The sequence below is a fragment of the Phocoena phocoena genome, chromosome 6 (assembly GCF_963924675.1).
Source record: "Phocoena phocoena chromosome 6, mPhoPho1.1, whole genome shotgun sequence".
Lineage (NCBI taxonomy): Eukaryota > Metazoa > Chordata > Mammalia > Artiodactyla > Phocoenidae > Phocoena > Phocoena phocoena.
This window is the reverse complement of record NC_089224.1, coordinates 53,342,672-53,414,760: the sequence shown is the minus strand read 5'-3', so window position 1 is coordinate 53,414,760 and position 72,089 is coordinate 53,342,672. Positions and strand designations below refer to the sequence as shown.

Sequence of the window (72,089 nt, the reverse complement as noted above, 5' to 3'; positions counted from 1 at the left end):
GCTCAGATCTAAGTTCAAAGTTCTAAACTAGCAGTTGTAGTATCTTTATAGATTCCAAGGGCATGGCTATGAATTTTTTACTTTTAGATGTATTTTTTTTTTATTGTTTGTAAAAGTCGGATCCCATAAATCTGCTAGTTTCAAAAATCTGCAGCTTTTTGAATAGTGGCCCTTGTATTTCAATTTAAACCAAATGGGACCAAACTTATTACTTCTATTCTGAAAGCTCATTTTTCATCAAGATTGTATTAGAAAATAAATCATTTAAAGCCATCCTTTGGATGGTTCCTTGCATGAATGTCCTAAGAACATGTAGTAAGAGGCTCTCTGCAAAGCAAGGCTGATTTGTTAATCCAAAGTGGTCTGAAGCTGCCACCTTCTGGCACTTCGGCGATATTTCTCTAAACTCAGTATTCTGCTGACGGAACGTGACACAATTAGAACAACATGCACAGCATCTCCATCAATATCACAGAGAAGTCTGTTAAGCACAACAAAGGCAAAATGCCAAGATCATGTGTTCATTAGTATGTGTGTGTGCGTAACAATATTAAAATGCTATTAGTAGAAGCAAGTTGCAGTGGTAGAGTTCTAGGAACCAGTGAAGTTGCTACTAAAATCAGACAAGCTCTAGTACTTGAGACTGGGGTGTTCATAGCTGCCTTAGAGAAGTGGAAGTATATGTAGGATGGAGGTTCTGATTATATTTTTTTCAGTGTTCTTCTCTCTTGACCAGAGTAAATCACAGCTTGGTACTTTATCAGTATCCTGTTTTAAGGCGATTCAACTTAATTCCTTCCTGAAGAATCACATTTTTAAATTTGGGAACTACTTAGAAATACAATCCAAAATATTATCTCTACTTACTAAATATTCAAAAATAAAAATTCACATTGCTAAAAGAATTTAAGTGTAATTATTTTTTTATAGGTAAAAATGAAGTCTGTTTGATTATATTGATAATTCATGACAAATGATAGATTTTTCCCTTTGGAACAAACTATTGGGATCAATCACAAGCAAAGCTTAGAGCCTGAGTAAATAGGTCAGCTGTGAAAACCGACTGGGCTCCAAGAATGACCATTTCCTTGTTTTCCTGAGGCCATTTTTTCATAATAGCCAAAAGAATAAATTAACAGTATTACTATTTTTTCCATTTTCCTGTCTTTCATATAATGCTCTTCTTCAAGTGAAGGGCATCAGGGTTAGAGATTTAGAATGAGTTAAAAGAGCTCCAAGAAAAGAAACTGGCAACGTCTGTGATGCTGAGTAATTAAAGAGACCTACGGAGCCTGCTGGAATTAGAGCACATAAGCGAAGATTAATGATGCCTGAAAATGTAGGGTCCCACGGTCTCCAAACAACGTGCAAGATGTCTCACCTCAGCTCTCTCCACATGGAACAGCTGCCCATTTTCAAGGCAAGCAAAATTGTATGTGTTTCTACTTTCATTCTGAAACAGGTTGGTAAAATCTAGGACAAAAGATTTAGCTTCAAAAAATAAGATTTGGGGTTTCTGCACCACAGTAGTTGGCCTTGTCTTCTGCCTTAGATCGCACAGTGCCTGTGAGTGGGTGTGTGTTTTGAGGCTGTTTCCTAGTTCCCTTCCTAATCTGGGCCATCAAGGGCCAAGATCTTAGACACAGCCCCATTGATGAGGGTGCAGAAGTGAAAACAGGAAATATGGTCTAGCTTCATTTCTCTTCTCCCATTGCTTAGCCCTAGAGGTAGAGCCCTTCTGGTGGTCAGGGCGCTTTGAAGGTCTGCAGTATCTTTGATGAAAGAAACTGTGACTGCAGTAAAAAATGGTTTTCTTAAATTAATTCTAGATTCCTGATTGTTGGTAGTACCACCTAGTTATCCCTAAAAGACATGGAAAAATTGGTTTGGTCTTAATTTTAGCTAGTTATAGGGACACACAACAACCCCAACCAACTGCATTGTGATAAGGACTTCAAATATTTAATGTATCTTTACTTGTTATCAGAAATTGGGACCTCTTATAAGGGCTTTTAAATTCTTTTTAGCCCCTCTGTGTGTGTATACGTGTATATGTGTGTGTGTGTGTATATACATACTTTTTTAAAATTAGGATTCTTGTACGTTCAATTTTAACCTAGGATTTTTGGATTATCTGTCCCCTTCCCATAAACATTTATTAATCTCAAACCACTCAAATGTTGGATTACATACAGATTTTCAGTGCTAGACCAACATGGACCAATACAAGCACATATTGAAAACACCATAAATTCCAATTAATAGCACACACCACTATATGAGCCACACACATAGTACAAGCAGCAAGGCACACAAAGACTGCCTGCTTCCTCAGATCATTTTGTATCATTTAAGCGTGCGCTCAGGTCTCCTTTCAAAGAGACTTCACACTCCTACCCCCTGCCATTTTCTGTAGGCTCTTGAATACTCCTTGGTCACATGTGTTCTCTCTCTCTGTTTTTATCTAAAAAAACATAAATCCAGCAAACAAGATTGCACATCTCACGAAACTTTTAACTCTCACATATAGTCAGTTTAGTGTGTATTATGTACAGTGGACATTTAATGATACTCATTGTAAACAGTAGTGATTATTATTTTCTGTAAGTTTACATAGTGGCAAGAATATTCCTTTGGAAGTAGAACTAACTTTGTTAGCTAGCAAGGAAGGATATGCTCTTGAAAGTATATGTGCTCCAAATGGGAAAGCCCTTGAATAATTCTTGGTAAGGAATGTTGAGACTATTGACAGAGATTCTGCTACCTCTCCATCTCCTACAATTATAACGATATAACCATATTTCCTCTACTTTCAGAAAAGGTTCTTTTCATTATTTGAGTTTGTGCAAATATCTAAAAAAGGCTGACTATTCTGTGTGGTATTCCCAACCAGCCCCTTTAGGGATATATTTGTTCCATTAAGATAGACAACAAAAATTGTGTGTGTGTGTGTGTGTGTGTGTGTGTGTGTGTGTTTATAATTCTATTGAGTTCTGAATATTTTAATGCATTTGAATGATCACATTATAAATTTACTTAAGATAGATCATCAAAATTAAGGTTTTAGTTCTTACATTCTTTATTTCATCTTCTAAATAACATTTAGCATGCTATAATTTTCTCAGCTAATCTGTTAAACACTCTCCTTCAATTTCCCATTTAAGAGCAGAGTACATTTTATATTTAAATAAATAGAAACATTTTAAATACATCTTCATTGACTTTTGGTTACCTGAAAGATGGCAGTAAGATAAAGAATCTCTTTTCTGTTTTAGGGCTTGCCAATATTTTTCGATCAGGCACCTCATTAGAAAGAAAAAGTTTCTTAGCAAGCACTACTAACCCATGTAAATGTATTTACTCACACATGATACTTAGCGATCTGTTAATATATTCCTTATAAATCACATACATAAATGGGCAATTTATAACAGTTGATAATAAGATTAAATGAATAATATGTAATTATTTTATTTGTTAAATGTATCAAATATTTCAAAAAGATTGAAGTTTTTTCTTAAATCAAAGATATTTAACTCTTTGTAATATAATAATTAAAATATCTGAGTCTAAGAAGAATTTATTTTGATACCTGGTTTGAAAACTTGCATAGCTGGAAAAAGTTATGCAAACCCAAACAGAAAAAAGTCATCATTGGCTGTTCTTTCTTAATTAAGATATTCAATTTTCAATTTCAGCCACAAACTGTTCGAAGAAATTTGCTTGATATAGCTAGTAAATAGATATCTTTTCTGATACCAATCAGGTATTCTGACAAACTACTTATCATACCTTTATTTTATGTTTTTTGAACTGGGTGAAATCAATTACGCTTTATGACCACAGGACAAACCGACCAATGAAAAGAAACAATGTTAATCCGTATAATAAATATTAGTGATGCCGAATTACTTTCATTTCATCTAAAATATGTAAATTTGAAGATTAATATTTCCTTAAATACCCCAATACAACATTTTGCCGGCTGATGAGGAAATCAGACCCTCATAAGCAACAAATCTTCATGACCTGTGTTCACAAAGTTTAAAAACTCAGCTAACAAAGAAATCATTAATGTATGATATTCCTTGGGACAAACTGTGTGTCTTTAGAGATCTTCACTGATTTACTCCACAGGACAAACACTGCAATCCCTTTAGAGAGCCTAAATTTTACCACAAATACTGTGTGACATCTTTTAAATACGTGTTGTCTGTTTCCTTTCAAAAGGCCTTTGTGGACTTTGCCTCTATGGAAGTCTAGACTATACCTTTTTCTCCTTAATCTAGTGCCATAACCTCACATGCCGTCTCATCCACTGCTAATCACAGGCACATCTTAGAGGGTGCCTTAGATACAATTGGAAAGACAGCCTGAACTTGTGATCTGTTAAGAAACTGAGGTGTAGAGTTCCCAACCCCAACTGATGGACATTCCCTTCATCCTGTGGCACACTTCTTATAAACAGGCCAGTCTTGCATTTCAACGCTGAGCCTGTGCCTGTGATATTTTCTCCACGGCAACAATACTGGAGGAGGCGTAACTGGGAAGGGGGTTTCCTCACTTACTTTGGGATCCACTTGTTTAAAAATAGTTTAAAAAAATTTTAATAATACGCCCATTTGTTTTTAAAGAATTATTAAAATACCACTTTATTCTCTATAGCTAGGTAACAGGAAAGCTCTTTTAAATGAATAAAATAAAATTTAAAATGCCAATTAGTGTTTCTGAAATCCTATCCTTGTTTAGTAATTTTGCTGTGTTCCTTTTTCTGTCACAAATGGTGAAAATGTCACATCTGATTGAAAAACCCATCAGAGCAAATATCAGATTCACCAATACAATAACAAGATGATCAAGATATATAATTCAGCTGACAGCCATGCTTGGTTATTTGATGCTTGTCAACTCCCAGAAAACTTATCTTTATTTGGAAGTACCTACTAAAAGATTCTTCAATGACTTGCTATCACAACACAAGCATTACTGTGCATTTAATGTGATTTCCTGCTGTCTCTGGGAAAAAATGAAAAGGAGTTCAAATCAAGATGTGAAACGATGTGAAAGGCATATCAAAAGCCAACGGCCAAGCTTTAAAAACAGTTTTTATTGTCCAATAACACTACTAAAATGACAAGAAATTTTTAAGCACACTCTATAAAACAGACATATAATAGACTTCTACAGAGTAATCACATATTTCAAATAAGGGGAAATGGAATTTCCTAGATTTTTTTTTTTTTTAATTTTGGGAGAAAAAAATGTAACCTTGGTTGAATGGGTTTCAAATGCACAGCAGATTTGTTCTCCATCACCCAGAATGTGAATCAAAACTGCATGATAAATCACTGCTTATTCAATCTATTTCATGCAAGCATAAACAAGAACGCAATAGACGGCAAAGAAACTATTGCCAGGCTGTATTTCCAGGCCTCATATATGAAATTTCATAAGAAATAGGAATTGAAGAAATGACACAGTTGTCCAGATAATATAGTTTCAAACCTTGTTAAAATTCATAAGACTTAATAAATGATGGGCTTTTTTCTCAGAAGAGCACTACCAGAAGAGACATAGTCTGATCAAGTGTTATTTGCTGATGCCACTGGGTACCCTTCTTGTTGAAGAATTGCTAGGCTGGGGCCAGACATAATCTGAAATAGCCTCAGATGATTTGCCAGGGCCTCACTGGCCCAAGTCTCAAGAGCACCCGAGATGGAGTACTACTCTACATCCAGGCCCTCAATGATAGATTTTGGAAAGACACGTAAAGTTCAAGATAATTACAAGTGATGAAGAGTAGATTCGTAAGACATCTTTGTTTGTTTGTTATTGTTTTGATTATATATGTGTCTTATAATGATTTAATAAATTAATATTTTGAAAATACCGAAAAATCTCAAAGAAAGCTTGTGTTTTTATATGTATCCAGCCATATAGTAAATTTTAGTTTATTGCCCATTGTGGGACCAGGATTGTGCTAGATCCAGTGAGTAACACCTACTTCTTGAGCCAGGGAGTTTTTATTCTAGAATGAGAAACTGACAAGAAGGTAGGCAATTAAGTACCATACTATATGTAATAAAAGACAACTAGAGAAATTTTTAAAAAATTATTCAGTTCAATTTAGGTTGGGAATGAGACTAGTCAGGATAGATTTTTTAGTCTAATTGATTCTCATAAGTCTTAACTGAAAGGAGCAGAGGAGAGGATGAGAAGAGAGGTTTCTGGATGATGTAAATTGTTCAGAATCCACCAAGCATAGAGCAATGAAGGGGTGGGGATGCTGAAAGTATTTCAGTATGGCTGGAGCGTAGATACTGAGAGGGAACTTGGCAAAAGATAAAACTGAAGAGGTAAACACAGGTCTTGAACTGATGTTGTCAACTTTGAAATTTATCTTGAGAGCAGAGATGAGCCATCTCAACAATGCTCAATGATGGGCATTATTACGCGTATTGTATAAAGAGGAATTTGAAATTCAAATATCAAGTGGGATTTTTCAAGGTAGTTTAGTGTATCAGTCTGAGTTCTGGCAGGAAACAGATGGCACCCTCGAGCAAGACAGCTGAGGGAATTTAAATAAAGGGCTTATGTATTTATAAAGGTCAATATGTAGGGAAATCAGCAAGGTACAGGTTTAAGTAGGAAGTGCTTACTATCTCTAGGCTTAAGGAGCCTCAGAGAAAAAAATTACCAGAATCCAGAGAGAAAAGATGTGTGGAAGGGGTCATCTGACATTCGGTAAAAAGAAGTCCCTTATCCTCTGTGAGCAGCAGTTTCAAAAGGAGCAGGTGAAATGAACACCTTTACCTCACACTGCATTGGTTGAACCTAACAGGAAGCCGAAGGATAAGGGACAGGCTTAGGACATAAAGCATGGTAGAGAAAAACAGCAAGGGGATATAAAGAGGCAAACAAGACAAGCAGGAAATCAATAACAGAGCTTAAACATAAGCCTGGTCCCGTCTCCAATTCCAAAATCATTAGACACAGTGTACAAAAAAATCATTGAATTATTAAGAACAAAGGTACCTTGATAGGCCACTATTCCTTTTTTATTTCTATATAATTAAGAAAGTCTACTAAGATATTCAAAGAGTGGAATTATTTTCTTAAAAATAGTTGAAACTCCTCGATAATTAAGAACTGTGCTATAGAATTTGAGCAGTAGGATATGTCTTTATGCTCCTACAAAGAATGCAGTGGTCTCGGCGCTGTAAGTAATAATAGAAAAGAATGAATTTATATTCATTTTAAACGGAAAACACTGTTAAAATAACTTGAATTTCATGATAGAATTTCTAGGATAATTAGAATTTATGTTATTTCAAATTCATTTACTTCACTGTTAACTAATGTACCACTGTAAAGTGCCTTAAGGAATGAAGAAAGTTTGTTTTATTATTTATTTTTTGTTTAAAATACTAAAGTATGCTTTTCTACTTTCAGTAAATTAGTTAAGTTTAATTTCATCATATTGATCTTTAGATAAATTTAACCAAAGTTTTAATTGCATACTTCATTTTCAAAAGATAATGCCTAGCCCAAAACAGTGTACTATGATAATTTTTTTTAAACTATGGACATTAATAAATTATTTTAATAATAAAAAGGAGGATCATCCTTCTTGAAGCATGCTATATAATAGCTTCTAGGAGGACTAACAAGATTAACGTATAGAACAGAGCACAAAAGCACTTTACTGGGAGACCAAAAGTAATTATTTCATTTCCCCCAAGGCATAAACTAGCTTATTAACATGTTCAGTTCACCCAACTTCCCTAGGCCTTAGTGTTTTACCTTTGGAAATTGAGGGAGTTCAATTAAATGACCACTGAGATTCACTCCAGCTCTGAAATCCTATGATTCATGGATAATTAAAACAGCCATATCTGCAATTAAATATGTTATACCAGTAATACAGAAGCAAAGAGCCCTGGGTTCTGATACCTCCACTTAGATGCTGGTAACAAAACTTAAAATTCTAAGTCTCAGTCTGTTTGCACGCAAAACGGGGATAACACTATTAACTTCCTTATAGAATTGCTGGGAGAATTAAATGAGGAAAAATTACAGGTGAAGTGTGTCTAAAAGATAGCTAATATTTCTATATAAGAGAACTAACAGATATCACTGCCACTGTGAATTTGAAAGAGTGCACCAAATATTCCGTACCCGACTTCTCAAGTTCCTTGTTGATAACAGTATTTTATCTCACTGAATGTTCCTCCTAGTGCCTCAGGGAGAAATTCCACGTGTTTTACGGTTTCCCTATGTTTGAGCAGAGCGATCACATTCAATAGAGCAAGAATAAAAAGTATAAACATGGAAGTGCTACTGAGAATAAAATGGCAGACTAACAGGAGCTACTGGCTTTCTCCCGATTCCTCCACCCCCAGCTTCACCCCAATGATGTTCCAATGATATCTTCAAAATGTGATGAAAGTTTAAATACTGGAAAAGCTAGAGAAAACGTTTAAGAATCTTCCAGGGAAGATTCTCCCATTCTTGGAGATGCCCAAGAAGAAGGGCAGATAATACTGGGAGCTTTCCCTGGGGAAAAATTTTTTGGTCGGACATTTTTCCCTTATGCACAATTTCCCTGGGGAGATCATCACCCGCCTCTTGCTACAGAAAAAGCTGAAAAGCACCTGCTACTGCTCTGGTGGCAGATGGGAGAGTAACCTCATATGACACTAATTCCTGCCAAGTGGTGAGACAATAAGAGGTACAAGTATTTCTCATGGCCCTCAAGGGTTTCCTCAACCACCTCAACTCCAACACACAAAACTAGATCTCTGTAAACTCTTAAAAAATGGGCATCATCTGAGGACCTTTCCATCCGAAAAGGAAGCACAAGGAAAATGACAACTCACACTATACCTCCAGAGACATACTACTCAAATATTACAAAAGAAAATAATCATCCTGAAAAACATGTAAACAATAAAGTCAAATTTGAGTTCCACATAGAACAAGATTTAAAATAATACTGAATACTCTCAATGAGTAAGAGAAAATAGTAGGATGACTTATAAACAAGCACATGAAAGAAGAAAATCGGAAATACAGGGCATAGAAATATATTAATTTTTAATAAAGCATGGAAAAGAAGTGTTGAACACCATAATGAATATAATAGGAGAATGTCCAAGATGAGATACATTACCCAGAAATTATCAGAAAGGGATGAAGAGGTTACAATGTCAAGTTAAGATATAGGTGGGCAGAATATAAGGTGTCAGAATCTGTATAGAGACAGTCACGAAGAGGAAAGTAAAATAATGAAAAGGATGAAATATCTGAAAAGATATTAACTCAGAAATTTCCAGAATTAAGCAAAATAAAAAGTAACACATGAGAAGAGGAAAGAAGCCCAACACTAGTAAATTGTCAATTAAGATATATAAGAAGAATAAAACCTAAACAAAAATAGTAAGATTTTAAGAATTTTAAAGAGGAACCGCTAAATACTATCAGAGAGAAAAAGCTGGTAATAGGATCAAATTTGCAACAGATTTCTCAACAGCAATATGGATTATATGAAGAAAATGATGCTATATATACAAGGCACTGAAAGAAATTAAGAACAAATTCAGAATTTTATGTCTAGCTAAAGTATCACTTTAATACCAGAATAAAATACATTTGCAATCATCTAAGGCCCCAGGCTGTTCCCACACAAAGAACAACTTTGAAAGTGATCTTAAAATATATTATCAATAAGATGAATTAATCCAAGAGGTAATGCCAGAAACAAAGATAAGTAAATAAATAACTTGAAAAACAATGCAACTCATTCTACATCTGGATCATAGTGGGCTTGTGATAGCTCACCTCAGCCTTTTAGAACATATTCATGTCAATACTTTACCCAGTGCACTGTTACTGCTTTGCAGATAGTCTGGCTTTCCATGTGATGGGAGCCAATTCAAAGCAAGGGTACTTGGAATATTTTAGTTATATAAAAATTAATAAAGAGTGTTTATTTCATGGGTGATACTCAACAAATGGCAGACTAACAGGAGCTACTGGCTTTCTCCCGATTCCTCCACCCCCAGCTTCACCCCAATGATGTTCCAATGATATCTTCAAAATGTGATGAAAGTTTAAATATTGGAAAAGCTAGCAAAAACGTTTAAGAATCTTCCAGGGAAGATTCTCCCATTCTTAGAGATGCCCAAGAAGAAGGGCAGATAATACTGGGAGCTTTCCCTGGGGAAAAATTTTTTGGTTGGACATTTTTCCCTTATGCACAATTTCCCTGGGGAGATCATCACCCGCCTCTTGCTACAGAAAAAGCTGAAAAGCACCTGCTACTGCTCTGGTGGCAGATGGGAGAGTAACCTCATATGACACTAATTCCTGCTCCCATTTTAAAAATGATATGTTTAACACTTGTAAATTTCACCTGATAAATTTTGCTCCAAATAAAAAAAAAAAACTAATGAAGTATCCTATTTCCAGCTCAATGATAGATACACAGTAACCATAAAAAAAATCAGGTTCTTTTTCTTCTGCTGTACTTATCAGTGATCTGAGCTTAAGCAAAACAGAGGACCATATCAGAGAGCTACTGAGTCAGATGATCATTTGTACTTTGTAGGACATTTGTACATTGTATTAATTTTCATCATAAACAAAAGTCAAGTGCCTCTTCTGGCTTTGAGCTGGACTAGAGGCTTTGCTCCAATACCTCTCAAGGCTTTTTCCCTTTTTCCTGACTCACCAAAATTTTTTGAAACATAAAAATTTTCCGTCCATTTATCTTCAACTTTCAGGGCACATACACAAGAATTTACTCTTAATATGAAAATAATGCTTCTTGGATAAGTTACAGACCCTTTTCCATAGAGACAAAAGAATACACATCTGAAAAAACAGCCCTACTAATGTTGTCATGACAAAAAAGTAGCAATCATAGACAACTATCTGAATAATTTAGAACCTAAAATTAATTTTGTTTCAATTATCATGACTATATATACATCTAGTTTCTGGTTATGTTACCTAAAATTAATTTTGTTTCAATTATCGTGATTACATACATCTAGTTTCTGGTTATGTTAGTCAAAAATTTTTCCCCCCAAAAAAAAAAAATTTTCCCCCAATTAAAGAAAAAATTCTATTTGGTTGTGAAGGGTTAGGAGACTTAATATGGGTCTTATTCCTAGCAATTTTTCAGAATATGTTTCACATTTTAGAGTATGCATTTTACTTAATTTAATTTTAAAAAGATTTAGATTTTAAAATCAAAATTGTTAGCTATTTCTCAATAACCATTCACACTCTGAAAAGTGAGAAAGAAGAGTTATTGAAAAAACTGCTAACTCATTTATTCAAATCAATTGATTTTTCCTTGCCACTCCCATTGAATTTAAACCTTACAGCCTAGAAAGGACGGTAGTAAGTGTGAACTACTATTAGAGACAGAGCATAAGTTACTGCCCACCTTCCATAATCAATGTAACATTTTAAATTTAGAGCTGAGAAAACATTTTTCCTCAGTTATTTATGATATTGGTTTTAAATGATTACTAGTTTTCTTTTAAAAATTATCCATGTTACCACGAGCTGCTAAAGAGAGCTTTTTGGTTTTGAAGCATGTGGATAATCCAAACCAAGGGTAGTCCGTAGATGATCTAGAAGACCTATTCTTAGGACTTTAAATCCCATGTGTTCTTACTAAAAATAAATAAATAAAACTTTTAATTTAGAAATAAGTTCAAATTTACAGGGAAATTCTAAGAATAGCATAAATAACATCTATTTATCCTTTACCCGAGTCACTACGGTTAAAATTTGGCCATATTTTCTTTATAATTTGCTCTCTTTCTATCATATCAAGGAGAAAAGTCAACAAGCATCTGGACCTTCACAAGAGTATTATTTTCTATCAATTCTCATCATAAATGATATGAGTCAAATGCATCTTTCCGCTTTGGGCTGGACTAGATCTCTGTTCCAACACTGCTATGCTGATTGTTTTCACTGAACCTAACAACCTCCTTTATGGCAGTTTTTCTGCAATGGAGGATCAGGCTTAGGATCAGGTGTCTGTTTGGTTCCCTTTAACTGGAATAGTTCCTCAATCTTTCTTTGTCTTATATGACATTGAAATTTCTTGCTGAATAGTCTCTACCCTGATCTCCTTTTTAAACAGAATGTTCCTCATTTTGTCTGTCTGATGTTTCCCCATGATTAGATTCAGGTTATACATTCCCAGCTGGAATACAACGTAAGTGATGCTGTGTCCTTCGGTATGACATTCAGAGGTACCTTAAGTCAATCTGTCCCTATTTCTGAAATTAATTTTGACTACCTGCTGTCCTATTCTCCTACCATATAGCTTCGCCCTTCCGACTTTTAAGTGATCTGTGAAAGAGATTCTCTAAGCTCAAACACATATCCTGCTCTTCATCAAAATATCCATTTTAGAGTAAGCTTTATTGATGATATTTGCCTGAGCTAATTTTTACTGTGATAGTTACAATAAAGGGGATTTTCCACCTCCAGCACTTCTTCCACATTCAACAGTCAGCCCTTGGCATTCTACTGTAAACAAGATCACTCAGTCACCCTTCTCCCACATTTATTTTTAGTCTATTGATTAATGATACAGATTCTAATTTTTCTGGCGGTTTATAATTCATTAATCTTCTTTGTTATTTGATGCTCAAATTGTCCTTGATTTAGCAGGAGGGAGCCCCTTTAAGCTGACCCCTTTGTCTTTGTGACAGACATCACCATTGTTTTTAGTACTTCCTTACTTCCTATCATAACAAGATGTTGACTTATCTTCCTTGCCCCAGCTCTGTATTCAACATTCAGAGCCTTGAAAGGAACTTATGAATTCATTTTGGTTTGGGTTTGGTTTGATTTTTTTCTTCATTTGGGGTTTTAATATCTGATTCTCCTAGATGTTTTCTAAAAGCTTTCCAAATGTCATACAATAAGGAAACTAGGACATGGGAATATTCTCTAATAAGCATTTTCCCTCAAGAAAGTATTTGGTGACCGCTTCATAAACACACCATATTGAACGGAGATTAGGGGCAATATTTCTCTCACTCTCTGGACTATAATTACCTTCAGGTAGAGATTAATTCCTGTTTATCTTTTTATTGTGAACCTCTTCATAGATTCTAGCATATAAGTATTCAGATAATTATAGACAATAATTGAAATGAGGCAGAATAGTATTCAACTTCTCTAGCCCACCCCAAATTGATGATATGGGTCATTTATTCTAACAAAAATCAATCTGGCTTTTTCTTCCAGGGAAGATACAGTAGGTCACAGTCAACTATTGCTCCCATGACAATCAATGAAGAAAGCAGAATAAATTACAAAAAATCACGTTTTTAAAAAGAATAGCTGACTTAAAATTCTAGAGAGGAGAGAGTCCTTCTAAACCAAACTGTTAACCCTACCCATTTTTCTCTAGAGGCATTTGCCAATTCTAGGCATAGGCTGTGTTATCAGGATTGGTTTAGGCAGAAGGATTCTAAAGGGAAACAGGAGAAACAACTAAGCTTCAGCAGTTTAAAAGGTCCCATGTAAGAAACTGGGCAATAGGTGGGCCATAAATGCATGGTCAGCTTTACCCTCTAGAAACTTGCTGAAATCTGGGACTTCCTGTGTGACAGGGAAGCCAGAGTGAACTCCCGTGAGGTCTCATGGTACTTATTCTGAACACAGATCTGCTGGGAGAGAGGTCCTGCCTCAAGCACACTTCTAGTCTCTCAAGTTATCAGATAGATCTTTAAACTATGCGGGGAGAAGGTTGTGATGATAATGCTATGTGTCAACTTGCCTGGGCCAAGGGACGCTCAGTAGGTTAAACATCATTTCTGGGTTCATCACTGAAGGTGTTCCAGAAGAGATTAACATTTGAATTGGTGAACTGACTAAAGAAGGTGGCCCTCCTCTCAGTGGGTAGACATCATCCAAACCTTTAAGGGTCTGAATAGAACACAAGCTGGGAGGAATGCTGTATTCTGCCTCTGTCTGACCGCTTGAGGTGGGGCTTGGTCTTCTCTCCTTTTCATTCCCAATTCTCAGACCTTCAGACTAGGACTGGAATCTTCACCATCAGTTCTCTGGCTATGAGGCTTTTGAACTACACCAAAGGTTTTTCTGGGTCTCTACCTTGCAGAGGGGCAGATACTGGGATTTCTCAGCCTCCATAATCACATGAGCCAATATCTTATAATAAATATTTTTGTAGATATATATACATAGACATATATTTGTATCTGGATAGGTAGATATCTGTGTCTATATCTTATTAGTGCTACTTCTCTGGAGAACTTGATTAATACACAGATCTAAAGAGCTGGGCTGACAAAATCTAAAGGGCAGAAGTGGACCACCTCTAATATCTTAGGGTTAAGGAGACAGAGAACCTCCAGGTAATCAGCCAGATGGCGGATGAAACAGAGATGCACTGAATCTCACTAAAGCATCAATAGAATTCTGCAACAGATCAACCCCCTATTGGATTTAGATGATCAGTTCTCCATCTTATATGCCTATAAACGGAAAGAGAAATTTCTCTGGTGATATCTAACAGCACCTATAACCTCCAGTCTTCTTTAATATACAATATCTAGAATAAAATTTTTAAAGTTACTAGAGATGAGAAAACATAAAGAAAAATCAAGACATAAGACAAGAGAAGTAGATGCAAGGATGACCTGGATATTAGAGTTAGAAGACAAGGACTATATACTGACTAAAACCAAAACGCTTTAAAAAAGAGAGGATAAAATGAACAAAATGACTGAAGATGGAGAATTTCAACAAGTAGAATTTAGTTTTTAATGGACATTCTGGAGTTGAAAACTACAATATCTGAAATTAAGAATTCATTAGATGAGTTTAAAATCAGAGTGGAACAATGAGAAAAATGACTAAATAATTGGAAAAGAGAAAACAGAAAACATCCATAATGAAACACGGGGATTAAGAAACAAAAAAGGAACAGAAATTTTAAAAAAAAACATGGAACATATGTGGGACGGTCAAAATATCTAGAATGAATTTGAAAGGAGATAACAAGGTGAGTAAGGAAAAGGGAAAAAGCAATATTTGAAGAAATAATGGCTGAAGAACTTCTGAGACCAAAGAAAGACAGCTCAGAGTCAAGAACTTAGCAAATCTTCAGGAGAACAAAACTGCACATATGCACATTGTAATGAAACTGTCAAGACCCACAGACGTAAAGAAAGCCTTAATAGCAGCATCAGAAAAGAAATGGGACAGGAGACAAAACAGTGCCTTCAAAAGTCAAACAATACCCTTACAACTGACTTTTCCATAGAAACTGCAGAAGCCAAAGCATTAAAAAATTATATATGGGAAGTGCTGGAAGAAAACAACTGACAGTCTAGAATTTTATATTACATGCAATGAAATACTATTCAAAACTGAAGGTTATAATAGGCACAGAAATTAAATATAAGACAATAAGAGCAAAATATGTGAGACAGGAAAAAAGAAATTAAATTGTAAATTTTCTTGCATAGTTTGAAAAGTGGTTAAAAAAAGAAAGTCGGAAAAAATATAGAAGATTTGAATATTATCTGCCAACTTTACTTAATTGACATTTTATGGACATTCCACTGAAGAGGTACAGAATATAAATTGTTTTCAAGTACATATGGGAAGTTACTAAAATCAAACATATTCTGGGTCATAATTCAGGTCTAAACGAATTTTATAGGACTGAAATCATACAGAGTATGTCTTATGACCACAGGGACAGTAGAAAATGTTTGGATTTAGATGAACTGAAGGAAATGAAAAACACAACTTTAAAAAACAACAAAGTAGTAGAAGATCTGAACAATACTATATCTCAATCCATAACTGATGATCTTCCCACAAGAAAAATCCAAGCCCCAGATTGCTTCACCAGTGAATTTAAACAAATATGTAATTAACATATGTTAATTAATTAATATATCTCAGACACTCCTCCAAACAACAGAAGAAAAAGGGACACTGCAGCCCATTTTATGAGGCCACTGTAATACTGACACAAACACGTGACAAGGATATTAAAATAAAACAACAGGCAAACAGCTCTCATGAACATAGATGCAAAAAAATTCCTAAAGAAAAACAGTAGAAGAAATCCAGTGATTTATAATAAGTATAATATATAATGAGTTTATCCTACCAATGCAAAGTTTGTTTAGCATTAGAAAATAAATCAATGTAATTCACCCCTTTAATAGGATAAAAGTGAAAAACCTTATGATAATCTTAAGAGATTCAGAAAGATTCAATGTCCCTTTATGATTTTAAAGAAGTATCAGCAAATTAGCAATAGAAGAGAATTCCCTTAACCTGGTTAGGGACACTTACTAAAAAATCTACAAGTAACATTATAATTACTAGTGAAATGTTGAATGTTTCCTCCTGCATTTAAAAACAGGAAAAATTATGGAAACATATGTATATGTATAACTGATTCACTTTGTTATAAAGCAGAAACTAACACACCATTGTAAAGCAATTATACTCCAATAAAGATGTTAAAAAAAAAAAAAGAACAGGAAAAAGATGCCTAGTATTACAACTTCTAATCAAAATTGTGTCGGTGGACCTTATCAGTGCAGTAAAGCTAAAAAAAAAAATAAAAGGTAGGAGCTTGAAAGGGAGAACTCAACGTCACTAATTATTAGAGAAATGCAAGTCAAAACTACAATGAGATATCACCTCACACTGGTCAGAATGGCCATCATCACAAAATCTACAAACAATAAATGCTGGAGGGGGTGTGGAGAAAAGGGAACCCTCTTGCACTGCTAGTGGGAATGTAAATTGATACAGCCACTATGGAGAAGAGTATAGAGGTTCCTTAAAAGATTAAAAGTAGAACTACCATGTGACCCAGCAATCCTACTACTGGGCATATACTCAGAGAAAACCATAACTGAAAAAGAAACATGTACCCCAATGTTCATTGCAGCACTAGTTACAATAGCCAGAACATGGAAACAACCTAAATGTCCATCAACAGAGGAATGGGTAAAGAAGATGTGGTACATATATACAATGGAATATTATTTAGCCATAAAAAGGAGTGAAAATGGGTCATTTGTAGAGATGTGGATGGACCTAGAAGGTCCATGTGGATGGACCTTCATACAGTGTGAAGTTAAGTCAGAAAGAGAAAAACAAATATTGTATATTAATGCATATATGTGGAATCTGAAACAACTGGTACAGATGATCTCATTTACAAAGCAGAAATAAGGGTACAGACGTAGAGAACAAATGTATGGACACCAAGGGGGAAGGGGAGGTGGGATGAATTGGGAGACTGGGATTGACATATATACACTACTGATACTATGTATAAAATAGATAATTAATGAGAACCTACTGCATAGCACAGGGAACTCTACTCCATGTTCTGTGGTGACCTAAATGGGAAGGAAATTAAAAAAAGAGGGGATATATGTATACTTATGGCTGATTCACTTTGCTATGCAGTAGAAACTAACACAACGTTGTAAAGCAACTATACTCCAATAAAAAATTTTTTAAAAAGGCAGAACTAAAATTGACTTAATACATAAATGACTTGATTGTTTGCAAAGAAACTTTGAAAAGAACTTACAAAAAAACCACTATTAGCATTAATATGGGAATTTAGTTAAGTGGCTAAATTCAAGGTCAAAATACATAAAAAATAAATTGCATTTCTATATACTAGAGACATAAAAATGAAAAAGAAATTTTAAAATGTCATTTCAAATCCCATCATTATGATTCACTTTGTTTTAAAGCAGAAACTAACACACCATTGTAAAGCAATTATACTCCAATAAAGATGTTAAAAAAAACAACAAAAATCCCATCATTAAACATAAAATATCTATGAATAAAAGTAATGAAAGCTGTATAAGGCCATTAAACTAATAATCACAAATACAGCTAAGAAAAATTAAAGACATAAATAAATGGGAGGTGTAGAGCAAATGATAAATCCCATACATTGCAGGTATGAGTCTAAATTTGTATAATCTCCTAGGAAGACATTTTGGCAATAACACTAACACTGTATGTGCACATAATCCATGACCAAGCAATTGCACTTTGAAACATATACCCAAGAGAAATGCATACTTCTGTGCATCAGATATACTCTACAAGATGTTCATTTATAGAAGGATATTCGTAATAGCCCCAAACTGGAAACAATTCAAACGCCTGTTTAAAGTTGAATAACTAATAAATTGTGGTATATGTATACAACTATTTATTACATAGAAATCACAAAAAAATGCAACTTCTGCTACATAAAACAACATGGATGAACCTAAAAGCCATATGCTGAGTGAAGAGGTCAGAATAGCCTTTAACCTGAGAGGCATATTAATCGGAAGGAGGCATGTAGGCGCACTCCAGGTCTACTAGAAATGTTCTATAGATGGCTCTAGGTAGTTGTTACACAGGTGAATACATACAGAAAAATTTATGAAGTTGTACACTTAAGATTTAGTCACTTGACTGTATTTAAATTATACTTCAATTTTTAAAAAGTCAAAGGGTAATGGAGGCAAACAGTTCATCTTCTGAATCATACTTGTCTCTTATACAGACTGTTGAGACTGCACTTTCTTTCACCCAGTATTGCTAATATTAGTTTACCCATGTTTTCAATTTTTGAGTATTCACTACATGAAAATACAGCACCATATCCTAAGATCCTATTTATCATTGTACCCTCAGTTTCTAACTCATTGCTTGACAGTAATATACATACAACAATAAACATAAAAGGTGATTGGGAGGGATAAATGCAGTAACATTTATTATGAACATATAACCTAGGACAGTGCCAGAAAGTAGCATGTTTTTAAAAATATTTACTATTTTTCTTCCTTTCCTAGCAACACAAGCTAATGTTATGCTTAATATGCAGTAATTACAGCAAACTGCTTCTTTCATTCTCTAATGAAATTCTCTCTGTGAAATGTACTGTGGATTGTATTCCCTTTTAATAATACGGATTTCTTGTAAAGTATGATTCAAAGTATATAGCAGAATTACTGTGTTGGTCAAATAGCAAAATATTGAACAATGTCGACCTTCCATTAAAGGTGAATCAGGGTGATCTGTTTTAATTATTGCAATGTAAGTATATCAGGATATAACACTTGATTTTCACCTTGTTTTTGAATAAATATTGTTAAACAACAATAGTTAAAACATATAACAGAAAATATTTCCAAACAGTTCAGGAGTGATGGAAGTCTAATTTGATTAGACAATTCAGTTATTTTAAATGAATTTGTGTGTAAAAGACTGATATTCTCAACTCATTTTTAAGATTCTACCTTTTTTATTATAATTACCTCTAGGCTATGTAGCATAAACAATGTCTTCTTTGCATGGATCTGGGGCAAAGGAAAGCTACATTTAAAACAGACAGACAATTAGCATTAAAAGTAGCTGAAGCTGAGGAACAGGAGAGGCCCCTGTATTTCCCAATAAGAAGTAAGTGGCATGATTTCATTATAAGTCTCAAATTGTAATTCACAGCGACAGACACAAAATTACTAGCATTGATTTGTGGTTAAACTGCTGCTCACACGAGCAATTCTATGAAGTATATTTCTCAGTTGAGTAGCATCAGGAATATATTCATTTTATGACAGGAAATTATTTTCCTCAGGAACGACTGGAGAGGTCAGCTAATTAAACATAAATTCATATGGCTGATAAAAGTGTTGAGGGGCTTATAATGCTATGGGATAAAGAGCTATTCTCAAAGGGTTAGCCATCTACGAACATGATACTGTGTTGTTGGGTTAATTTTTAATACTACACAATGGCTGTTGTTTAAAACAAAAAATTTTAAACAGACTTTAAAAAATATCTAGCAGAGAGATCTTAGGACAGCCACAATAACTTACCTAGATTATCCACATAATTTCACTAGCTCTCCAGTTTATATTGAACGAGTGTGTGTGTGTGTGTGTGTGTGTGTGTGTGTGTATGTGCGTGTGTATCTTCCAGTCAAAGACACTTACTTTATCTATGTCATATAACAATGCAAAGGTGGTCCCTCTTTTGACATACCTCCATACATTTTCCTTCTATTGAGAAGTTTTACCAGGATATATTTTATTTATTTTACAATTAACCAAAGATAAACTTAGCCGAACAATAACTAACCTGTGGAAGTTATTGCTACTACCCAAAGAAAGAAAATAATAGTATATTTTATTTATATGTTACCACAAGATAACAATTAATTGCTAAATTTAAAAAAAAGAATATTCATGCTGACATAAATATCTTGGTGTTTCCTCACTTGGAATGGTCAGAACATTCTACCTGTAGTAGAATCTATGGAGATGGTAAATACCTTTAAAGCATTTTCAAAAGGTATAGAGCCTCTCTAGCCAGCTACAATTCAAAGGAGAAGGGAGTAGGAACCTTCTCAGCAGATGGGATGGTGTAATGTGTCTGGGGCTAGGGATTTGCATGAATATGAATTACAAATAGCACAGATAACATGGTGTTCAAAAGCTGTTATGAATCTTGAATGTCAAAGTCATTTAGCTGACATTTGGAGGGACATAATTACCTTAAGAACATTGAAATGGGTTGGTCTAAATTGCATGGGCAGAGAATCACAGGACACACAATGGCATTGCTTTGGCAATAATTGTGACAAGCGGGCATGGCCAAGGAAGCCAAGAATGGCACTCATTAATGCAGTGACATTTTTTCAATGCATGCTGCCCTTTCAGAAATATGCATATGAGGCCTAAATAACCTCTGACCCATCATAAAATAACAGGAGACCAAAAAAAAAAAAACAAAAAACCCTACCATAAGCCCTATTACTGGTAGGCTAAAGAAAAGAGTTCATTCACATGATACACACAGTTTTACATATTTCAAATACTTAAAATGCATTTAACATTACCAGACTTCAAAGTTTCATCATTTTTCGTAGGTTTACTCACAAGTCACTAATGGTACCTAGAGTGACTTGAAAAGCATTGAACAGATTGACAGTTCCCCATTGTAGAGTATGATGCTGTTAACTAAAATCTCCTATGTTATCATAAATTATCAATCAAAACTTAAATATGCATTTATAACGGAAAAATATTTTTCATCAGTGTTTTAATCATTCAGGTGTATAAAAAAGATGTTTGAAACGTGAGGCACTGTGAGATCGGGAGGAAGTGTACCAGACATGTTATGTACAATAATAGGTCAGTTCATGATTTCCTAGAGGAGCTAATTTACCACACTTGACAGGGACCCACAGGAGAGCATATTTTACTCCCTAATTTTTGACATTGGTGCTACACCTTCAGTATCAGCTATGATATTAGAGGACAGTGCAAGAAAGTAATGTCCCATTAACATTTCATCAGATAATTCACATATCATTTCTGAAATATTGATTAAAATGCAACACCAATGAGGCAATGAACACTTTTAATATCTACCCACTAAAAGCAAATTTGTGAACTCTTATTAATATTTCATTTTCAAAAGTGAATGAGATACTTGACTTCTTTAACAGATCAATATCTCAGGCTGTAACAACATTTGGAGCCCAGCAAGCAGAATTCAATCTACACTTCTATTTACTTGCATTCTGATGCCGGCCCTGATGAATCCCAGCCTCACCGATCACAATTTCCTCTTATCTTCAATGGCACTGTGGTCTATTCCACACCATTTAATACTTGCTCACTCCTGTACTGTGGGGCTAATCTTTCATATACGTCAGTATTTCCTTCTTAGTGGAATTATATAAATTATTTACGGAATGAATAACATTATATTGAGGATGTAATAGTTATTGATAGAATTTGTTTATAGATTAGAAAGACACTGATTGCTGTGTGTTGATGAAAACAACAAACATGGATTATCTATTGTATGCTAGGAACTGTGTGGGATAAAAAGACAAACAACATGTATTCCTTCAAATGGGGATCACAGGCTAGAAAAATCAGAAAGTAGACAGATGGATACATAGTTAGGAGTCAAAATGATTGAGAGACAGACAGACATGATGATAATTACTATAATAGAAAAACATCATGACAGCAAGTAATGTGGAAGATCCAAAGCGGTTCTGTTAGTGAAAGGAATAAAACCACTCATCATAGAGAGGGCTGTTTGTTAACTGTAAAATATTTCAAGGTCAAACTTAAAGAATAATTCGAGATCATGCAAAATTAAATTGACACAACTTTTTAAAGAATCATGGAAATAAAATCAATATTAGGTTATCTCTAATCTGAGTTGAACAAAATACTGAAGTCATTATAAGATATTTGAAAGGTATTCTGCCCTAAAGGACTTGATTCTGAAATATAATCATCAAAATCAAAACTGGTTCATTCATTTAATGAATGAATACTGAGTCCATACTCTACTCAGACAACACACTGAGGTGTTGGGAAAGAAAAGTGAGCAAGATAGATCTAGTCCTGTCCTCATAACAGTATTTCCCTTTGAACAAATTTGTGCTTATTTTGGTTGGTTCAGTATACATCTAAAATATCAAATGATTATGGTTACATTTTCTTTATAGTAATAATAATAAATGTATATTATAGAAAAATTAGAAAACAGAAAAAAGTGTAAGAAACCTGTAAAACCATCGCTTTGATACTTAATAATTTTATTTTTTCTTGAATACCTCTTTTTTAAGTTTAAATATCATATTTTAAACCCTGATATCTTACTCTATATAGAATTTTTATCACATTTTCATATACCTTTATGTTTTAATTATTCTCCCCATAAATCTTCACAAGCATAAGTATTACGTTTCATATTATTCCAATTCATTCATTCAACAAATAGTTGCTCAGGGCATACTACACTCCTGACATCATTCTATATGCACTGATACAGCAGGGAACAAGGCAAATAAGTTTCTTGCTCTCAGGGATCTCTCGTGGCTCATATGGCTTTGCTATAATTCTTTTATTCACTGTTTTTGGACAACTATTTATTATTTATCCCTAGAATAAGAAAGTGCAATGAAAGCCTTGTATAAATACGTCATCAGACACTTAATTATTACCTAATGACACAGTTCTCGAAATGTCATAACTCATAAGCATGTATAGTTCAATATTTTGATCCATTTTTCAAAATTTCTTTAAAGAAGAATTTCATAAATATCCACATGCCCACCTGCTGTGTACGAATGTGGACAGCATTACATACTCAAGACTATTAAAGATGTTTCAAAGTCTTTGCCAATTTAACGGTCAAAAACAACATCTGAAATTGACTTTATTTATTATAAGATTGCATAGATTTTCTTAAATTCACTGGTAACATGTATTTTTATTTTTTAAACTGTGCACAACATTTTCTCATTAGTCAACGGATGGTATCTTTAATGGATTTGTAAGTGCAATTTGTGTGGTTTAGTCTGTAATTTTTATAAATATTTTTCTTTTAATAAAATGGCTTTGTGCTGGAAAAGTGCTTGCTTACTTAAGTCAACTACTTACCTCTTTTTATAGAGATTTATACTTTACACTAGCTGCTTTAATCCATTTATTTTTCTTATTGATATAATGTATGAGATAAATACCTAACTTGATTTTCTCCCCCATCATCACCATCAGCACAGCAGCATCATAAACTCATTCTCTTTATTTCCAGGAGGTAAATATATTTTTTTCTATTTCATATCTCATGACATAAGGTGGAACGTCTAAAACGATGTTCATAATAGTGGTGATAGCAACACGATGGTCTCATCTTGATTTCAATAAAAATTACTAAAGTATTTATCTTTTAACTGCAGTGCTAGCTGTTGACTTATATGTGTATTTTTAGTGAAGTTGAGGAAATAGTCTTCTGTTATTAGTTCATCAAGAGTTAATTTTTATCAGAAACAGGTATTAGATTTTCTTAAATGGCTTTGAAGCATTTACTAAGAACTCCTCGGTGCTTTTACTTACTTATTGACAGACTATAATATTCATTTTCCTAAAATTAAGTTCCCATTTGTATATCCTAAATTCTTGATTAAAATTTATTATATTTTGATAAGCTACTGAAATTTACTTACCAGTATTTTTTTTTAAGTTTTTGTATCTATATTCCTACATAAGATTTGTGTGTAGTTTTGTTTTCGTGCACTGTCTTTGGGAGATTCTGAGATTAGGGTTTTTAGAGCTTCATGCAATAAATTTGAGAGAACTCAACATTTTTCTATGTTTTAGAATGTAATTTAGAATGCTAAGTTTCTAACAATTGTAAATGTTAAGTTTATCAGGGTGCCCAAGTCTCTCATCAAATACTGAGGATCACATTTGGACTCCAAAGAAAACCAAGAATTGATATATATATATCAGAGGTTTCTCTTTAATGTAGACATTAAATAAGTCATAGTTAACACCCAGCACAGATTTTACACCTGCCTTTCCATACCAGTATAATATTTGTTTTATGTTTCTTTTGTGTGTTTTGCTTTGTCTCGTTTTAACACTACTCAATACTGTAATAATTCTAGTCTGCGGTTATATGGATTGGGTTTATTTATCAGTTTAAAAAGAAATAGTTTTACCATATTCTTTTTAAATAACTAATGTGATTCGTATATCTTTTAACTGTTCCTTGGCATTAATTATTCCCCAGAAATTAATTGCTGTGAACGTATAAATCAATGAATTAATTGAAGGTGAGGTGTCACTTAAGTAGTTGGCAGATTGTCTTTAAACTAATAATCTGTTCTCCAACTATCTGCACTTATTTCAAGGTGCTACTTTCTTTTTAATGTCTTTAAATCTCAGATAACCTCATATGGAATAGACTCTGTGGCATGACAAACTTAATTAGAAAAGAGGAAATATAGTACAGTAGAACTTATGAGAACACAACATTTTCAAAGTTTAAACTGGTGACTTTCACATTTATGAGGGAAACACAATATTGTATTCTTTTTCTTGCAGGTCATGGGTTACTTGCACATATGCGTGAGTACATGACTGACGTCACTTGGCTCAATGAACAATACCAAGTTATCAAGGCATCAATGAGAACTGCATTTATGAAATTCATTAAGTTATTTCCTGTTGTATATATTCCCCTGACATTTCCTTCCATTTAAAAAAAGTGGAATGATTTTAATTTTCTTACTCTGGAATTTCTCCAATTTGACTTGGTCAACATAATTAATTCCTGTCATGTCTTTTGAGTCTCAGTTTCTTCAAATTAAATAGGTTCTGTTGGATTTGATGATTTTGAGATCTGATCCCCATGTAACATATTATAATTAATAGGTGATGAAATTTATGGACATTGCAGACCACATTAGTGACCTAAAGGTGAATTCAGGGTTTTGTTTTTATTTTTATTTTTTGCTTACCTGCATTTATTTATAGATAATTCATTTAAATCCAGTAACTGAGTATCTTAACATGGAAAATGACAGCAATAGACCCTAGGCCATAGGATTGTGAGGAAGTTAAAAAAAAAATACGTTTGCAAATACTGTTATAGTATCTAGCATGTGGTGGGTACTCAATAACTGTCATTAAAATAATTATTATTCTTTCTCCACATTGATGGGGACGTTTTTAATCAAGTACTAATATCAATGAGGGCATTGTGTCCTATAAAATATATTTTTTTAAAAAGAGCTACAATCACAATGTATATCATTATTTTTAGTTAAATTTTATTCCAGACTCATGCACAATTTTGGGAAACATTTAACAATTCTTCATCTTAATCCTTACATCTTTATTGTAAGATTACTAAAATGTTATAGGCATAGTGTGGCTGATTTTGAATAGCAATTTAATAGTCTTATGATTTTATCTTGCAAAAGCTAATACAATGAGTGCTAAATTAACACTAAGTGGCTTTTCAGTGGGCTGAAAGATTATTCAATGAGTCATTACTAACTGAGCAAAGTCCACATGAAAAAACAACTCTGTAAAATTCTGGGGTATAACTTTAGCTACTAAAATTGAGTCAAAGTTTTGAATAAAGAGATAGTAGACATATGAATCAAATTTACAAGTGACACAGAACTGGATATAAAAATCAGGAAAATAATAGGTTAGAATTATAAGAGATCTTATCAGGCTATAAAAATTGGCAAAACTGAGCAAGTGAAACAGAACAGGGACAAACTCCAAAAGCAGAAGTATAAGGTAAAAAAAATTGAGGGAAGTGACTTCCTTATCAGCTACACGTATAAAAAATTCAGGTTTGGATTGACTATAAGCTCAACGAATGACAAGTTTGTTGAAAAAATACAACACAATCATAGGATTTATTTTAATTAAAGAATGGGATATGATTAATCTTTGACAAAGGAGAAAAGAATATACAATGGGAAAAAGACAAAAAGACAGTCTCTTCAGCAAGTGGTGCTGGGAAAGCTGGATAGCTACATGTAAAAGAATGAAATTAGAACACACTCTCACACCATACACAAAAATAAACTCGAAATGGCTTAAAGACTTAAATATAAGAGGGACTTCCCTGGTGATGCAGTGTTTAAGAATCTACCTTCCATTGCAGGGGACACAGGTCAATCCCTGGTCCAGGAAGATCCCACATGCTGCAGAGCAACTAAGCCCCTGTGCTGCAACTACTGAGCCCATGCCACAACTACTGAAGCCCGCACACCTAGAGCCCTTGCTCCACAACAAGAGAAGCCACTGCAGCGAGAAGCCTGTGCACCGCAACAAAAAGTAGCCCCCACTCGCCACAACTAGAGAAAGCCCGCAGGCAGCAGTGAAGACCCAACACAGCCAAAAATAAAAAAATAAAAATAAAACAAATTTTAAAAAAAGACTTAACTATAAGATACGATACCATAAAACTCCTAGAATATAGGTAAAACATTCTCTGACATAAATCGTTCCAATGTCTTCTTAGGTCAGTCTCCGAAGGCAATAGAAATAAAAACAACAATAAACAAATGGGACCTAATCAAAGTTAAAAGCTTGTGCACAGCAAAGGAAACCATAAACAAAACAGAAAAACAACATACAGAATGGGAGAAAATATTTGCAGATGATGTGACCAACAAGGACTTAATTTCCAAAATATACAAACAGCTCATGCAGCTAAACAACAAAAATAACAAACAGCTCAATCCAAAAATGGGCAGAAGACCTAAATAGACATTTTTCCGAAGAAGAAATAGATACGGGCAATAGCCACATGAAAAGATGCTCAGCATTGCTAATTATTAGAGAAATGAAAATCAAAACTACAGTGAGGTAACACTTCACACCAGTCAGAATGGCCATCATTATAAAGTCTACAAATAACAAATGCTGGAGAGGGTGTGGAGAAAAGGGAATCCTCCAACACTGTTGGTGGGAATATAAATTGGTACAGCCACTGTGGAAAACAGTATGGAGGTTCCTAGAAAACTAAAAATAGAATTACGATATCATCCAGCAATCCCATTCCTGGGCATATACCCAGACAAAACTATAATTCAAAAAGATACATGCACGCTTATGTTATAACAGCAGTAGTCACAAGAGCTAAGACATGGAAACAACCTAAATAACCATCATCAGATGAATGGATAAAGAAGATGTGGTACAGATTGGGTTCGTTTGGGTTTTTCTGTAAAATGTTATGGAAATACCCGAATGAACTTTTTGGCCAACCCAATGTATACAACGGAGTATTACTCAGCCATAAAAAAGAATGAAATAATGCCATTTGCAGCAACATGGATGTACCTGGAGATTATCACACTAAGTCAGAAAGAGAAAGACAAATACCATATGATATCACTTATATGTGGAATCTAAAAGATGATACAATTGAAACGGAAACAGAATCAACAGACACAGAGAACAGACTGGTGGTTGCCAAGGGGGAGGAGATTGAGGGAGGGATGGAGCGGGAGGCTGGGGTCAGCAAACATAAGCTATTATGTATAGAATGGATAAACAACAAAGTCCTACTGAATAGCACAAAGAATTATATTCAATATCCTATGATAACCCATAACGGAAAGGAATACATTTTTAAAAAATGAATGTGTATATATATATATATATATATATATATATATATATATGTATATATATATGTAAAACTGAATCACTGTTGTACAGCAGAAATTAACACAACAATGTAAATCAACTATACTTCCATTTTTTTTTAATTTTAAAAATAAGATATGGATATACATATATATAAAATGTCTCTAAATCTCAAATAACTACACATGCAATGGGCTCTGACTGGGTGCCTGACTATGGCATGACAAACTGTATATATATAAAATCATGGAATAATCATGAAGAAAAAAAGTTGAGGGACTGGGCTTCCCTGGTGGCGCAGTGGTTGAGAGTCTGCCTGCTAATGCGGGGGACATGGGTTCGAGCCCTGGTCTGGGAGGATCCCACATGCCACGGAGCAGCTGGGCCCGTGAGCCACAACTACTGAGCCTGCGTGTCTGGAGCCTGTGCTCTGCAACAAGAGAGGCCGTGATAGCGAGAGGCCCGCACACCGCGATGAAGAGTGGCCCCCGCTTGCCACAACTGGAGAGAGCCCTCGTGCAGAAACGAAGACCCAACACAGCCAAAAATAAATAAATTAATTTAAAAAAAATTGAGGGATTAAGTTGGGGCAGGTGATACCACAATATCATCCCAGGTCAAGCTAATCTTATCCTTTGCAATGTGGTATATGACACAATAGAGCAGAAGTTACTGGGAGACTAAACCTGTTTATAAGGCTGAACTTTAAACGCTGCACCTAGAATAAGGAAGAAAAATCCCAGCTTATTGCCTCTATCTGATGGGCTTAAGCACTGGCTGGATAACTAAGAAACCAAAATTTTTAGTACAGTCACAAAGAAAGCCCCAGAATGAACACATTTTTCCGAGAACTTATGAAAAAATAATACCAATCTTTATTAATTTTTGCAGATCGTAAGAAAAGGAAATACTTTCCAACTCATACTTTCAATTTGGATGGACTCTGACACCAAAACCTGACAGGATGTACAAGAAATTAGAGGCTATTTTTTCTCATCAACAAAAATGTAAAAATCCTAAACAAAAGCTTAGCAAAATGAGCTTAGTAATCATTTTAAAAGATAATACATCATGGAAAAAACAATTTTTAAAGAATGCCTCCAGGATATGTTTTAGGACATTGTAAAATACATCTTGTCCCAATCAGCGAAATCTCTTCATTATTATTGACAGAAAAAATATTGATCTCTAATCAGGAGAACCTTTTCTTCTTGGACAATGAAGAGTATGTAACTGATTATATTCTTCTTTTCCCTTCTGTTGCTTGGAAACTCAGAATTCACTTACTTATTCAATCTTTTCTTATCATATTTGTACATTTTATTTCAGAAGCTGTTCTGTTCTAGGTACTGGAAACGCAAGAGTAAAAATGACATGTTCTTGTGGAACATCTATTCTTGTGGGCATAGAAGGTGGAAAGAAAAGATATGAAACAAACAATTAAAGAAACACACGAGAAAAATAATTTCAATAGAGAGAATGTTATGAAGGAAATTAAATAAATTGACAAAATTAAGAGAATGTGGCATTTAGATACGGCACCAGAGTTGAGTCTTGACTAATTCAGGACAACTGCCAAAGAGCTGGGATCAGAGCATCTAAACAAATGGAACAGGAAGAACAAAAGCCCCAAGGAAGGCAAGAATCTTGAGTGTTGATGGAAAACAGGAAGAGAAGAAGTCTGCAAGAGTAGTGGACTTTGTGTCCTGTCATGGAGGTCAAAGAGCTGGGCAGGAATAGATAGTGCTGGTACTGTAATATGAAGAAGTAATTAGGGTTTTTATCCCATGTGTGACAGGAGGTCATTCAAGGGTCTTAAACAGAGGACAGCATGATCTGCTTCTTGTTTTTCAATAATCAATCACTCTGTAATGCTGTCAACTCTTTAGGAATCTATGATATACATATATAAGCATATGCATTCTTAATTTCTCCCATATTGATCTTCTATTCTGATTTCTTTGTTCTCTAGTCTTGTCAACTTATTATTTAAATCTCAATATTTAGTGTGTATGTGTATGTGTGTGTGTGTGTGTGTGTGTGTGTGTGTTTCTTGCAAGCTGATTAAAATCTTAATTTAAAAAAAGGCATGAATTATGATTTGTTGAGTATGTTTTTTGAGAAGAGTTAATTTCCAAGACCCAAGTTTGGTCTTCAGAAACTCAAAGTCTAAGAGCCTGAAGATCTCTGGTTTTGTCCACAGGAGAGGGTAGGTGGGTTGGAAAGTGAATTTCAGGCCAGGCAGGAGGGTGAGAGACAACTGAGGAACCGAGGCTACTGAACACCAGAAGTGCAAGCTTGGCCTAAAGACATATGATTTCATATTTTCCTAACGCTGGACTGACCAAACAAGATCTGTTTCCCCCTCAGAATGGGGTGTCTTCCATGATGCCTGTTGAAGATCTTGGTCCACAAACTCAGGGGTGAGAAAAACACTATCTTATTTTCCTTACGTCAACCCCCTCCCCACTGAGATGTGAGAAATTCCAATGAGTAATGGGAGTCTTTTCCCCATTCAAGAGTATGAGAATCTGAAACTTCAAATGATGGCAAGAAATTATGGGAAGGAATGCTAATTTTCAGTAAAGCCAGGTCACTGCTGGCATCCTCATTTTCCAAGTCCAGTGGCTTTCCATTTCTTGCCACACATTTGGTACAGAAATACTACTTTGGTTAGGATCCTGTGACTCAAGTTCTACTTTCCGAGGTGCACCATGCGAACAACCCTTGTGGGAGTTGGCAGCCTCTTTGTTTCTCTGCCACAGAGCACTTCCTGGGTCCCCATTACTCCCTGCACAATCCTCCCAACATACCACCACTCATCCCCACCCTACCTCATTCCCTTACCCAGAGAAGCTTCAGCATCAGCTTTTAAAAGATACCCTCTCTTGCCCTTCTTGCCAGAAAATGAAATGAAATCTCTTCAATTGGCTTTGAATTTCTGAAACAGTCTTTTTCAGGTTATTCTTACTGTTCACATAAAGATTTCCAACAGCCTGCCTGACTCAAATGAGAGAGAAGAGAAAAAGGAAAAAAAAAAACTAATAAAAACTATTATTCAGTAACAAATCATGCCTTCTTTTATAAACTATTTCTGCTTGAAAGTATGGCCTTATTTTAAAAGTCATGAAAATTCTGGTAGCAGGTCACTGACAGATCACATATTGCTTTCTGAATTTTCTTAATATTGAATTCATTTTTATAATAAACGTCATTTAGTTAAGAATAAAATAGAAGACATGTAAAATACATACTATGGCAAATTAATGGAGAAAGTCAAAAGGATTCGGACTGTTTTTAGGACTAAGGAGCAAAGGACTAAAATTATTAATCGGTTAAGTCCATGAATGTAAAATCCTGATGTTTTAAGAGTTCTGGAGGAAATTGATTGTAATTTTGCAACAATACGATTATATAACCGATATCTGTGGCTCTCTGAACGTTCCTCATCTTGGAACCTTCCAGGGGCCTTCTGTAAATAGGTCAATCACAGTATTCCATTTTAGATCAGTTGTTTTTGACAGTGATTAGATGAAACCAATGTTAATGTTTAAAATATTTAACAACAGTAAGAAAGATGCACTGATCAGTACACCTGGCTTTAACCCTGTAACTAGTTGTTGAATCATGAGAAGGTATGAAGATTCATGAGAAAGGAGCTTTAATGGGACTGGGCTTGGGAAGCTATTTGCCTATTACTGGTAATATGTTTCAATGTTTTAGTAACTAACAACAACTGTACTGGTGTGTAGCAGCTGACTATTAGCTCTGTATGTAACCATGTAAGTATCATTCTGCCAACTAGAGAAGTTGGTTGAAGTAAATGCAAGTATGTATTTCTTCTCTCTACAGTAGAAATGGAAAATGAAAAGAAATTAATTACCGATGTTACAGATGATATATTAAAGCTAAATTTCAAACTTAATGTTAAGGGCACACACTATCTCAAGAAGTATTTTAACACTTTTTATATTAAATGCCACCTCTTCACAAAAACCTTCCTGATCTCCTCATTAAAAATAAAATGTTTCCCAGCTCTCCGCTGATAGCCTCGTTCCCATCTCTGCATCTGTTTCCTTCATATCACGTATCACGACTTGTAATGTTTTTAATTTATATAACTGTATGCTTGTTTAACTGTCAGGGCTTGGCATTTATTCTTGTTCTGTGTACATGTGTGTGTGTTAGTGTGTGGGTGTGATGGGGGGGTGTATGTTCACATTGGTTCTTTGACTAGAATGCAAGCTTCTTGAGACCAGGACCACTTTTGCGTCATACATATCTGTATTCCCTGTATTCACAGTGCCTGGCACATAGATGATCAGTAATTTACTAACTAAAATAATGATCCTAAGTCATTAACCAAAATTAATTACTCCACGTTCTTACATTCCCATTTCTTTGGTCATTTACCTCCATTTTAGCAATTAATATTTTGTAAATGGTGTGAGAATTCCTTGAGAATAGAGGGCACGTCTCATTCGTCTGTGTAAGTATGCCAGTCTGTTACCCAGCGCCAGACCCATAGATGGAGTTATTAAATGGCAGCTGAAACGCGAATGGAAGGCAGAGAAAGCTGCTTCTATTACTTCCCCACAACAAAGACACACTTATTTGGCCAGACTTTGAGATGCTTAACTACTCAAAGGCTGAATCTCAACCTCAAAACATGGGGTTTATTCCAAGATCATATGAGTTACAATGAAAAAAGAAGAAAGGAATGCAAACTATTTCTGCCTGAAAGCATGCTTTTGCACTAAAGGTCATATGAAAAATCCAGCAGCCAGTCCTTGGCAAGTCACAAGCATTGCTGTCTGAGTCTTTTGAACTATGTATTCCAAATACTTCATTTTAGGAAACAAACATATAATAATGTAACCTAATTCTGATGTCTCTCCCAACTTCCGGAAAGCTGGGAGATCAATTAGTCTGAGAAATTTGCATACAGTTAAATCTTCCTCCACCTCAGAGAACCAAAAAGGAAACATGGGGCTTCCCTGGTGGCGCAGCGGTTGAGAGTCCGCCTGCCGATGCAGGGGACATAGGTTCCTGCCCCGGTCCGGGAAGATCCCACATGCCGCGGAGCGGCTGGGCCCGTGAGCCATGGCCGCTGAACCTGCGTGTCCGGAGCCTGTGCTCCGCAACGGGAGAGGCCACAGCAGTGAGAGGCCCGCGTACCGCAAAAAAAAAAAAAAAAAAAAAAAAAAAAAATTGACTTTCTCCTTCAAGGTTTTAGACTTGGGATCCATAGGACGATTATGTTAATTTCTTAACCATCTGATACAGTGCAGCCTCCACAAGAACAAATGTGATGAATTGGCGAAAGTCCTACAGTGAGGCAAATGCCAGCAGGGCAGGGGCCCTGGGGTTTGTCTGCTGCTGTTACCACATGCTGGCTTAGACCAAGTGCTGGCAGCCGGGTCTTTGCACTACAGCTGAGGAGCAATGCGTATATCAGTTTCATTCATGTCAAATTATCCACATTCTTTGAGAATAATCTGGAAAAATAATAAGCCATGCCTTTTTTACCTTTGCCTTTCAGGTTGTAATTAAAAAATTACACTGTTCTTCAGAGTATAGAATATATTGTGATTATGAAATTACAGACACAGCATGTGCCTTAATGACTCTAAGTAAGGCATGCCAGATTTACCAACTAAAGTTACAGGATTTCCAGGTAAATCTGGGTATCAATAAAGAACAGTGTTTTTTGTTGTTGTTGTTTTTGTTTCTTTTTTTTTCTTAAGTATACATATGTCCCATGCAACATACTTACACTAAAAAAAAAAGTAGTTTTGGTTATATAAAATTCAAATTTATCTGGGAGTTCTGTATTGTATTAGGCAACCTTTCCCAAAGTTTAAATTCCAGTTTTCCTACCAACTACTTTGGCTAGTAATTTAACCTCTCTGAGCCTTCCCTATATGGAAAATGAGAGCGGGGACACATTGACCTTGCACAGCTTTTGAGATAATTAACTGAGACGCTGTACTTCCTTGTATGGATGCCAGATAAGAAATAAACTTAAGCATACCTTTCAGTGTTAAGGTATAGTATTAGTCAAGATAAGGCTAAGCACACATTGTGCTAACAATGTCCGAATGTCCAATCTCCTAACATTAAAAGAGTTCATTCCTGGGCTTCCCTGGTGGCACAGTGGTTGAGGGTCCACCTGCCAATGCAGGGGACACGGGTTCATGCCCCGGTCCGGGAAGATCCCACATGCCATGGAATGGCTGGGCCCGTGAGCCATGGCCACTGAGCCTGCACGTCCGGAGCCTGTGCTCCGCAATGGGAGAGGCCCGCGTACTGCAAAAAAAAAAAAAAAAAAAAAAAAGAGTTTATTTCTCTCTCATGCAACATCACTTTAGATTCCATGTAGCTTCTCAGTAGTCCAGACTGCCTGGATCTTGTAGCCCTACCATTTTGCTATGGGGCCACTTTCCTAATTGTCAGGCACAAGTGTGAAAGACATAAGAACTGTGCTAGCAATTAACTGCTTCAGCCTGGAAGTGATACACTTGATGTCTGCCCACAATCCACAGACAAAACTTGTCACATAGCCCTGCTTAGCTACGAGGGGGCAGCAAAATATAATCCCCATATGCCAGGAAGAAGACAGGAACCAGTGTGTGTGAGCCCTACAAGTCTTTACCACAAAGGTTATCATGATATTAGAAGCAACAGTAGAACCTACAAGTTAACTAAGCACTGAGTGGTCCAAACTTCTTCCTAATATGAAAATCTCTTCCAGGATGTCACTAGTGCTTCATCAACCCTTAGCTTGGATGCATTCAGCAGCAAGGGACTCTTGGCTCATTATTAAAGATTTTCATTTTTGTTGAGCTTGTTGAACTCATATCTGTATCCTTACAATTCCTAAAACTTGCTCCACTCTGTGGCTGTTACTGCCAATGTCTGTACTTTATTAAAAGAAAAAGAAAAAAGAAAAACAACTATAGAGAATAAGGTAAAAAATGAGAACGCATAATTATTTTAAGAATGAAGAATAAATGAAATACTTGAGAAAAGAATAGATCACTTTTAAATTTTAAAATGCTTAAGGAAAACTACAATGCATAATCAATTTGTTTTCTTTTAATTTCCAAGAAGTTACTCTCCAGAAGATGGGAATAAAGGTGTAGTGGGGCCGGGGGATGGGAGATTGTCTACTGCAAAAAGAAATGTTTGCTTTTTTTATTCTGGTTGCTGTGTGTATGTACCACTTTTATTTTGAAAGAATAATTTTATGTGAAAAATTTCTGATTATAGAAAAAAGAAAGCTTAATAACTTTAACCAAGTTGGGGCTAAGTTTTTAAATCCACTAGCCAGGTAAAAGTGTTTACTGTACCACATTATGTTTTGAAAAATAATAAACTGCAATGATACCAGTGCCTAATGTTTTAAGGACCTTTTTTTTAAATTCAGTGATTAAAATAATGATGGGAATATTTAATACATGTATTCTATGAATACAGAACATAAATTGTTTTATAACTGGATTACTATGCTTCATCTGTTCAAAAGAAAGTTTTGTTTGCTTCCCATTTGATCTTTCCTACCAATTAGTAACTGGGCTTAACTTTCCTTCTCATCAGGTTTCTATTTTGTTCATTAAAACCTTTCACGCATGTTGAAAGAAAATCATTGACTATTTCAGAAAGAATACAGAGCTCTATTTTCACTGACCTACTTATAATTCTGAATAAGAAAATACCCTACTGGTAGAGCTCATTTCAAATTATAGGAAAAGATTTAATAATGACCACCGACTAAAAGGAGACTCAAATAGCACCCAGAACATTACCCCAGGGTTAGACAGAAGTTTGATATTAAACGGTTACAGTCTATAATGGTTAATACAAGTCATTAACACAGCTTATAAATGAAACATATCTTCTATCAACCAATTTCTCAGTCCCACAGACATCAGTTGACTGCTTTTTATAATTCCTCTCTTTGGGCTCCATCCCCATATTCTGCCTACAACTGTCCTGCTTATTTCAAACTGTATAATAATACAACCACAGTTAGCTGTAACGCTGTGGAAATATTGCTGGAAATGGCACTAAGAAAATGTGTTCAATCCCAGCTTGCTTCTTTAGTGGTACACGAACATGAACAAATCATTTTAGTTCTATGAACCTCTATGAGTAAGGATATCTACCTTATAGAGTTGGTGTGAGGATTAAACAGAAACTATGCTACAAATTTGCCCCCAATACTGTAAGAACTCTCTGAGTGTGAGTTCCCTACCCATTTTGGATGTCCACAGAGACAAGAGTGTTCGTAATGAATGGTTAATCTATGCACATCTTTACTATCAACAGTCTAAATAAAGAGTTAAGTTATAAAACAAGCAAAAAGCAAACATAAAAATCAAAAAATAGAAATTAATGAGCCCTTGAAAGATAGAAACTATAAAATAAGCAGTGCTAATAGTTCATTCCTTAATATAAACAAAATGCTTTTTCTATACAGTCTCTATAAGCACATAAAGTCATACTTAAGAATTCTTATATTTTACAAAGGTAAGAAGTCACTGTTGACATTAACAAGGCCTTTTTGTAGCTCTCAAGAATTTCTAGATGCTGAGTGCAACAGATGTGACTAAACAGGCACAAGAACATTTGTAATAAGCAGCATGCCCACCTACAATGAACTGCCTCACTTTCTCAATATGAGCCATAAAAAAACATTTTTTCTTCCACTTTTTTCCATGGATGTGCATTTCTACCTGAGGACTACTGTATCCTCCCACGCCCCCATACTGAACATTCCGGAACAAACAAGTGCAGAAATTCATTTATATTACTGATAGCATTGGTAACCTTGTGCTATGACGCTAATGTGAAAGGGCAGGATGGTAGAGGGCTCTGAAATAAAAGCTGTAAATGATAAAATTCACTCAGCGAATTTTAAGACAGAATTTATTTTAATCATCTGCTTAAAGTCAGACGATGTCTGTCGATCACACAGAGTCCACAGGGTACCGAGGACTGAGAGGGCCTCCTCTGGTCTACAGCATGCACCTGAGCACCGTCTCCTACACGGATGTTCACCCTCTTAACCTAGTCCTTCACAGTCACCTTACAGGAGCCTCCACATTCTTCCCCTGCTGCCCTCACACCCCCCATCCCCCCCCTTCAGGGCTCTCAGCTTCTTCGTTCCCTCCCCTTTTGGTTTAACTTCTGATGACCAGGCCCCTGGGATTATCAGATGGAGTAGGGAGGAAGGAGAGGGTAAATTTTGATTCTTGGGAAGAAGCGGAAAGGGCAGGAGAGTTTCTACCATTGTCTGACTTTTGGAAGGTTATCTAAAAATTAAGGAGACATATTTAATGAGAGTATTGACAAAACTGATTGTCTCTTCAAACTCCTCATGGTTAAAAAAAAGAAAACAAACGGAAAAGCTCTGTCTTCTTACCTAAATATGATGATTTACATAACCAAATAAAATGGGCCTTACAGGTTTCAGGGTAAGGAATGTGTGTGTGTGTGTGTGTGTGTGTGTGTGTGTGTGTGTGTAGAAAAAGGGAGAAAGAGAGGGGTGATAACCCATCTAAACAGTTCAAAACTAACTGTAAGAAATAATAGCAGTAATCATACATGTACACAGAGTCTCTCTGTGTTGATCATACTTTTTATTTATCTCTCCAGTTCCCCTAATTTTAACTTCTTGAATGTCTCATGAATCAGATATGAATCAGAAAATTATATGTTAATTCAATGAAAGACAATTGTTTGAAGTGTAGACAAATAACTAGCTTGCTAGATGAAAACTAGTTGATCTTCCCTGATCCATTACTGCATATTATAGATGTCATCCTATTTTATTAGTGAATTTGACAACGATTATGATTTCCAAGAGCCTCACTTTTCCATCTGCATATTTCAAAGTTTAATTTTAATTTTTAAGGTAAGGATTTTTTAAAAATTCAATCTTTTATAGGGTTTCAAAGATCTTCATTCAAAGTGTTTTAAAATGATCATTCTTATACATAAGATTTGCATATTTCTTTATTAGATATAAAATAATTTAAATTTAACTTGGCTTAAAATACTTAGGTTACTTAGGCTTTGGGTTAGTTCTCTTTTATACATGAAGCTACTTTTATAACCAAAATGACAGGTCAGGGAGGTGCTTAGAAGGCTGCCTTTTGGTTGGCAAGTAATAAATAACCTTCTCCTAAAGGCAGTGAACTAACTCCTCTGAGCTTCCCCAATCACGTGCTCTTATAAAATATACTATTTCTACTTGATCAGTTTGCTTTCCTGATCTTTTCCCTCTCTAATTTGAATGTTTCACTGAAATTATCCAAAGCTAATCATTTTTTCTGGTCTCAGAAATATCTGATGTCCTTTACTAGTGAGAGTTCTATAAGCACCAAGTAAAGAAAATTACCAGGTGTCCTTCAAGTGGGCAATAAGGAAGAGGAGTTGAATCCAAATCTCAGGGAGTCTCTTTCGGTTAGCAGTACTTAATTTCCTGTAGCACTAATTATATTGCATTTTAGTGAAGACACTATAATGTCTTGTCAATGGTCCCAACAGGACAGCCACACCCTTTGTAAATCTTTTAATGCTTGTCACTGCATTATTTGTGAATAGGGACCAGAAGTGTTTTTTAAATGGGAAATGTGATTTTGCCAACACTGAGAAGATCCATCAGTCTTGACTTCCTGTCTTGTAGAGGTAAAACTAAGGGATAATAATTGATTTCATACTATGGGAAATGTCCCTGGTTTCTCTAGACCATGTAATTCCCCAAAATTTTATAAACCAGGCTAGGGTTTGAATTTTACCTGTGTTTTTCAGTCAACCTCTATTTGTCTTATGAGTCACTGAGATCCTCACCTACTTCTGTGCTTCTTCCTTGTGGAGGCCGTTACCATGGTATCATTAATGTAGTGCGCTACCTTGCACTTAATGATATTACTAACACATGGCATCTATTCCAATTAAGTAACAACAGTGTAAGCACTGAGTATTGTCTCGGCACCAGAGCAGCACTACAATCTCCAAGCATCTACACTACATTTTCTTCATACTCTAGCCGAAAAAGAACTTTGAGCATGCATCAATCCATAATGATCTTACTCTTTACTAAATTCCCATTTCCTCTGCCTCTACCAGCCATTTCAGCAAATACATTTTGAGGATCATAATTCTGTCTCCCCAGTTAGATGCAGGCTCATTGAGGAAGGAAGCCTTTTCCTACTCTTCTTTTATGGTTGAAGCACTGACTGATATATGAGGAATTTTACCCATCAGATATAACCATTTATTTAGAAATTCTGTCAGGCCCCTTCCGAAGAGTGGTGAAAACATAAGTCAGAGAAAAAAGGATCAGACAAGAAAACAGAATCACTAATGGACTCCACATATCAAAAATATGACAAATCTTCCATCTAGAAAAATAAATACATATTTATAATTATTATGCTGGCTATTTTGTAATCTTCAAAATAGCTAATGATTGGTCACTGGAAGAGAGACTGCCAGCTCATCATCAAACCTATTTCCTCTTTTTCCTTGGGATACAACTAAATGATGTTTCCCAACATCCCTTGTAATAGTGTGGAGGCAAATGACTAGTTTCTAGCCAATGGTATTTTGTAGGAAGTGACGAAAGCTACTTTCAAGTCTGGCCTATAAAGAAATCTTCCTTATAATTATAATCCATATTCCTTCCCTCTTCACTATATTGATGCAAATATGCATGGTGATCTTTGAAACCATGTGGTAAAGATATAAGATTCACAAAATGGAAGTAATATAAATTCTCTCACTTGAAGAAGAGCCACTCTGATTAGAAACATCCATCTACCCTTCACATGAAAAGGAAATTAACAATTATGATAAGCTATGTGTCTGAGCTTACTTAACTGTAAACAGAGTTAAAAATATAAAGTCAGTCATCCTTCCTTTTTGCAAAAGGTATCATATTGAAAGAAGAGGAGGAAGAAATGTCACTACCCAGCCTCTAACCTCACCTCACCCATGACACCAGATTGGTGTACCGCAGAAGTTATAGGGCTCTCTCATGTCATTACGTAAGGTGTATCTCAGAAATAAGACTCCATGCCATTATACATGCACATCAAATTAGATATAGAGACTAAATTCCAAATTGATGAAGCAGTCACTTCCACAAATTATATATACACACACACACACACACATACATATATATACACATATACATATATACTATCATATATTATATAACATATCTCTATATAGGTACATAATATATTATATTTAACTATATTTTCTATAATGTATATCTATACATTTAACTATCATTAATAATATAGTTTATAAATTAAAATTACATCTCATACATTAAATTTTTTCAAGTAGTTAATAAGAAAAAATATGGTTTAGTACTCATTCTGTATTAATTGACACTTTCTTTACTATAGAAGGTTTATGGCTTCTTAAATATTTCTTTTGCTAGAACAATCTATCACTAATTCCTATGTTTTATATTATGGATATTATAACAGAAGTTCTAGTAGAAACTGTCAATATTATTGATCAATTATATAGGCTTGATATTTTGCTCATTTCTACATAATTCCAAAATATGCTTTAAAAAGCAAGAAGTGAGCCAATATGCTCATTACACACATACTTAACTATTTCAGAAGCACTTTGAGTATAATGGCTATATTACCCTGTTGTTTTCAGAACGTCAGTCTTGTTTCAGCCCCTAGCACACAGCAGATGCTAAATACGAGGATATAGTCGTGATGATACCATAAAGATATGTTTAAAAGTTGTAAAATAATGGAAACTTTATCTTTTACAAATATTATAGTACAGACATAATCTTTGGAAATGAGCACAATAATTTTAACTATACAACAAATGCACTACTTAATTCACTCTCAAAACAAGTATTTTTGATTATTTTGACTTGCAACACCTAACACACATGTATTTAAAAATTTCTTATGGGGAACTCTTACAAGGTCATTTTTACAAGCAGAATAGAAATCATCAGTAAAATAAACAGTTTAAATGCCTTAATCTTAACTTAGAAAAAGAGAATTTCACTAAACAGAAATTAAATTATTGTTAATTGGCCCTACACCAGTATTTGCAATATTGTGTTGAATTTAGAAAACTCAGTGAAGAAATTAATGGCACATTTTATCAGAAACTACATTGTTTGAGATGTCGACTTGAAATATTCTGCCCTAAAATAGCAATGTTATGTTTGACTGAATCTCTACTCAGTGACACAAAAACACAGCCCTAACATTACTCTTCTTGGCTTTCACAGAGTTTAAGCTTCTCCATGAGGCAAAAACACATGACTGGCCTAACAGATGACTCTGAGTTGCCTTAATGCCTTTGGAATTCTAGCTATTAATCTAAGCTTACTATAACTAAGCATATAATTTAATAAAATGTAATTCAATTGGACAATGAATATATTCAATATCATTTGCCACAAGTGCTCACTAAATATATTAATATTCATCAACAATTTTTCTGGAAAAATAAAGATGCTCCTGAAACTCTTATTCTCCTCAATTTAACCTGAATTCCTGGTCTTTATCATTTAGCTTTTTGACTACATCTTTTATAAATGACAATCATAGGACTTCAAAGGAAAAACGAGGATGAGATATGAGCTTCACATCAGCTTTGGATATATAACATGCACATTAATGGTGGTTACTAATAAGTCTTAACATGCTGCCCATGTGTGTATCTCTGAACAGCCCAATTCTTTTTTTTTCTTTTCCATTATGGTTTATTACAGGATACTGAATATAGTTCTGTGTGCTATACAGTAGGACCTTGCTGTTTATCCCTTCTATATATAATAGTTTGCATCTGCTAACCCCATAAGGCAAAATTACTGTGTAAAATTTAATTTCCATCAAAGAAATCCTAGAAATAATTTCTGTAGGGGGCCAAGGAGTGTTGCACATGTATTTTGACACTGATTCCTGACCTATGCTGTGAACAACTTTGTTAGAGTATGGCATTTTAACCATTCCACAATGTTTGGTCAAAGAGCAAAGACGAGTATGTTTTTCTTTTTACACTTTGCACCCGACTCCTACATTAGAAAACACCTACAAGCTGAGGAATGATGTCAATATGTGTGGTAGAATATACTACTGGTGGTCTATTGCTAGGCTTTCACAACTAATAGAGATTGCCATTTCAGCTTTTCCTCTTTCTTCAATGCTTGGAATTCTTGTTTCACAGGATTACTCATAAAACTGATTGGACACTTGGTAATAATGAAGGCATGGTGTAAATTATGTCCCAGTCTACTAAGATGATTATGAATAAGATATTAATTTCAGTATTTTTCATCTACTTTAAGATTTCTATCTTTGATGCATTTATTTATTAAACTAGCATTGATAGTCTGGACTCTCCTGGTTATATACGTTTGTTATACATATTTTATAGATGAGGGACTGAGACCCAGACAAATAAAGGCACCTGCTCACTGAGGCAAAGCTGGTATATTTTATGACTCAAAATACAACACTCTCTCCATTCTCCAGCCTTCTTCTTTAGAATGTGAGCAGTACTTAAAAAATACAAACATTCTGGAACCAAATTAATTTGACTTCAAAACCTGAAATTGCCACCTACAAGCTACATAATTTTTTAAAGTCTTGAATCTCCATAAGCCTGTGTTTCCTCATCCTGAAGAAGAGGAATAAAAGTAATACTTTAATAATATTTTTCAAGAATGAGAGCTAATATACGCATGGCACTAAGGGAAATAACACGTGCTCACGAATAGTAGCTAATGAAAATATTGGAGGTAGGTTATATTTATTCATTTTAGTGGCAGTGCTGACGAATTACTAGACTGAGAGTAAATAAGTCAGATGTCTAGTCCTACTTCATTTAAAAAACAGCTAAATGGCTCTCTAGAAATCTCTCAGGTCAGTATTGGAAGAAAGACAAAAACTTGTCTTCTGATAAGTGAGACAAACAATAAACAAGTAAAAAATGAATAAGTAATAAAAATTTCAGGCAATGTTTAGTACTATGAAGAAGATTTAGTCTTAAAAAAAAGAGAGTAATGAATGATGGGTTTAGGGATAGAGAGGTCTATTTTAGGTGGGGTTTTTAGGCAAGCCCTCTCCGAAGTGGTAACAGAGACCTGAAAGACATGACACAGCAAGTCACACAAACACCTGGGGAAATGGCAGAGGGAATAGTAAGTGTAAGAAACAAAGTAGTGAATAAAAGAGTTTACCAGGGAGGGCAGTGAGAGTGAAGGTTGTCAGAGATTGGAGGGGCCAGATCATGAAGGTTTCTGTATGCACTTAGGGTTTTATTCTAGGTATGTCTGGAAATCACTGACAGATTTCGTTTTCATCAGGTTATCAGTAATAAAAAGCTCTCTCAGGCTGCTGAGTGAAAAATAAATTCTCGTGTGGAAAATAAACTCCTGTGACATTAAGTATGGCGGGTGAGGGGATAAATTAGGTTTTTGCCATAGGGCAGGTTAAATTTTTCCCTTTGCCTATAAATTGTAACCTGGATAAAATACGTGCTTCTTAAACTTATAGGAAAGTAGAAAAATCCCGTTGTATTTTTCCAAAATCTAATGATTCATACCTTAAAGCGATCTAGTATGGCCAACTGGCAGTTAAGACATCATTAGCTCAGTCCAGTATACTCAGCATTGGCTGTAACCAGTTCTCTGCCTGCTGGTCTATTAAAATATGATGAAAATTATGTACTGTAAGGCACCAGGACTTTTCAGTTCCAACATTCTAGGTATAATAGGTTATTTTCTTAATAATTCTTCCTTTCCCAAAGGACCTCTTCCTTTTCCCATTTACCTGTTGCACAACTTCTTACTTACTTATTTGATAAAGTGATAAAAAGCAAAAATTGGTGCTATCTGTTAATCTGGCTCAACTGTCAAACATAGTTTTGGATATTTACCTGGTGACTTTTGAGGTAACTTGACTTACTCTTTTATTTTTGTTCCTACAACCGTGCAGTAACAGAAAAACAACACAAATTATTAATATAAACATTGAGCCTGGTGATTTAAGATCAAATTTTATGGTGAGAGAACTGCCTGTTAAATATATTGGTATATTCTTAGTCTATAACCTCCTGGAATAGAGTCATTTTAGAATATAATAATAAAATCCCCAGCTTGTGTTTTGTGATTCTAATACATTCAGGCTTTGGTTGCTGACTCAAAGAGTATGGGAATTATTTGCTGTATGTATTTTAATATAATTTTAATGATAAAACCAATTTCCACGTGATTTTAGATAGTTCCAACTGACTGATATGACAATATTTAAAATTACCCAACAACTTATAGGTATCTTCTAATAGAAACTATTAACTCTGCCAATTTATACAAAATAAAAAGATAGGTTAAGAGATATGAAGTACAGAATGAGAACATATGCCTAATCATAGGCCCAGAAGAAGTAAACAGAGTATGGAGATGAGGCAAAATTGGAAGAGAAAAACTACTAAAATATTTCCAGAATGGACAAATTCATGAATCTACAAATATGTAAAGCAAAATGTAGACTAAGTAGAATAAATAAAAACAGATCCATTTCTATACACAACCTGTGAAAGCAGAGACAAAAAGAAGATCTTAAAAGAAGTCAGAGAAAGAGAAGACAGCTAACTTACAAAGAAACACCTTAAGAATGATAGCAGACTTCTGAGGAACCTCAGTGTCAATGAGAAAACAGCACAGGAACATCTTCAAAATCATCACTCAGGAACTAAAGTGACATAAGCCATTTGGAGATAGACAACAAGGTCCTACTGTATAGCAAAGGAACTATATTCAATATCCTATAATAAACCATAATGGAAAAGAATATGAAAGAGAATATGTATATATATATATATGTATAACTGAATCACTTTGCTGTACACCAGAAATTAACACAACATTGTAAATCAACTATACTTCAATTTAAAAAAAGATTTTTAAAAAAGAATACATAACATTGACACAGGGATAGTCAAATTCGCCAACAGAACAGAAGAGCAATGCCAGAAATAAATCCATTCATACATGAAAACCTGAAAGGGTGATACTGCAGATGACTTGGGAAAGGATGGCTCCAGCTATAAATGGTACTCAGAAAAATTGGGTTTTGATGTGGAACAAAAAGTTGAACTGAGGTTCCTATTCACATCAAGCACAAGACCTAATTCCACATGCATTTAAAGAGTGAAATGTGAAAGGCAATATTTAAAGCTTTTTATGTTGGAGACAACATTAAAAAATAGTTCATTGCTTGTGGAATGGTAACAAGACATGGAAGCTACTAACAATAAAATAAAAGATTGATACCATGACATTAAAATACTAATCCTCAGAAAACTGTGTCAAGAATGCAAAACTTAAGCCATAAATTAGAATAAGATATTTTCAATATATTTAACAGAAGATTAGAAGACAGAATACATAAAGAAGTCCTATATAGCAAAAAGACAAAAAAACCTAATTAAAAAAATTGGCTATTGCATGAAAAAAATGTCCAATAAAAGAAACAGGTGGGATAAAAGCACAAGAACAGTATTAAAACATATTAGTTATTAACATGAATGAAATATCTATCTCTATAATGTTAATTAAGTCTATTATTACCAAGTGTTAGCAAGTTTGTGAACCAGGAAGAAATCTTAAGCACTACTGGTGGGAATATAAATTGATACAACCACTTTGGAAAACAATTTAAAACTAACTTATAAATATTCACAAATCCTATGACTAGCAATCCATTTCCTAGGTATTTACCACAAGAAATTCTTATATATGTTTAAAAAGAAACATTTACAAGCCTCTTTACAGCAGTTTTGTTCATAAGACAAAAAATTAAATTAAAAATCCTGGAAAATAACCCAAATGTTCACTAACAGGAGAATGGATAGAGTATATTCTTACAATGATATATCAAACTGACATTAAAAAAATAAAATAGAATATTGTTACATACAACAACTTGAATACATAGTATTAGTGGGGAAAAAAAAGTTTGGTCACTGAAACCTACTTAAATAGTAATGATGATAGATAGCATTTTTGTGATTCTAGTACCCGAGATCCAAGGCAAAAAAGAAAAAGGGACTTTTGGCCTCTATGCACGCGACACATCACAACCAGGATTGCTATGTTTCTTAAAACATTTTAGGAAATATCCTAATATGTATTCACATTAGTAGATTGTTTTATACACAACAGACCAAAATATAAAACTAAATTTAAAAAGAATAACACTAGATTTATAGACACAATCTTAATAACCATGGCTTGATATGGTTGTAATAAATCATGTTGATGGCCTGGACGAGGGGCCGTGTATAGGAAATTCTTCTTATTCTTTTTATCTTCATTTGTAGACATAGCCTTGGTTGGCTTTTTGTTGGTAACCATATACCCAAGTCCTTTACATAGGTTTCTGGACAATTTTATGGCTGAGAGTCAAATAGGACAGCTAACCCTGATCGCAAATTCTGATCACTTTTGCACAGCAATTATGTACTCCAAACTAAAGATTAACTTTGAAAATTGATTTCATATGTATGGGTCTCAACTCCAGAGGAAAATTCCTTTTGAAATACAGGAATCTATTACCCTTAGTGCCATTAACTTAAGATCGCTTGCAGAGAAGGTAGGAAAGAATAAGCTATTTAGTGGTCATTTTCTAAACAGTAGACATAGCAGCGACCCTGAGATCCTTTGCCACAGAGATGAACACCACCCCAATGGAGGTAAGGGAATTGGAGTACCCAACTGTCAATACCAGCAGGCACCTTGATAGCCAATGTCATGTGAGTTGGTGTAATTATATCTGATGCCTTTTCTACTACAATTATTCTCTCTGGAAATTTTAAGAATGGCAGCATCTGTTTTCAAGACGGAACACAATCAAAAGCTACCATCAGGTGCAGGCACTAGCCTAGCCCTTTATCACTAAGAAAAGGTAAGTAATCCCATTTATCCTCTAAAGATATATTTTCAAAGGAAAAAATAAAATTCTCTGCAATGAAAACAAAAGCTCTCTATAGTTTCTCTGACTTGTTGTATTCCAAATTCGTGGCTCTGACCTTTTCTTAAAACTTTAAACATCACAAGGAAATCAGTGGGAAGGCAATCATGTGCTAACCAAATACTTAAAGGGCAGAAAAATTCACTGAAGTGAAAAGAGATTAGTAAAGGGTGGAAAAGAGGACCAGCCCCTCCCAGTTTGGGTGAACAGATTTGGGATGAGTTACCAGGCAGAAACCCACAAGCAATTAACAGCTCTGACATCAGGGGACAAGCAAATATAAAACACTCAGTTCTAAGAAAGGCTCAGCAGAGGATCCCCTCAGGAGTTCAAGGTATTGGAGAGAAACTCTATGGGGAGTGGGTGGATTCCCGCCAAAACTCCATTAGGATAAAGGGGACTTTAAATCCTGGAAATTAACTTGCTAGAAATCTGCCCCCAATTTCTTCTTTCAGCTCCATGGATAAATGTAATTAACAACAGTGACCCGATAATGAGTGCTTTTGATAAATGACATCCAGGATAAGTATTTTTTTTATATAAATAGAAATTTTAAATGAAGAAAATTAAATGACGAGGACAGGGGATTTAATTATGTAGGTATTATACATGTCAAATTTTTAAAGGTAAATTACTATTTTGATTAGTTTTTGAAATGTCATTTTACAGATATGAAAAACATTTTGAAGGTGGGTTGGGAAGGGTCTCACGCCATTTATAACAGTACAAAACAACTTGCATAATTTCATCTTGCTTTTTCCTTTTCAGCTTGATTTTTATCTATGTGCCTCGGGCTCTACACAAAGGGCTGAAAACCAGAGCCTGTATTGCATTCTTGCTTCAAGCAGAATGAAAGCTCCCAAACTCCTCTCTCTGGGCTATACCTTCTTGGCCCTGCTTTTTTTCCAGCAGGCCTGGGCTCAATTCCCAAGACAGTGTGTCACGATCGAGGCTTTGAGAAGTGGCGTGTGTTGCCCAGACCTGTTCCCGCTGTCTGGGTCTGGGACTGACCGCTGTGGTTCCTCATCGGGAAGGGGCAGGTGTGACGTGGTGACAGCTGACTCCCGACCCCACGGCCCCCAGTACCCACACGATGGCAGAGATGACCGAGAGGGCTGGCCCACGCGCTTCTTCAACAGGACATGCCACTGCATTGGCAATTTCTCAGGATACAACTGTGGAACCTGCCGCCCTGGATGGAGAGGAGCTGCCTGTGACCAGAGGGTTCTCATAGGTAAGTGGGGTGTGAATGGATGCACAGTTCTGCGTGGAACTCAACACACTTACAGAATCCTGAACCAGTTGAACTTTCAGAACTCTCAGAAATCATAAAGCTCAAGACTTACTTTTCACAGCTGAGGAAACTGAGGCTTAGAGAGGCTGAGAAATGTATTTGATTTAAGGAGTTGAAGGTGAACCTCAAGTCTTCTAATAACATTTCCTTTCAAAAGATTTGTTGAGCAACTCCTTTATACTAGGAACTGTGCTAGGTGTTTATGACTGGACCTTTCAGTAACTTTGCAAGATAGTTATGTTAATTGTGAGGTTCTGAAAGGTCAAGTCCATGTAGCTGGTATGTGGTAAACCTGGAATTCACAATGAGATGTGTCCAGCTCTAATCGATGAGCTTCTTCCACTACCCTTGCTGACCACAAGGATGGTTCCTGCTCTGATGATCAAGTTCAGCCATTTTACAAGATGAGCCTGGCCTGCAGCCTAAATGACAATAAATGAGAAAGCTTTAAATAGTAACAGTTGGCAATACTGGATTGTTTTCCTTGTGCCAAACGTGGGACCAAGACTTTCAGGGGACGTTTACTGAGCCTTTTTTTGTGTGTGTGTGGTACGCAGGCCTCTCACTGTTGTGGCCTCTCCCGTTGCGGAGCACAGGTTCCAGACACGCAGGCTCAGTGGCCATGGCTCACGGGCCCATCCGCTCCACGGCATGTGGGATCTTCCTGGACTGGGGCACAAACCCGTGTCCCCTGCATCGGCAGGCGGGCTCTCAAACACTGCGCCACCAGGGAAGCCTTTTTTTTTTTTTTTTAATTGAAGTATAGCTGATTTACAATGTTGTGGCTATAGCAAAGTGATTCAGTTACACATATATATCTATTTTTTCAGATTTTTTTCCCTTATGGGTTATCACAAAATATTGAGTATAGTTCCCTGTACTACAGAGTACATCTTTGTTTGTTATTTATTTTATATACAGTTGTTTATATACATGTTAATCACAAACTCCTTATTTATCCCTCCCCCCCTTTCCCTTTGGTAGCCATAAGTTTGTTCTCTATGTCTGTGGGTGAGTCTTTATTCTGAGCCAGGCTCTGGTCTAAGTGCTTTTTATGTGTGTCCTCTTAGTCTTTACAGTTTTATAAAGCGGATATTTTTACACACACTTTACAGATGAAAAACTGATGCTTAGAGAAATGTGTGCAGTCATAGAATGAGGCTCTGGTCTTAACCACTATACTATACCGCATACCGTGTTTTTGCAAAATTTATGATATTAAAAAGGTAGAAAATTCCAAGAAATATGCCAATAGTGAGCAGAAATCAATATAACAGGATCATAGAATCATAAAGTCCATGGTAAGATTAAGGAAAGCTCATAGGAATCCTACAGTAAGTTGGAGAGAGAAAGAGAAGGAGGGGAAGAGACAGACAAAAAGCAGGCCTGAAGAAGGGATTTTAGCAAGGGGTATTTTTAAAAGTATAAAATGATGTGAGCACACATGTAAATTATCATTCATGGGTAAATGGGACGTGGTGTTACAAGATGATTATGTGCATTGTCTACCCATGCCCACACTGCAGATGTTTTCACGTTTGAATTTTGTACCCTTAAAGTCAGGAGAAACCTACTGGACTTAAGTACAGAAGAAAAGAACCGCTTTGTCCGGGCCCTGGATACGGCAAAGCGTACAATTCACCCTCAGTTTGTCATTGCCACCAGGAGATCAGAAGAAATATTGGGGCCAGATGGCAACACCCCACAATTTGAGAACATTTCCATTTATAACTACTTTGTTTGGATGCACTACTACTCAGTCAAAAAGACTTTTCTGGGGGCAGGACAGGAAAGCTTTGGTGAAGTGGATTTCTCTCATGAGGGACCAGCGTTTCTCACATGGCATAGGTACCACCTGCTGCAGCTGGAGAGAGACATGCAGGTATGCACGAGGCATGGCCATGTTCATATCCTTTACAGAGGAGGTGACTTGTTTCTAAGCTGTTGATCCACTGTGTTCCGAATGATCAAAACAGGCGATGACGAAGCGATTTCACATTATTAATCTGCCTTTGGCATTCTGTTAAGTTTCTCCCTATGCTAATTACCTCCTTATTAATTAATCTTTACCCTTTGTGAAGTGAAAAGAAAGTCATATCAGTGATGAGGAAGCCAACTGAGATATTTGTAGGTGTGAATTAAAGCACTGGACATATTCTACAGCTCTGTCATTGAAAAAATAACCCTCATATAGTTTGCAATGAAGGACTCTCACTTGATATGTCTCCCTTTTCAAATGTAAACCAATACCTCCTCCTGGTTTGGATGAGGCAGGTGTGTATAACTTCTCAGTCTTCCAAGTCCCAAATGTATAGCTCACTTTATAAGTTGATGATTCGTTTTGATATGATACAGGGTTTAAATTATGAAAAAAATTACTTTTCATTTATATTGTCATATTTTGATTGAACTCCATTTTTTCCATGCCCCCTACCACTTTGAGGCTTATAGAAGACACCTACTAACAACATCCCATAGGTCAGACATCATTTTAATTAAAAAGGCATTGACTTTTTTGGCATAAAGTGAAGCTCAAAACAAAGTTATTTCCTGCTTATTTTTAATCAGATAAGCTAACGCCACATTAAAGAATCTGTTAACATAAATACTTTCACATTGTTTATTTTACTAATTGCTCAATATTTTAAGAAAAGTATTGTTATTTTTAAATGAAGTTTTTAAAAAAATTTTTTGTTATTGACGTACAGTTGATTTACAATGCTGTGTTAATTTCTGCTGTACAGCAAAGTGATTCAGTTATACATATCTATACATTCTTTTTTTATATTCTGTTCCATGATGGTTTATCATAGGATATGGAATATAGTTCTCTGTGCTATACAGTAGGACCCTGTGGTTTATCAATTCTGTATATAACAGCTTACATCTGCTAACCCCAACCTAACCCCTAACCCCTTTAAAATTCTTAGATCTCAATTAGGAAATCCACAAACTGAACCTGTTTTCTAGATGAAATAACAGCAATGAACCCCTCCCCACAAATTAAAATCTAAAAATTAATCTAAAAATATCCGAGGGCAGATTCCCATATTGATTCGCAGTATGCTTGTGCCCAGCATTATCCAAGAAAATAAATGGTTAGAAGGGAGAGATTTAATGCACTAAAATACAGAACAAAATATTCACATGTAAGTAGTCCATCCATATGCAATTTGAGAGTGATTAAATGAATTCATCTGATACTCTGAACTTCATAGTTTATAGCTCTGATTTCAAGGCATTTTTCAGGTTATGAGTAGATAAATCTGTCATTTGTAATCGACTCGAGCTCTTCTTGCCTTCAAGTAATTTTCCCACAGGTACACCAAAATGAAAGGGCAGGTGGAAAGTATCTAAAAGCTTCAATTTTGCCTGCGTAAGCTTCAACCTCTATAGAGACTTACGTTTTTAAAACTCAACAGCACGAGGGATCCAACAAATTACAATCTAAATGTAACGCACAGTTGAAATGCCACATGAATCTGCTCCAGCTCCCAGATGCCAGTTGCTGAACCACAAACTGACTCTTAATGATCCCTTAGAAGCTGTCACTAATTTTTGTGAACCAGAACAATGGCTTCTAAATAAGGACTCTAAAGCTCTGGAGATCAATAACTGGGGAATACCTTGGAAAGTTCTGACCCTCTAAAATACCCCGAGGACAAGGAAATGCTTCCTAGAAAGGGTTTAAAAGTAAAAAAGTACATATGTACTAAATACTTGTGAGATAAAACAATGGCAATCCCTACATTTATATCCCACACTCTAAATATAGCTCACTAAAGGCTTAAAGGAATGAGAAATAACAAGTACAATAAAGGAACCCAGTAAAATAAGCATGTGATCTTGAGTCCAGCATTTTTTAAATTGTTGAGATCAGCTCTAAATGGAAACTAGGTCTCTGGTCTAAATAACAGTGTGCACAGAGAAATATTCTGCTTCAGTTTAGCATTTCCTGTCTGTATTAGTTTCTAGCAGAAGCCTGAGTCTTCATAGTTTAGATTCGGAAGCAGGGGTCTCTAAGTAAAACACCTTCAGTGCCCCGGCAGATAAGGCAAGTATGAAAGAGCCTCTGTAGTCTGTGGCCAAACCAGAATCTAAATGCCTGAAGTCGTTCTGGTTAAATTAAAAAACAGAAACAAAATAAAAGGCACTGCTTCACATAATATATCTCAAGGCTGAGTCTGGCGCCAGACCAGGAGTTAGTCATGCTTGAATTAGAGATAAGAAAATGAAAGGAAGTGGAAGTGTCAAAGTGTAGAAGTGATTATTGATACTTTTTAGTAAAACCAACAGAAATGTAACTTGCCTAAAAAAGAAAAGGAAGACACCTCCCCAAAGCATTTGCAGAAACTTCTCTATAACAAGTTGAGTTTCATTCCCTCTAGTGCCCAAGTGACTTACTGTAGTAAATTTGAGGCTTTGTTAAATAAGGTATTTAAGTCCTCTAGCCCTTCAGGCACCACTGACACACTAACTGGTTCCTAAGTGGCTGAAGAGAACTAATAGAAACAGAATGCCAGGGAGTAAACCAAGCAAAGGGAGAATTTTAAACAAAAGCAGAGAATGCTAACAGAGTTTCTGTGATCTAGGAAATGTTGCAGGATCCTTCTTTCTCCCTTCCTTACTGGAATTTTGCTACCGGGAAGAACACCTGTGACATTTGCACCGATGACTTGATGGGATCAAGAAGCAACTTTGATTCCACTCTTATAAGCCCGAACTCCGTCTTTTCTCAATGGCGAGTGGTCTGCGAATCCTTGGAAGATTATGATACCCTGGGAACCCTTTGTAACAGTAAGTTCCAAATGACAACTAGGATTCAGAATTGCCTGTTAGGTAAAGTGATTAAATGTGCTGCCTGAAGGCTCTTCATTCTACTAAGGACTTCAGACTAAAATCCACGTTTATTATGGAGAATTGATGTACAAATATTCACTAAGTACCTGGGACAGTCAAGGCAATCTGGGGTGCTCCAGGGGAAAAAGAAAGTGCCTATACATTTTTCCATTGCTTTCCTTGAACAACTTGGTCAGTGCATTGCTCACTTTCTTATTCTGGAAATGTCTATTTTGTATTAATTAATCCTCTTAGTAAGCTCAGCACTGCTTAGTAGTCATGTGTCTTGCGTTGGAATTTCACAGAAAATGTTTCCCTAGGAAATGTGAAATATGCAGAAAGAGTTGGAAGTGCCCTGGGAGTAAAAAATACATATAATAATAATTACTATTATTATTGTATAATGATTATTACTATTATTCTAAGTTATTATATTATTTTTACTATTATGTTAATCTTCTCAGAAGGTTAAAAAACCAAAAGGTGACATGGAGGATGCCTTTAATAAAAGAAAGATACTGTACAGAAGATGTCTGCCAACTAGCTCTTTCCAGCTCTCCCAAAGTGATTACCCAGTTTTCCTAGCATCCTCTCTCCAGTGGTCTGAATGCCATCTCTGCCACAGGTCACGTTTCTGTCCTATGTGGATCAGCTCCCGTGAAGCTTTCTGTTCTCTTCCTTAGATCCTATTTTTACCGTCTCTCTTGCTGCTAACAGAAGGTCTTAATTATCAGAGTCTTTTTATCCCATCTTATTTTTCTTCTTCAGGCACGTCTGGCTATTTTGAACTTTTGTTCTTCCATATAAAAACTAGAATTATTGGAATTTATTTTTTATTTTATTATTATACCAATAACATTTATTCTGCACATATTCCTTTAGGCACCAAATATTAAATTACTTTGTAACTTAAATAGAGAATATTTTAAATAGAGCAAAGAAATTAAGTAGATTTTTCACCATTAGAATGTTATTTAGCCATCTATAGGAATAAGAGAAGTAAATGTATATAAAATTTTATTCTGTAGAAGTTTAAAAATTAAAATAAAACTTTGTTTGGCATGCTGAATGAGATAAAATTGAGGATCAGTATGTCTTTAGATACCAAAACATTCATCTCTCTCTGACTGTGATTTTTTTTTGTTTGCACATGGACAACTTCTGCCATTGCACCTATTAACATCCTATGGATTGGAGTCCTGTGGGACTTCCATGCAGGAATGAATGAAAAGTTCAGAGTGTCTGAAGTAGAAAGCAAATTTAAGAAGTATAGTGAAGAAAGAGCATGTTTTTCATGTGATGAATTAAAGGTGATATTTTAGTGGCTGGAAGAATGTTAGACGTCAATAATTAACTCTTTCAGTATACCGAATTTGGTGCATTTATGGAATACTGGAAAGATACTGTCCAGAAAGCATATGAGGACATAAGCATGCAACGTCTAAGGAAGGTTTGATCCAAAGCTGTACGGGTATGGGTGTCTTGTAAAAGATGATCAGTGAAACCACAGGAATGGATAATTTCATCCAAGAAGAAAAGTAGAGAGAGGCAAGAATTACCGTGAGGATTAAATCAGATATATTATTAAAGTATGTGATACCATATCAGACACATTAGTATGTGTTCAATAAAATGTTATTTTCCTTTTTTCTTTCACTGACCTAATAAATAAAACAGTTCTTGTCTAGCTTCCTTTCCTTCCCGCCATCCACTACACCCTTACATTGCCACATACGCTAGGCAAGCTGTTCACCTAACAGGCCCTCTTGTACAATCAACCTTATCTTTTCATAAATCAACATACACCAAACAACTATTTCGCTTTAATTATATGCCAGTGCTGGATCAAGACTGGAGGACACACTGGTGATCAAGAAAAGAGTTTGTGCTCCGATGGGGCTTATATGATGCATAGAAGAAAGCTTATCTCTTTTATTATTACCTCTGCTTAAAATGTTTGACTTGAAAAATCTGTCTTATTTCACCTCTGGCAATTTTCCTCAGTCCTTCAGGGCTCTTTGCAAATCTCTCTACCTAATGAAGGCTTCCTGAAGCCACCCAATTGGGAAGAATTGATTCTCTCACTTACGCTCTCCCCGCTTCCCACCCCCACCTTCCCTCCCTTCCCTATTTCTCCTTTTCTCCCTCCCTGTCTCCCCAAAGGCATCTCTGTATCTCTAGGGGTACATATTATCCCTAGTACAGCAGCTCTTTGTTTACCTGTTTATCTTACTGACCTTAAAATGTTTCAATTATTTTCCACATTAATTGCTGAAAAATATGTGGTGACTGCAATACAGACCGCTTCCCAAAGAGATTTAAGGTTGTTTTAACTTTATTTCTCTGAAGGCTTGAAAGAGCATTCAAGTACAAAATTGCGTATGTGTATGAAATATGGATTTCAGTGTAGAGTTCTGGTTTATGAGATTATGTTGGTAGGATTTAATTTTCCATGGAATTTTCATTTTAATGTGTTCTCTTGAAAAAAGCATATGTTGATTTAACAAACACAAGGACCTCTATCTGTTATTGTGATCATCTTTTTCCTCAGGTGATTTTGTGTATTACATATTTTCCCTATTCACAGAAGTTGGACATGATAACTTATTTCCTCACTTTAATGCCACTAAATATGCACTTTAAAAATTTTCTCTTCTACCAAGGGAAACCCTGTTTTTCAGTGTTCGTGCTATGTATACAAATTTGAAAAGCAAAGCTAAGATCTCTAAATGTTCTATACATGTTCACCGTTTCCCATCTTTTCCCCAGGCACTGAGGGTAGGCCAATTAGGAGAAATCCAGCTGGAAATGTGGCTAGACCAATGGTGCAACGTCTTCCTGAACCACAGGATGTCACTCAGTGCTTGGAAGTTGGTTTATTTGACACACCTCCTTTTTATTCCACTTCTACAAACAGTTTCCGAAACACAGTGGAAGGCAAGTAAAAATCGGTGCTCTGAATTGACCTAGTTGTTACAGGGAAAACTATTCAAATTCAAATCTCTTTGAAAAAAAACCTTTGAATGCCATATGGATCCTGTAAGTTTATGTGAATAGGGCCGCCTATTATGATATAATCACAATTCTCTGCTCAAAAAAAGAACTTTCTTAAAGAAAAGTGTGAGACCCTGAAACTTTTTATCATAGGAGAAGCCCTTGGAAACGATTCTGTTAAAATACCTAAAAGGTATTAAACTCAAATTTCTGTTAGGTAGCTGGCCAATATGTGTATAACTATATCACATTCTAGTATAGGCAAATAATATTCAAGACTTGGAGAGATTATTAATTTTTTTCTTAAAAAATATAATAAAAAATCCTGAACATAAGTTGCCATCTACTAAAGCCTGGTTTGGACACATGTTTTACTTAGGTATCATCCTGCAACTTTTATTAAGATCTATAAAAATTGGAACTTGCATCTAGAGATTTAATTTGGTTTTCCTTGCTTAATTCAAAGTATTTTAAAGCTGAGAAACTGAGGTCCAAAGAAGTGAAATTAATTTCCAAAGATATCCAGCTACAATGATACACTGACTTGGAGATGACTCAATAAATAATAACCGTATTTTGACTAAGCTGGTATTTATAAACTAAGACTATAAGTAGTGATTTCATAAAGAATTTGCAGATTGTGTCTTACTGATGCCCAATCAAAAGACAAATTGTACTGATTTCCTGACAGAATGCATGAAAAGATTAGTGCTGTGTACATTACAGACAATCTTTAAACGTTTTATGAGTCAAAAAATAATGGAATAAACATATAAAAAATGAGTAAATGAATAACTATAATTATGCAACTGAGTTAATGTATTTCAAATTCTAATTTTGTTTTATAATATAGAGCCTTTCCCTGCTCTCCCCGCTCTGGTCCTTCAAGCTAACTACACACACTTGTAACTCCATCCCACATCAGAGACCATCTATTTTTGTTTGTGATCTATCCTTGTCTTCTCTCTAATATGTATTCATGAACAATATATATATGTGAGTATATATGGGAATATAATATGTGGATTATATATAAAATGGGAATATATATATGATCCACATGTGAAATATATATAATATGGAAATGTATTTGGAGAAGATATATGTATAGAATACAGATCATTCTCAAAAGTTCTATAAACGTTTTGACAGCAGTCTTCAGATATTTAAAACTAGCACAGAGATGGTAAGAAAGCTCTGAGAAACTGTAACTTCTCCACAAAAATAATTTTCTAAAAATAAACATGCTGACAGTCATTCAAAAGGAATAAGGTAGGAGACTAAAGTAACATCTGGCAATTTAAGTTCCAGGACAGTCAGAGTGGTGTTCTCCCAACTGTATCAGCAGTTTTTGTAGAAGCTAGAGCTTTCCACTATCTTTATTTCCATGTAGACCAATGTTACCCTTGTCAAAATAGAGTGTTCTATATATTTTGACTGGTAGTCTTTGCAGGTCATTATTTTTAACCTAGAGGCTACATTTAGAATGCCATGCCACTAGCTTCAAACTAACCTAGCTCTCGGTACAGCAAACACATGTCACCAACCATAGGTACAGAGAAGCAGTGCTATTACACTAAGGTGAAAATTGGCCTGACAAGCTTAGGAAAAATTGTTTCCCAATATAATCACTGCTTTGGACTTGAAAAGTTAGATATGTGTAATGGTTTTTACTATTCTCATCCTTCTTTTTGTATCTAGGTTACAGTGATCCCACAGGAAGGTATGACCCTACTGTGCGAAGCCTTCACAATTTGGCTCATCTATTCCTGAACGGAACTGGGGGGCAAACTCATTTATCTCCCAATGATCCTATTTTTGTCCTCCTACATACTTTCACTGATGCAGTCTTTGATGAATGGCTGAGGAGACATACTGCTGGTAAAACTCTTTCATATGCTTTTTGCAGGCTCAGCAAAGGCGATTGTTCAGATGGCATAGTTACCACTTTAGGCTAAGCATTTGGCACATTTAAACTACACCTAACAATAGGATAAAATAGCTCTAATATCTAGCCATTTCCAACTATTCTAAACCACTTTGAAAAGGCAGATGAGAAGTCTCTCAGAATAGTAATTGTAAGATGATACTTATTAACATTCAATAGGACTAAAAAGGTAATCCCTTCTCCTTTTTACCATGTAAAGATGACTACCATGTTTCCCCGATTTTTCTTTCTCATATCTTCCAATGAACATCCTCATTGTTTTTTAATATGAATGCAAAAACCTTAAAGAGCTCTTCTCTGATACCCCAAAAGACAGAAAAAATACACTCATAATCCACAGTTCTGATTCTTATTACTTTACGGCCTCTCACAAATGGAAATTTTATTCAACTTGAAAAGTTAATGTTAGTTTTTACATCACACTGTAGAAAATCTCTTTTAAGTTCATTGTAATGCATTTTTAAAATATTATTTAAAGGCTACTTTCTCTTCACTCAGCTGAGAGGGTTGTATTACTATTCCAACAATGAATGTGCTTTTACTGGTTAAAACATCATAAATTTGCACATTTTAAAAGTGTTCTAAGTTTTGTCTTATGTGCCTTTACTTCGTCATGCACGTAAACATAATATTGGAGATTAACTATCTACTGATTCATTTATTCATTCAGCCATCTCTTACTTCTGTGCTGTGTGTGTGTGTATGTGTGTGTGTGTGAGAGAGAGAGAGAGAGAGAGAATACAATAGAAACCGCTAACCTAACCTGATTTGGACCATTAATTGATGAGTTGGTCAAAATAGTTTGTTTCATCTGAAAACAATTTAAGAAATAAATAGCTTAAATACAAATATTTATTCACTTATCAATCTTCTATGAATTCACTGATTGGAGTTCCATCTGATTTTTCATGTGTATTTATATACATACATACAACCATAATGAATTGTCTATAATTTACGGTGTCTGTTTCTTTAAAGTGAAACAAGAAATTAACAACCCTTGTGATGCAATCTGAGTACAGTATTATTCTAAATTTTCATAATGCTCCCCTAACCCTTAAAAATCATAGTTGCTCATTCCTAATTCTATAGCAACGTTGCAGCCACTTATTCTTAATAAATCTTTCCAAAGCATTCCATTTATTTATTATAAAAACATCCTCCTCTTTTTACAATCATAATTATCGATTTACGTGTGTTTTGTTATATTACTTTTATTTCAATAACAAATAACTAGAATTAGTAGGTTTAGAAATGAACATAACAAACTTTTGTTAAACATACACTGCTGGAAACTAGACAGCAATGTATAAACTGACAATAAGCATATGTAAATAAATATAGAGTATGTTATATGGGGGAAAGTCTTTGTAGGCTAGTAAAATCAGGAAAGGGGATAGGCAGCACTGCGTAAGTATATGGAGAAAAACGCTCCCAAGACAAAGGAACAAAGGAGCCACTGTGGCTGGAGCAGAGTGGGGAGTGGGGAGAAAACGGAGGGAGATGACAAGGTCAGAGAGAAAACAGGGGGCAGATCCTTAAAGACATTGGGCTTAACTCTAAGACAGAAGGGGAGCCATTGAAGGGTCTGACACAGGGAAGCAACATTGCAATCCAATTGCTATTGATATTTTTATTCTTCTTCTTCTTTTCCTCCACTTATTTTAATGGACATAACTTTTATATGCAGCTGTAACTGGACTGGGTTGAGGCCAATTCAGTAAAGATGAAGTGGGAAGTTTAAAAAATGATCTAAGTTATTAGCTTTAACATCTAACTTTAACAAATAATTAATAGGAGTAGTGCCTTGAGGCCAGGAACCTTGTCTTTTGTTTAATGCTATACCCCATGTGCCTAGATCAGTGCCTGGCATTAGCAGGAGCTCAATAGATTTCAGTGGATAAATATTTAATTAGCATTAATTCATAGTACATTTAAAATCACTAGATTTTAAATTTAAAGTTACAAAAATATAAACACTACCTGCCATTTCTATGATCAATTTTTCTTCAGAGTAGATGCTAAAATACTCTCCTGTGCTTCACAGGATCACAGTGACTGTCCAGGTAATATACTTCTTGCGAACAGAAAACCTAATATTTCACTAGCCTTCTCACATATTCCAGCTCTTTTAAATGTATTTCCACTAATGTCCTACCCAAACCCACTTCCAACTCTGGTTTTGTGACATTCCATTTGGCATTTAATTGTACCAATATAAATATAAACAACAACAACAACAAAAAGGAATGATCTTTTGTCACAAAGAGTATATCACTCCTTTTATCTGTGATAACAGAAACTTACTAATAATATAAATGCCTATGATTTTTATTTAAGTAGAAAGATGAAAGGCAGCAGGAAGCAAATAGGATTCTAGGACCTTGATTCAAAGTGTTAAGTGCTTTTTGTTAACAGAGTAAAACCCAGGGAATAAGTTAATATTTATTTCTCTAATTAAACAGAAAAATGAAAAATACTAAACAGAAATAGTCATAGTCAAGGACAAACCTCATTAGCTACAGTGTCTCTCATATTTAAATCATAGATGATACTACAGCAAATTACAGGTCCAATCTTTTCTTTAGCTTTGAAAAGTAAGTTTAATGAATTTTACTCAAATTAGTTTCTGTAATATAAAAGTAAAACAACTAATGATCATCATAGATAAGAAAAGACTAAAACTTCCTTACTTTTAAACTCTCTTTTTGTATTGGATGACATGTTAGTGCTGTACTCAAAGCATCTGAGCTCTATTTTATGCAATTCCCTGTTCTGCTGTAGTGAAACATTTTTATGCCTTTACTCAGTGTAAAATATGAAAGAATTTTTAATGTTACCCTTGAATACTTTGGGTCATCTTCAGAACACAATAATAATGTATTAATATTAGCTTGAGTTTGTCTATTAACAAGGTGTCTTTGACATATTTTAGATATATCCACATTTCCATTGGAAAATGCCCCTATTGGACATAACAGACAATACAATATGGTACCATTTTGGCCTCCAATTACCAACATAGAAATGTTTGTTACTGCTCCAGACAACCTGGGATACACTTATGAAGTTCAATGGCCAAGTGAGTACTGAAAATGTATTTTTACTGTGGAAATTTCTGAAAGCAAATTTGTCACCCTTAAAGTAATCACATTTTTCTGAGATAAAGTAATCCACAGTTTCCCACTTGGATTTAGAAGCTTTCATTTGAATTTTTATTTGTGGATAAAGAGACTGAATTTAACATTTGTTGAGAGCCCACTCTGACCTGGTATTGAGCCGATTACATACCACACTATTTCATTTAATCCTTACAACCCTCTGAGGCAGGCATTAAAATCCTCATTTTACAAATAAGGAAGACGAGGCTTAGAGGGAATAGAGAATGAGTCTTGAGCTTAGCCCTGTGTAATATGCCCTTATTTTTCTACTACATAATGTTGCTTCCGTTTATTTAGCCTAAAAAAAAAAAGAGATGGAGATATTCTGAGCTGTTTTTTCTGAAGTTCTGAAATTCAAAACTTTCTGATTTAATTTTAAATACCTTTCTTAACAAAGGCAGTGGGGTACAGTGGAAGAGCACAGGATCTGGATCCTGAAAGACCTGGGCTCCAAAACAACTCTACTGCATACTAACCAAATGACCTTGGGCAAGTGACTCAAACTCTGAGCCATCATTTCCTTTAGAATGAATATAATAACTATCCCAGTAGGGCTCACTATGAGAAATCGGAAAGTGCTTTGAAGATGCCAGGTGCTATAACAGGCGATGTAGCCAATAAAAATTAAATATGAGGACTTTGTAAAGTGCCTGGAACAGTGCCTCTATTACAGTATCCAATTTTGGGTGGCAACTGTTTTATTATTTATTTTTTGCTCTCGTTTTCTTTTTCACATAGGTCGGAATTTTAGTATTTCTGAGATTGTTACCATAGCGGTAGTTGCTGCTTTATTACTGGTTGCAGTCGTTTTTGTGGGTGCTTCTTGTCTGATTCGTGCCAGAAGAAACATGGATGAAGCAAATCAGTCTCTCCTTACTGATCAGTATCAACACTACGTTGAAGAATATGAAAAAATCCAGGATCCTAATCAGTCTGTGGTGTAATTACAAGTGGTATATTCTCTTATGCATTACTATCATAAAACCATATGGTTGAAAAATAATAGGTTGCGTTAGTAACTGTATTTTCTTTCATTCTGTTACTTCCGTCCTTGTGCATGCACATGCTGGAATTCAAAGCACCAGATACTATTTTCCAGAACTGGGGAAAGTCACAATATTTTCAATGTTTTCTATTTTTCAGTTCTATTTATAATGGTAAGTTGCACCCATTCTATGGTATTTAAGCAGAGAGTATGAAGATTTGGGGCATGTTTTGAAGGTCAACTATATGACAATATAAATAAGTTGTTGTACTTTGTTCATATTGTAAAGAAAAATCATGATTGATCGTAAACCCCTGATTAAAATACATGAGTAGGATGCAAATGAACTTATTTACGAAGCAGAAACAGACTCACAGACATAGAAAACAAACTTTCAGTTACCAGCTGGGAAAGGGGGTGGGGGAGGGATACAGAAGGAGTTGTGATTAGCAGATACAAACTACTATATATAAAATAGATAAACAACAAGGTCCTACTGTATAGCACAGGGAACTATATTCAATATCCTATAATAAACCATAATGGAAAAGAATATGTATATACATGTATAACTGAACCACTTTGCTGTACACCAGAAACTCACACAACATTGTAAATCAACTACACTTCAATAAAAAATTAAAAAAAAAAAAAAGAGTAGACATTTCTACAATGTCAAGATGTAAATACATTTCCATTCATTGACACTGGCCAACAGATATAAAGGAAGCTACATTTGTAGTTTAAATTAATTATGTGACATTATAAATGGGATCCCAATTAGCTTTTTCAAACTGATCTTCCCCTTTGAGCATCAGCCTATATTATTTAGTTTAAGGTTCAAGGCCACAACAAAATCACAATCTTTGTCACACTTTGGAGAGGTAAAAGCTTTACTTTGTTTAAAAGACTGTCAATAGTGCCTATGCTTGCAACGGTGTTTTCCTACCTCTCAATTCACTGAAAAAAAGAACTACCCATCCATGCATTTCACCTCCCACTTCCTCTTCTAGTTTCTTAGAGGTCCACAAGGAAGGCATAAATGTAGAGAATATGTGTCATAGTGTTAGTGAAAGAGAATGTATATAACAATAATATTGTTTTAACTTTCAAAGAGGATTACTCAGTTGGTTCTCTCGAATACATTTTGATTTATTAAAATCTTATGTACTCAAAGCTTTTCAGATAAATTATTGTATAATGTAAGGTTTATTTTTATATAAACATCAATGAAACTCAGTTCCTTACTTCATATTTTTGGAGATTTACTAAGTACTCATTTCAAAAACATGTATCAAGCACACACTACTTATTTGGGGAGGGGAAAGTCAGGAACATAAAATTAAGGTGACATTTGACTTGGGCCTTAAGGAATATCATTGAATTTACCAAATATAAGAGTAGAGAATGAGATTCCATGCAGAAGTGACAGCATGAGCAAAGTCACAGAAGTTTGAAAGAGCATGGAACATTCAAAACTATAAAGCAGGTCAGCGTGGTTAGAGCACAGTTTTCATGGAGGGGAGAAGAAATATAAATTGGGAATAAAATCCGTGTCCTATGCGCAATCCTCAGAAATTTGGAATTCATTCTATTTGAATTCCAAATTTGGAATGAGAGAACAGGGGACAGTCACAAAGTATGTCTGAGAAAGCTAACGGTGGAGGTAATATTTTTAAGTAATGATGATTAAGAATGATTTGGGGGCTTCCCTGGTGGCGCAGTGGTTGAGAGCCCGCCTGCCGATGCGGGGGACACGGGTTCGTGCCCCGGTCCGGGAAGATCCCACATACCACAGAGCGGCTGGGCCTGTGAGCCATAGCCGCTGAGCCTGCGCATCCGGAGCCTGTGCTCCGCAACGGGAGAGGCCACAACAGTGAGAGGCCTGCGTACCGTTAAAAAAAAAAAAAAAAAGAATGATTTGAAATGGCCAGAGTACAAACTAAGAGACTAGTTAATATCAAATAGTTCATGGGAGAGAGGAGGAGAGCCTGTCCCGAAACATGAGCATTAATTCTAAGAAATCCTAACTCTATAGAGAGCTACACCCATTACCTTATAAATATAGCTTTGATAATTTCTCCCTAAATGTGCTGCTTTATTTTTCTTTTACTCAAGGACTTCTTTCTATTTATTTTACAGCTCTGTAAGATCTTAAGACTTATCTTGATCAGGTAACCATTCCTCCCCCTATAATATGCTACATTATTCATTGTAAATAATACTCTTCTGCAATCTTGGAGATTTTTCACTGGTTCTCAGTCCTCCAGCCCTCTTATAAAACACAGTAAATGAAATTATTATGTACTTACTGGAAAGCACACTGCATACCACTTAAACCCACTCTTTCCTGTTGCATAAGCATACATTGCATGCCAATACCACAAACTGAGCTGAGCTTTATAGACTAAACAGAGTGAGTAAAAATGCCTGATTGGACCTTCCTATATAATCAAGAATGAAAAGCTATTACTTTTGTATCCCTCTGAAGTTATATCCTGTCTTCTTTCCTATAAGCAGATTTCAGAGATGGTGCTCACTTACAGCTCCATGTAATCTTTAAAACTGGACGCAGGAAGAAAGAAGATTTGTCTATTAAAATAACTGTTCCAAGACTGGTTATGAGACACTTGTTCTGAGCTCAGTCCATGAAGACCCAGTAACATCATGTATTTTGTTCTTCGCCATTTCCTAGTCAAAATCATTACACAAGCAACCAATCAATGGAAGATCAAGTTGGGCACAGAGAGCTAATATGAAACAGAAACAAGAAAAAAAATTTAAATATGTTAACAAACCAAGAACAGAGCTTGATATGAAAGAACTGAAATGTAAAAGGAAAAATGCAAAATCTCCCACTCTGAAAGCACAATTGAAAAATTAAAGGGTAGAACAAGACAGAAGCTAGCAGGAGATTTTAGTGAATGTCAAGGCCAGTATAAGGCAATAGTGCAATGCAACCAATGAAGTGGGGGGAGGAATGCTATGTGATTGATAAAGAGGAAAGAAATACTATGGAAGTGCTAAGGTATTATGCGTCACTAACACAGGAACAGAAATCTGTGGTGTCTGAGTCACATCTGGAGTATTTATTTGACTTAAAGGTCACGGTTTAAGAGAAACATTAACAAACTGGAACATGCCTCTCCATCTTTTAAGTGATACAATTACTAGCCCAAGAGAGAAACTTGGAAGTCACCCTTGAATTCTACCATTTCTCTCAATCCTCACATCCAATTAATTAATCATCTTGATAATACAGCCAGTATCTATTGGTCAGTATCTCCTGGGCACTGAACCCATCATCTAAGACAATGCTTCTCAGTTGGAGAGCAATTTACCCCCAGGAGACATCTGGGGGTGGGGCATTCTACGGGCATCTAGTGGGCACAGGCCAGGGGTGCTACTAAACATCCAACAATGCACAAAACAGCCCTCCAAATCAAAAAATAATCCAGCCCAAAATGTCAATAGTGCTGAGGTTAAGAAAACCTGATCTAAGGCCACAAGTATAAACAAGGTTCATAGTGCTCGTGGCCTCACAGAGGTTGAAAGAGAATGAAAAGAGATGAAAGAGAATGGCAAAGCCAATGCACTGTATTAGGAATGCATTATTTTCTCACAGACTAGGAAGTCTGAAAGGCAGAGCCCAAGGGAAGTAAGACAGCACAATGATGCCTTCAAGAGCACAGACTCTTTATAACTTTTCTCCAGCACCTTTAGTGTGTGGTTTGTACCATTTTATTTATATTCTCAGTGCTGTGAAATGGCTGCCACATCTCTAGACTTTATATCTATCCCACATAGAAATTTTCTTTTTATTTGGAAATAGATATCCTCCCAAATTCTGCCTATCTTGCATTAGAAGTTTATCCCATGGCAGGAGAGTATAAAAAATTGAGGGAGTTTTTTGTTGGTGGTGGTTTGTTGTTCGGCTGGTTACTATCCTGAATAAAATCAGAATCCTACTCGTAAGGGATAAGAAAGAAAGAATCTGAAATTATGGCAGCTGGGAGTACTGCTACAGCAATAAACAAGCAAAAACAATCCAGATATGTAATAATTATAGCAGAATGAAAGAAACACACAGTGTCCTTTTCTTTTAAAAAAAAAAAACAATCTGGTGGTGGAGGGTGGCATCTAATTGATAGATAGGTGATTAAGGAAAATCAGCTAAAGAAGTGAAAATTAAGCTGAAACCTAGAGGATGAGAAAATTGCTGGAAAAGTACACTGAACAGGTCTATGATAAAAGGTGAATCCCCACTGTCCTCAATAGAATGTTAAAACATGCTACCACTACCTTTTTTTAAAGGTAATAAATATACTGTTTCTGTTTAGAAATAAAGAGGCAAAATCAAAAGAATCAACTTGAAGTGTGAATTGTATGTGGGGAAGGTTGGAGCAGAGGCCATTTGTAGTCGTTCGTGAACCCTGACTTTTTGAAAGGAAGTTTTAAAGAAAAGAGTGACTTTTTTTGAAATCTCAGTAAAGAATGATTGATTTCAAAATTTATGTCACTAAGCAGAAGTTTATTCTTAATTTTTCCACCTATGAAATAGGAAACTTTAGACTTTTAATTGGGGGACGAAGGAAAGAAAGGACAATGAATAAATCTGTCATGGCTCTCAAATAGAAATGAGTAAAACTGGTCATCAATCAGTTAGATTAAGTAAATCACATGTAGAAATACACTCTTGTATATTTTTATGTAGGCTTCAAATTAGACCTTCTGACATGTTGTAAAATGTATTTCTGCAACGTTCTTCTAATCTTTGGATTTAGTCAGCCTTTTATTAATATATCTGCTAAAAGGAGAATAGAATCTGACCACAAGATGGCAGCTTTGAACACATTTCAAAATGTTGATTATGAACATCAAATGTCTCCAACTGAAATGAACAGTGAAGACATCTGCTCTTCTTCTTCCGGTTTAAAAAAATGTTCATGTGATCCTTGAAAGCAGAAGAAATGCAGTTTTTCATTTTGGTAGAAAAATGGCCTGTGAGATTAATAATCTCCACACGGCTGAAATTCCCAACTGAATAATAATGACAAAAATGTGTCTTCTTATTGACTAGAACTCTCTTGTATACATTATCCTCCTTTATCACGATCACTTATCATCAGGCCCTTCCAGGCCACAAAATGAAGAGTGAGGGGCAGATCACCCAGATGGGTTTCACATACAATAGATGATTACGCCAGCACCAAAGACACTGATAATTTGTGACAAGGGTGAAAGGGCTAGTCAGCTGTGGGAATCAGCTCTACTCAGCCCCTGAGACGACACATAATGAAAGTCATGGCTAACTTTGCAAATGTACGCCTAAAGCTGTCAAAGAAAAACTGGCCTAATAGAAGGCTAAAGAGAATATCAATTCATTTTAACTTACTTTGAAAAAAATCCAACCTAGACAATAGATGCAAGAATACAACCAACTCCTGCATACAGTCTCCTAAATTTACCAATTGTCAACATTTTGCGCATTTCCTTTGTCACTCTATTTTCATATTACCTGTGTACATATCATGATTAATATTTTTCCTGAACAAGACTGAAAGTAAGTAGCAGATATTGTGGCTTTTTAATCCCTACTTCTGTGTGTCCCCTAAGAAGAATGGCAATGGCATCCTCTTACGCAATCCAATTGTCAAATTCAGGAAATTTAACATGCTTACAATACTATTTTCTAATATACAGTCCACATGAAATTGTTCCAATTGTTGAGTCTTTTACAGTAATTTTTTTAAATAACCAATTTAATACTTTAAAGAAGAAATAAACAAATAGCATGATATAAAAATGTCAAATACGTAAGAAAAACTTATTTAACTCAAGTTGAGTAAACCCAAAGAGTAGAAAAAGGGGGGAGCTTCTATTAAATTCCTTTTTAAAAAAGTACTCAACATCTGATTGAAATAGGCAAATTATAGGACAACTCTAAACCCAGACAGCCCTAGTTTGGCCTCATGTCTATTCTACTTATTAGCAATGTGTCACTGAGCAAGTTGCATTACTTCTCTATGCCTCAGTTTTCTTATCTGTAACAGAAAGGCAGTTCTTTCAAAACAGAAATTTTTAGAACATTAAAAATGACTTTATATGGTAAGTACATCTCCCAATGCCTGGAATGCAGTAGGTGCTTACTAAATTCTATCTTTCATTCCTAGAATCTTGAAAACTTAACTCTTCCCGACAACTTCCTTAAAAACTAGTTTGGCAAAAAAGAATTCATGCTCCAAAGTTAAATCTCGTCGTTCATGAAGACACGTTGCACACTGGTTTCCAACTGAACGCTCTCATCCCACTGCCATGGAGGGCATGTCACAGCTAATTATCTGTCATCACGCCCTGTTGCATAGGCAGTACCTTGCCTGCTGCTGCTGGGACCTCGCTGCTGTCTGTTGATTCATTTGCATTGCCTCCTGAGTGTCTCTGCTGTGTATGGATCACACAGAATGAAGCCCAGGGGCCAACTGGCAGGCCCATCTGAATTGTGGAACATATCTAAAGCCCCTCCTCATTACTTAGTGACTAATGCGGGGGATGTTCGCTGGTTCACACACCCTGGCAACGTAAACGGTCATCTGCTGCCTCATCTGCTTTTCCGCGTCTGGGGTGCAGGACCAGATCGGCTGAGGAACTTTGCTAGCACTTATGCAAATAGCTATGGGAGTTCCTGGGTTTGGCAACGTTTCCTTTCAGTAGCCTCATTTGTGGCTGCACCGTCTGCCTCTTTTGTGCTTCCACAGCTTTGTGAGGCGACCTCAAAATAGATCTCTCCCATACTCATGTTACGTTTATGTCCCTTTACCACAGAAAGACTATAAAACTCTTCTCAATACGTTTAATACACCCTGTTTAGTGACTGGTGTTTCTGTTTAAGCCCTAAAAGAACGTATATTTAAGAATGAATCAGACTACGTATATCTAGTTTTCCAAATTAAGGGGGAATGCAGTCCCCAATTTAAAGTACATAAATAAAATTTTAATGTATGCATAGACATGGAACAATGAGACCTAAATTGTTAGACATACACATATAATATCATAATTTTGTACCAATACTATTCTTCCAAATACATTACATAATACATCTTCTTAAAAAAACAAATTTGCTTCGAATTTTTAAAATTATTTTCAAATTACCAGCTTCGTAGAGCAACTATGGAATCTGCAACAGCACATTGATAAATGACAAGGATACAATTTAATCTTGATATAAATTCTTATTCCATTAATGGATGAAGTTTCTTAATTTTCTTCTCTTTTTTTCACGTGCTATAATTTTTAATATGAGATACTCCTATAGAAACTAAATTCAAAGTTTGCTTAGAAAAGAAGGAAAAAATAAAGCATTATAGTAAGCCACAACTGTGGGAACTTGATCTACAAGGGACTGGGAAAAGCACTGCAAATAAGTGATACTTAAAACTGATTTCCTCTAGGTGGCAGTAGAGTCCCAGAACGTAAACCTTAACGTTAATGAAAAACTAAGAGCACGGCAAAATAATTGTTTATGCCAGTCCATACTATTTATACATTTGAAAGATTTTTCTTTTGAAAACTGAGCTAAATTTACAACTGTGAATGTTCATCTGCAGATGACATAGTGGATTTTGTACAAGAAAGAACAAAATGTGGCTATGATATATTTCAGCAAACACACATTGCTTTCCATGTCTTTTTTAGCACTGTAAGACCCTATCATTCATTATTGGATATTGGATATTGTGACAATATCCAGATATTGGATATTGTGATTTACCTTCTCCTTTATAGAGACATTAATGTTTTAAAAACTCAATAAACTTTATCTTAGATAATTACTGATATCTGATACTGGACTCAATTCAGCAATGCCCATTGGCATGGAGGCTTGAACTATATCTTTTTCACCAACAGTGTAGATTTGTTTAATCAGGATAACACAGAATTTTAAAAGTAACATAACATACAAAGATTCTAATGAGTGTGTAGTTGATGTGTATCACAAAATGTACTCAGTTGAAACACTAGACTCCCCATTCCCTCAGCCCTAGAAAATTCTTCTCTTTCTTCTCTCCAAACTGTTTCCTGAGTCGTCTATATATCATCCTGATGTCTCCCAGTGATCAGACCAGAAGTAATAGTGACGTATCTTCACCCACAGATTTAATGCATTTCAGAAATTCATTACACCCTACCTCTTAATTTTTCTCCAAACTTTATTTGGAAAATGTCAAACCCTCAGAAAATTGAAAAAGCAAAACAATGAACACTGACATACACATACACATGCATACATCTATTTCATCAGTTATTAACATTTTATGACATGTTGTACCACTCTAAGCAAATACCTTGACATATAATTTTAAGTAGAACATATTTCTGAGTAATAGAAAATTGTTATTAATCAAAAACTTTGGTAGTGTAAATAAGCCTGACAGTCACTCATGAAGTCTTCAGTCTAATTATTATACTACATTACACATACAGGGTTCCTGTTTGTATGTACGTGTCTAGTTGCCTACTGGGATGATTTGTAGTCCCCAGAAAGGGCTGGAGATCTGAACACAGAGCAATCGGGGAACACTAAGATGATAGGATATTTGCAAACCCTTTCAGAGCTCACATTACAGAGCCAGCACATAATTCTGTAATCTGAGGAGAGAGAAGGCTAGATGACCTGGGTTACCAACCTATAAGGGTCTGGAAGACATCACTGGAAAATTCAGAAAAAAAATCGTTCTGATGACCTCATAGACAACTCCTTCTATTTATGGCAAAATGCAAAGTGGTCCCTCTCTGATCAAACGAGATCAGAAATTTTTTTCTTTTAAATGAAACTAAACTAAACTCTATAATGGAAGTGACCCTGCCTATTAAATAAATGAATATACTGTATATTATTCATTAACAGTTTGAAAAGGCTGACAAATTATTAGCCTGTCCTGGGCACCAAATCTTAGTCCTATTCAATTTTCTTCCATAGCTCTACGGCCAACTATACTGACCATGTCTCTCTCACAGTTGAAGGTTAAAGTTCATGTATCAAAGTTCTCCAGAGAATAAGATTGAAACTATGCCCACCTATTTTGAGGCTTTATTTTGTACTTTGTCCAAACATAAAAAGAAAAATTTCTCTCTTTGCTTAAGTAAAAGGTTTCCGGTTTTTTGTTTCTTTTTAATAACTCAGGAGATGTCTACAGTAATTATTTTATGAGTTTAAAATACTGTTTTACCAGAATGGACATCATCACAAAATCTACAAACAATAAACGCTGGAGAGGGTGTGGAGAAAAGGGAACCCTCTTGCACTGTTGGTAGGAATGTAAATTGATACAGCCACTATGGAGAACAGTATGGAGTTTCCTTAAAAAACTAAAAACAGAACTACCATACAACCCAGCAATCCCACTACTGGGCATATACACTGAGAAAACCATAATTCAAAATGAGTCATGTACCAAAATGTTCATTGCAGCACTATTTATAACAGCCAAGACATGGAAGCAACCTAAGTGTCCACTGACAGATGAATGGATAAAGAAGATGTGACACATATATACAATGGAATATTACTCAGCCATAAAAAGAACAAAATTGAGTTATTTGTAGTGAGGTGGATAGACCTACAGTCTGACATACAGAGTGAAGTAAGTCAGAAAGAAAAAAACAAATACCGTATGCTAACACATATATATGGAATCTAAGAAAAAAAAAAAAAAGGTTCTGATGAACCTAGGGGCAGGACAGGAATAAAGACACAGACGTAGAGA

The 72,089-nt window shown here is 35.4% G+C and overlaps 1 protein-coding gene across 1 annotated transcript; it reads left to right on the top strand.

Moving 5' to 3' along the window:
• Positions 1–47,413: 47,413 nt before the first annotated feature.
• On the top strand, positions 47,414–62,361 carry TYRP1 (tyrosinase related protein 1). The gene is made up of 8 exons (XM_065878543.1): positions 47,414–47,435; positions 47,870–48,335; positions 49,955–50,277; positions 52,988–53,192; positions 56,004–56,171; positions 57,930–58,109; positions 61,112–61,258; positions 62,076–62,361. Exons 2-8 carry the CDS (start codon positions 47,951–47,953, stop codon positions 62,279–62,281), a joined length of 1,614 nt encoding a protein of 537 aa, XP_065734615.1. The 5' UTR covers positions 47,414–47,435; positions 47,870–47,950; the 3' UTR covers positions 62,282–62,361.
• Positions 62,362–72,089: the final 9,728 nt, after the last annotated feature.

Coding starts and splice junctions, on each gene's coding strand:
- TYRP1 (XM_065878543.1), top strand. CDS start 47,951: ATGAAAGCTCCCAAACTCCTCTCTCTGGGCTATACCTTCTTGGCCCTG. Junction 50,278..52,987: donor AGCTGGAGAGAGACATGCAG/GTATGCACGAGG, acceptor TCTGTGATCTAG/GAAATGTTGCAGGATCCTTC. Junction 56,172..57,929: donor TTTCCGAAACACAGTGGAAG/GCAAGTAAAAAT, acceptor TTTTGTATCTAG/GTTACAGTGATCCCACAGGA.